General features: G+C 46.0%; 2 protein-coding genes and 1 pseudogene across 2 annotated transcripts; 1 reads left to right on the top strand and 2 right to left on the bottom strand.

Moving 5' to 3' along the window:
• Nucleotides 1-7,933: 7,933 nt before the first annotated feature.
• On the bottom strand, nt 7,934-20,532 carry LOC116907155 (cytochrome P450 4F5-like). Its single transcript, XM_032910145.1, has 12 exons — nt 20,521-20,532; nt 18,699-18,843; nt 15,828-15,881; nt 15,614-15,741; nt 14,328-14,449; nt 13,422-13,698; nt 12,693-12,759; nt 12,398-12,527; nt 9,540-9,673; nt 9,364-9,428; nt 9,122-9,204; nt 7,934-8,878 (listed from the first exon to the last, which is right to left on the bottom strand). Exons 1-12 carry the CDS (start codon nt 20,530-20,532, stop codon nt 8,701-8,703), a joined length of 1,395 nt encoding a protein of 464 aa, XP_032766036.1. The 3' UTR covers nt 7,934-8,700.
• A 7,777-nt stretch (nt 20,533-28,309) lies between these two features.
• Nucleotides 28,310-36,668, top strand: LOC116907067 (annotated as a pseudogene).
• A 7,396-nt stretch (nt 36,669-44,064) lies between these two features.
• On the bottom strand, nt 44,065-60,790 carry LOC116906870 (cytochrome P450 4F6-like). Its single transcript, XM_032909781.1, has 13 exons — nt 60,391-60,790; nt 59,887-60,085; nt 52,805-52,949; nt 51,959-52,012; nt 51,743-51,870; nt 50,052-50,173; nt 49,039-49,309; nt 48,675-48,741; nt 48,357-48,486; nt 45,725-45,858; nt 45,588-45,652; nt 45,352-45,434; nt 44,065-45,009 (listed from the first exon to the last, which is right to left on the bottom strand). The coding sequence occupies exons 2-13, from the start codon at nt 60,082-60,084 to the stop codon at nt 44,832-44,834; spliced, it is 1,575 nt and encodes a 524-aa protein (XP_032765672.1). The 5' UTR covers nt 60,085; nt 60,391-60,790; the 3' UTR covers nt 44,065-44,831.
• Between the last annotated feature and the right edge of the window lie 11,109 nt (nt 60,791-71,899).

Below are 71,899 nucleotides of genomic sequence, written 5' to 3'. Positions count from 1 at the left end.
GGTGCTGGTTCAACTGGAGGTCAGCATGTAGAAGAATGCAAATCGATCCATTCTTATCACCCTGTATAAAGCTTAAGTCCAAGTGGATCAAGGACCTCTACATCCAACCAGATACACTCAAACTAATAGAAGAAAAAGTGGGGAAGAGTCTCGAACACATGGGCACTGTGGAAAACTTCCTGAACAGAACATCAATGGCTTATGCTCTAAGATCAAGAATCGACAAATGGGACCTCATAAAACTGCAAAGCTTCTGTAAGGCAAAGGACACTGTAATTAGGACAAAATGGCAACCAACAGAATGGGAAAAGACCTCTACCAATCCTACAACTGATAGAGGGCTAATATCCAAAATATACAAAGACCTCAAGAAGTTAGACTCCAGAGAGCCAAATAACCCTATTTTAAAAAGGGGTACAGAGCTAAACAAAAAATTCTCAGCTGAGGAATATCGAATGACTGAGAAACACCTAAAGAAATGTTCAACATCTTTAGTCATAAGGGAAATGCAAATCAAAACAACCCTGAGATTTCACCTCACACCAGTGAGAATGGCTAAGATCACAAACTCCAGCAACAGCAGAGGATGTGGTGAGGATGTGGAGAAAGAGGAACACTCCTCCATTATTGGTGGGATTGCAAACTGGTACACTCTCCCTGGAAATCAGTCTGGAGGTTCCCCAGAAAATTGGACATTGAATTGCCTGAGGACCCAGCTATACGTCTCCTGGGCAGATACCCAAAAGATGCCCCGACATACAACAAAGACACATGCTCCACTATGTTCATAATTTATAATAGCCAGAAGCTGGAAAGAACCCAGATGCCCTTCAACAGAGGAATGGATACAGAAAATGTGGTACATCTACACAATGGAGTACTACTCAGCTATCAAAAACAATGACTTCATGAAACTCATAGGCAAATAGATGGAACTAGAAAATATCATCCTGAGTGAGTTAAGCCAATCACAGAAAAACACACATGGTATGCACTCATTGATAAATGGCTATTAGCCCAAATGCTCAAATTATGCAAGATGCAATGCACGGGCCATATGAAACTCAAGGAGGATGACCAAAATTCAGATGCTTCACCCCTTCTTAAAAAGGGGAACAAAAATATCCATAGGAGGAGATAAGGAGGCAAAGTTTAGAGCCAAGATGGAAGGAACAACCATTCAGAGCCTGACCCACATGTGGCCCATATATATATACAGCCACCAAAACTAGATAAGATTGATGAAGCTTAGAAGTACATGCTGAAAGGAACCAGTTATAGATCTCTCCTGAGAGACACAGCCAGAGCATGTCAAATACAGAGGCGAACGCTAATAGCAAACGATTGAACTGAGGATAGGAACCCCATTGGAAGATTTAGAGAAAGGACTGAAAGAACTGAAGGAGCTTGCAAACCCATAACAACAATGCCAACCAACCAGAGTTTCCAGGGACTAAACCACTACCCAAAGACTATATACGGACTGACCCATGGCTCCAAGTGCATATATAGCAGAGGATGGCCTTGCTGGGCACCAATGAAAGGAGAAGCCCTTGGTCCTGCCATGGTTGGACCCACAGTGTAGAAGAATTTTGGAGGGGCAGTAATGGGGGTTGATGGGGAGGAAAACACCCCTATAGAAGGGGAGGGGGAGTGGTTAGGGGGACTGAAGGACAGGAAACCAGGAAGGGGAATAATATTTAAAATGTAAATAAGAAATACCCTATGTTTCAAAAATAGAAAAAATAAATCAATTACCAAATAAAAAGGAAAAGAAAAACGGAAAATTGGCCACCATAAAAAAGAACAGAACACTAGAGAATTTTTTAAAAATCAAACACTTTTACTCTTCAATCATTTCTCTTTTTTTCTGTCGCGCGCCCAACGTCTCGCCAGCAAGAACAACACGCGGACACCAGGATCCTTCTGCAGCAAAGCGTTTATTACATCTTGAAGAGGAGAGACCGGGGCCCAGAAAGGCGCTGCTTATAAAACCCTAGCACGGCGCGTCCACGCCTGATTGGTCGCTTACCCATGATCTCACTGGCACGCCCCGGGGTGGACAAAGACTTGGCGCGAACACACTCTTGCACATGCGCACACAGCTAGCTTCCTGAAAGGAAGTCGGGCTGGCTCAGCGGAAGCCAGCGCCATCTTGTGATGGCGAATGTTATTGAGGCTTTCCACATCTCCCCCTTTTTGTTTTACTAGAATGAGGCTGGTCTAGGCCTCTGCAGTTACGTCCATCTGCTGTGGCTCCTGTCTTAGGTCATTCCTCTAATGTCACAGCCTTATCCGTCGTACGATAACCCTATCGCCACCGGGCCCCGTGTCTTAGATTGGTCTGTGCATGAGGAAAGTTGCCCATCTCTGGAGACCGCAGTGCTGTGTGACAGTAACTGCTAAACGACCTAGGGCGAACTCTACAAAAGAGGCCAGCCAGAAAATGAGTTAGTGGGGAAATCATGATCACCCTATCGCATGCAATGAGGAAACCTCAGCGATGTAGAAGGGCTGATCAAAGAATCATTGAGTCTCTCTCATCCCAGTGCAATGGATCCACAGATCCATGGGGTGCAAGAGCAGAGAACTCAGATGTCGACTAATTTTTGAGGATAGATAACCAAATTTCAGGGGAGGCCCCTTGTTCAATGGCCACAAGTGCTTGAGTGATAACGACCTTGTCACGTTTCTGTTGAGATCTGAGTTTGCAAACCAACCATAGCATGAACACTAATCCACAGCATAGGGCTGCACCAAACAGAGCCACTCCCAATAAGTAGTGGGCACCTCATCTGGTTCTCCTCAGCTGCTACCACCAAGGGCCGTAGTCAAGCCGCTCCTATAATAAAATTTAGAATTCCCAATTGTTAGCAACTACTCCAGAAAGTTCACCCACTGTGCTTGCCTAACAATAGATTGGGGGAGGGTAACTCTAGACACTGCAGACACAATGGCTGCAGCAGTAATGGCTGCTACAATAGCAGCGAAAGTAACAAGGTCTTTCCCAGGACAGTTTAGGATCGGTCATTCTTCTCTGGAACAACCAGCAGGCAATGGAACCATGTCTGAGATCTGCACAACCAGGGTAGAGTTCCCCAGTCCACAGCAGCTTCACGCAGATGGCATTCCTGTGAAGCTACAGACTGCAAAATGACTAAGGCAGCAAGAGTCACCAGGGGAATGAGGGGGCAGGGGTAACAGCTGGAGTCCAATCTTCTCCAGAAAGCAGCAGTGCACAGAGGGTTGGAGTGCAGGCCGTGGTGGGACGGGACACAATGATTGCAGCAACGTCAAAATCTCTGTGATGACAAAAGATGTGGGGGAATCCTCCATCTTCCTCCAAGGACACAGGAATGACTCCAGGGACCCGAATCACGAGAGCTGAATCTTCATGCTCCCAGGATCAGCAAGTCTCAGCAACCACCTCTGGCAGCTGGCATACTCTTGTAGCATCCTGTAGAAAAACACAAACATTCCCTCTTCCCCATATAAAATACCTGGACAGGATCATGCCAAATGCAGAAGTATGCCTAGTTGTAGGGTGCCATAAACACTCAGAGTTCCTTGGCATCCAAATTTTAAAATTGGAAATAAAAGGAGTATTATTAAATAATTGTATAGCATACATAGCATACAGGGATATAACTCCCCCTTTTTATTTATTAAGATATAAACTGTCTAGTATCATTGTCCTCCCTCATTAAGGGGTCCAGGCAATCTAGTTTGAGTTCCCAAATGGCCTACAAAGGAACAGTACTTAGTGCTCTTAACCACTAAGCCATCTCTCCAGCACCTCACAAGTTTTAAGCATTAATTAGAAATGCCGAATCCTGTAAACAAGATCCAGATTTAGCCTTATTTAGAAATCCCTGAGTTGGCAGGGGTGAGGCTGGGCGTTGAAAAGTAAGCAAATGGAGTCTTCCTCTTTTTGTGAGGGTGTGTTATCAAATCCATTACCATTTTTAAAGAGCTCGGTATGAGTCTATGGTTTAATTTAGTTGTCTTCGCCAGAGCTCTAAAAGGACAGTGAGTTGTCAGACATTCACACTGAAATCATCACTCACTGATTTCATGTAGAAAACTTGTCTCCAATAAGGCATTAACTAATTGTAAAAAAAAAAAAAAAAAAGGAAAACTTTTTTAATCAATTGTGAAACCACAAGCCACACATTGGCTATCAGTATATGAATTGAAAGCTTGATTTTTTAACATTTTAAAAACAGTGGCTACAGCACGTAATTTAATAGTCTGTGTTGAAGCAGGGGAAACTCAAGAGAATAAACAAGTGATCCAATCATACATGTAGCCTTTTCATTAGATGAACCACCTATAGATACAGTAAGTGCATTTCCTATGGGTTGCATGCACAAATATACAGGAAGTACAAAAGCATGCAAAGAGTAAAATTATCAATTTTGCCTGACAAATTTGTATATGTAATAGGCCAAATATCAGTATTTTGTAATAACCTATTTGATTGCTGTTTGGAATAAGGTATGTTTCACCAGGTTTCTTTTTAAAATACTTCCATGACTCTAGCCTACAATTCTGTATTAACACAACTGAAGCTTTATCTCCAATGAGGATAACAAAGGCTTAAGTCCTCTGGTAAGGTGAGGTATTTTGGCAATTAATATATCCTTAGAAGCTTAAAATTAGTTTCAAATATTCTTTTCTGGAGTAGTGTAACAGCTACTCCCCAAATATTAAAGCTCATTTTGAGAGCAAAGATTTGTAGTAAAAATTTCCATATACACTGAAAGATTCAAAGTTCTAACTTCTTACATTGAAGAAGCAACAAAATTACATAATATAAGGCTATTAGCCATTCTTTTGTAAAATTTTTAATGATATCACTTCATGGGCTCTCTAAAATTATAAGCAAGCTCATGAAATGAAACATCACAATTGCTATGACGTAAACAAATTGTATAAAATCAATCCTCTAAATCTGTCTTGAAATGGCAGTTGGAGTAAGGAAACTGGCTGTAATGCTCTCACAAGTTCTAAAACCTCATCAATCCTTTGTAAATCCTGTAACAATCTCTACCTGTTTGATTTTTCCTCAATTATAAATAAGTTTGAGTTAGTCAATGTAACACTGGCAATCCTTAATCAAATACTTAAGTTCTCCTTGTAACACCAGAGCACAACCACAAGGTCACCTGAGTTCTGAGTAGTGACTAGGCAGCTGTCCTTGGGGCAGTGGAATTAGCATTAAAATACAGATAACTTCAGGGCAAACCACAACTTTGGAAAGCAAAACTCAACCTCCAACAAACAATCTAGTCTCCAAAATCTAGTCTCCAAGACACCGAGTCTATCCTTCATGCTACAAAGTTTGACTGCCAATTCCTACATATCAACACACGATGGTGCGGTCTCCAATACCTCAACAAAGAGACATTGTCCTAAATTCTTTTAGAAGCCTGGTTTCTAGGATAAGAGTTCCATAAAAATATTATCTCAATTTAGACCTGTTTTCCTAGGTTGGCTCATGTCACATGTTGTCTAGAATGACTTCATCCAAATTACCAGCATTATGTCAACTTTCTGTTACCAATATTATACCTTTTTAACCATATCCAATAACTTAAAAGCCAATAGTCCATAACCGAGGCATGTAGAGCATATTTATACATTTAAAACCAATGAGAAACAAAATTGAAGTGGCTACACATATCTTTAATATTTAGACCAAACACCATTATGACTTTTCTAGCTGTGATTTTAAGAGAAGCACTTTGTCACCTGCTAAGTCTAATAATCAGCTCATGCAGACGCTCATCCCCGGGCAGCTTCTCCAGCTAACCAAGACTCCTGGCTACAGATACAGGGCTCCAAGGACTGATTGAAACTGCTTTTTATTCATTTGTTCCTTTTTTGAAACGAGTTAAAACCAAATCAAGATGTGAACGATTGGCAGATAAAGTTTTTACCATTTTCTCTTCTGAACATGGAACATAAAACATTTAAGCAACAAGAAACAAGAACCACAGACATAAAATGACATACATGGACAGCTTGGTGCACCAAGGACAGACAATAGACAAAGGGGAAAAACTAGATGGTATCCCACCAAAGGGACCCAGATTCCAATAGGAGTCAGCAAAGAGGTAGGATTTCCCCTTTCCCACCACTTCCACAGTGACCATCCACTCGAGTGGAGTTGATATGGACGATGGATTGTCTCAATTCCTGGACTAGTCCATCAACGTGTTGAAACCAAATTCCTGTAAGATACTGAGATATATTATGGGATATCTGAGCAGCACGACTGACATTCACAAATGGTATGGAAGTGAAACACAGTCCTGAATATTTCCACTCACAACCCAATTACATTAACTCCATCAAGCTGTGTATGGGCGTTGAGATGTCCTTGGGGGTAGGGGGTAGGAAAAATGAATAATTGAGATATCTTTTTGTTTGATTTTCCTGAATAAATGTTTCAGGCGGTCTACCTCTATCAAATCTGATCAGTATGACTCTGTGAAGTTTCCAGAGCCTAATCACACCTTTTACAAGCACAAAGACAAATTTTTTTCTCCCAAAATACTGTGTTCCTTTTATCTCCTTTTCTTTTCTTTTTTTCTTTCGAGACCTTTTCTCCTTCCGACATACTTTCTTGTTGCTCTGCAAGGACCCTCTGACTGTCCTAACGGCTGTAACGGCTTCCCACACAAAGAAAAAAATAAACAAAATTACCAGCCTTGCCCACAAAGGATCCATAACTTTCGGTTTCTTCACAGTGGCTCTCCACCTAGGCCCATATCTTTCTTCCTCATAGTGAGCTGCCTCATCTTCTAAATCCTCTTCCTCAGAGGGGCTAAGCTCGTCTGTTTCTGAACTATCAAGCCCCAAAGCCTCTAAATCCTTTACCGGATAAAGGCTTTTTTTCGGGGTTTTCTCCTCCTTTCCCCGTTTCTCCCCCCGGGCGTTCTTTCCCCTATCTCTCATGTCCTCGGATCGAAAGTCTTTGGAAGGGTCTTTTTTCTTATGTGTACCTTTTCTCTTTGAGCTCTTTAATCTTTTATCCCGCTCTGTTTCTCACATGCTGTATCAAGACCAAATATGCCTCTCAGAGCTTACACTAGACACTGCAGTTCTGAATCCTCGACGCGAACGGAGGCTCTCCTCAGCGCCGGCGATGGTGTGGCATTTTTCCCGGTTTTCGGCACCAAATGTCGTGCGCCCAACGTCTCGCCAGCAAGAACGACACGCGGACACCAGGATCCTTCTGCAGCAAAGCGTTTATTACATCTTGAAGAGGAGAGACCGGGGCCCAGAAAGGCGCTGCTTATAAAACCCTAGCACGGCGCGTCCACACCTGATTGGTCGCTTACCCATGATCTCACTGGCACGCCCCGGGGTGGGCAAAGACTTGGCGTGAACACACTCTTGCACATGCGCACACAGCTAGTTTCCTAAAAGGAAGTCGGGCTGGCACAGTGGAAGCCAGCACCATCTTGTGATGGCGAATGCTATTGCGGCTTTCCACATTTTTCTTTTTTAGATGTTTTTTTTTATGTATATGAGTACACTGTAGCTGTCTTCAAACACACCGGAAGAGGGCATCAGGTCCCATTACTTGGTGCCACCATGTGATTGCTGGCAATTGAACTCGGGACCTCTGGAAGAGCAGGCAGTGCTCTTAACCTCTGAGCCATCTCTCCAGCCCATCTAAAGTCATGTCTCAAGCCAAAGATATGTAAAACTCTGGTTTTTAAGTTTTGAGACAAGGTCTCACAATGCTGGCCTCAAATTTTCAACATAGCCAAGACCAGTCTTTAACTCATGAAACGGTTTTAATTCCTTCCTGGCTGGAGGAGGGAAATCAAATCCTAGAAGAGACACAAGAATTGTGTGTGTGTGTGTGTGTGTGTGTGTGTGTGTGTGTGTGTGTTTCACATACAGTGATCAGTGATGCTCATGAGGAGGCCAGAGGTTTATTCAGGTGTCTTCAGTCATCACTATCCACCTTATTTCCTGAGACAGTGTCTCTAACAACATGGAGCTCTGATTCAGCAGGACTGGCTGGCCACTGAGGCCCTGGGATCCTCCTGTCTCCCCACTGAGCCACCTCCCCAGCCCAAGGAAGAACAAGTGGGAACCTGAAAGGACATCACCACGCAGGGAGCCTGCAATGTGATGTCATTTCAAATTCAAGCTGCCTCAATGGTCTTGGACATCACAAGCCTTGGACATCATTTAACATCATTTTGAAGAGCTCTCAGACTTCTCTCCTAGGAAACTTCCCATCATTCTAATAAAAAATACCTTCAGATATGACAGGCACAGTGGCCCACTTTCTAACTGCCACTCGGGTGGTCAGGCCAGAGATTTGCTGCAAGTTAAAGGCCAGCCTGCTGTATCCACTGAAAGCTGAGACCCTGCCTCAAAAACCAAAGAAAGAAGTAAACTGCCTCAAATCTGCCAGTAAACCTTATATCTCTCCTGCTTAAAGATCTATGGTGCCTCCCTATGGCCAAAAGAATAAAGGCCTTTCTTGAGCTTGGGTGCAACTCTCATCAGTCTGTGGGCCCTGTGGGTCACCTAGAAAGGCTCTTGGACTCAGACATCAGCCCTAGCCAGGCTACCAGAGTCTGTTGTTCTGCAGCGCCGCCTGCCGGCTCTCGGTGAGGGTCCACTTTTTCTGAATTGTGCAGAGGAGAGTGACCGGGAGTTTACACAGGTTTACTGAGTGTCTGTGCTCAGCGGCTCCACCCGCAGCCACAGCCCGCCCTCCGCGCGCAGGATCAGTTCCGGCTTCCTGCGCGGTTCCTTGTCATCCGGCAGGACGCGGAAGCGGAGCAGCGTCAGCGCCAGTGCCACCTTCACCTCGTTCATAGCGAAAGTCTGTCCTATGCAGTTCCTGCGGAGGGACAGGGTGGAGACTCTGGTTCCAGGACCTACACAAGAGCGCTTGAGCGCTTGGACCCCACCTGACTCGGTCTGGGCCACGCCTGGTGGCCCTTCCCATTCCAATCCCGGGTTCTGCAGACTTTTGCACGCACCCTGAGCAGACGGTGGAAAGGAGACCTAGAATCCAACCATCCAAACTCCACCAACTGACAGCCCCACAATCCACCCATCACACCAAGCCATTTGACCTCACCTGGGCCCTGCGGAGAAGGGAATAAAAGACAGAGGTGACTTCTTCTGACGATTTTCTGGGTCAAAGCGGAAGGGGTCATAGACCTGAGGGGAGAGACAAGATGAGGTTTCTAGGTTGCTTCTCTGCGCACACCCAGCTAGCCCCAGAAGAGGAGTGGACAGGGAGACAGAAGTGACAGCTTGTTTCCAGGTTTAGGCCACACCCACTCCCCGGGTCCCAGAAATGCCTAGAGCAGCACCCACCTCAGGGTCTGGCCACACTGAAGGATTGTGATGAATACCAAAGATGCTGATGACACAGATGTTCCCTGTTGGGTAGGAGGATCCGGTCAGTACTAGCTCCAATCTGCCCTATGGACCATCACCCTACTCAGATGCGTCCCATCTGCTCCTCCCTTCACCCTTGCCTTTGAGGGCACCTTTAGGAATAACCCGGCCATCAGGTAGCACAATGTCCTGGGTGCAGCGGCGCAGGAGGTCTACAGCTGGGGGGTGCAGCCGGAGACTTTCCTTGATGCACATGGTCAGGAAGGGTAGCTGGGCTAGGTCGTCCCTAAAGAACACAGCACACAATTAGTCAGGAAAATCAGGACTTGACTCAGCCTCACTGGTATCCGTTTTGGATTATAACCACTTGCCTCTCATGCTTTGTCGTGTAACAAATCATATTCCGGATGAATCAAAGATGTCTGCAGGCTCCTTTGTTTGTGTCTAGCTACTTAGAACACCCTTGAACTCCTGGTGTTTACCATGCAACTTCCCAGGTTTTGATGTCACAGGGCTCAATGGAGATCCAGGACATTGGATCAAAGATTACCCTCCCCCCAATCAGAAAATCACGGGGAGGGGGGAGCTTAACATGAAATATTTTAATTAAAGCATACCCCTCCAAAGGCATTCTGCATTTGATAAATTGGCCGTGTGGAGAGTCAGGAATCAGTAATAAAAAGCCAACCTAGGGGGTTGGGGATTTAGCTCAGTGGTAAAGCGCTTGCCTAGCAAGCGCAAGGCCCTGGGTTCGGTCCCCAGCTCCGAAAAAAAGAAAAGAAAAAAAAAAGCCAACCTAGGCTACAGGAGACGTTACTTCAAAACTCGATTATGTAATAAAAATTTTTATAAATGCAGAAATGAAAATACTTAAAGGCCTAAGAGGTTATTTAAATGAGTCTATTTACTCGAGAGCAGAGAGGCAGTGGAGGTGTCCAGCATTATTAAGATCTAAGTTCTGTTTGTTTATTTCTCAGTGTAGCTACGGCTGTCTTAGAACTTACTCTATAGACCAGACTGCCCTCAGACACAGAAATCTGCCTGCCTCTGCCTGCAGAATACTGGAATGAAAGGTGTGTGCCGACACCTCCCGGCTACTCCTTTCTATATTAACATTTTCCAATACTAGCCAATAAGCCTTAGCTGGGTTTTCCTGTCATTTGAAAATGCATTTTTATATTTCCATACATGTATGTGATGTATATAGATCATACTCACCCAACATTCCTCCCTCATCCCTCTCCCACATCTGCTAAAACCACTTTGTCCTCCTATCCAATCTCCTCTCTATTTTGAGGTCTTTTCTGATTGAGACCTGATGGAGGTTACTAATGCTGCTTGCCTAGGCATGAGGGGTGTGTGTGTGTGTGTGTGTGTGTGTGTGTGTGTGTGTGTGTGTGCCTCTGTGTCTGTGCATGTGTCCGGGTGTGTCTGTGTGTGTCTATGTGTGTGTGAGAGTGTGTGTGCATGAGTGTGTGTGTACGTGTGTCTGTCTTTTGTCTGTGTGTCTGTCTGTGTGTCTGCATGTGTCTGTCTGTATGTTTGTGTGTCCGTGTGTGTGCATGTGTCCGTCTGTCTGTCTGTCTCTGTGTGTGTCTATGTTGTGTGTGTGTGTGTGTGTGAGAGAGAGAGAGAGAGAGAGAGAGAGAGAGAGAGAGAGAGAGAGAGAATCTGTGCCTGACAATCCTTTCCCAGGACTGGTTTTCACAGGGCCCTGAATAATAAGCAAATGTCCACCACTAACTTCATCCCCAGTCAACAACTTTACTCTGCTTAGAAGAATGAATATCCACTAAAGTTAAAGCCAGAGTCCATGCAAAGGAAACTGATGTTAACAATAAAAGAGGGCCCACCTACCACTCACTAAAACTTGTTACAAAACCACAGTAATAAAAATGAAAATATTTTCTGAAAAGCTAAGTTACTGATGAGGCCTGTGGAACACAAGGCTGAGGCAGGCACAGGAAGAAAGTCCACACACGGCTCGAGCGAGGTTAGGAGGAAGAGGTTAAGAAAACTAGCAATTGGCAACAAAAAGAATTAAATGCAGTCAGAAAAAGAATCCCAGGACTGGAGAAGTGGAGGCAGGGGGATGGAGGTCAAACTCAGTCTCAGCTGAAGAGTAAGCTGGAGGCTGCCATGACCCAGACAAGCAGCTGTCTCCATAAACAGATAAATAAACAAATGCTTGCACATCAGTGGTGCACACCTTTAAACCCAGCACTTGGGAAACAGAGGCAGGCAAATTTCTGTAAGTTTGAGACCAGCTTGATCTACACAGTGAGATCGAGGTCAGCCAGGGTTACACAGTATGACCCTATCCGAAAATAAAACAAAAAAAAAATTGGTCCCTCCAAATATAGGTGGATTCCTTCGTTACATCAGAAACACCAAAACTGTAATTTAATGAAAATATCTATCATTCCAAAGACTTGTCATTTCTTCATGGTGAGGCTATCAAAATCCTTTCTTCCATTGATATTGAGTTTTGAGTTGATTGATTGATTGATTGATTGATTGATTGATTTAAAGTATATGAGTTTGTTGTTGCTGAGACACCAGAGACAACATCAGATCCCATTACAGATGGCTGTGAGCCGACATGTGATTACTCAGAATGAACTCGGGACCCCTGGAAGAGCACCCCTGGTATTTTGAGATCTACAAACATCACTAAAAGTACACGAAGGTCCACCATGGGATTCACAAGGATGGAAGTGGAGGTGTCCTCGATAAACTACGACACAAAAATTGATACAAAAGCCAGAAGGAAATTCACGAGGTGGGAGGAAGAGAATCAAGAAAAACAAATTGGGCCTGAAAACTCCATAATGAACCGTAATGAACCGTAATTTGCCATGTGAGGCGTAACTAATTAAATGAAGATGTCCAAGCTGGGCAAAGTGTTAAGGCTCTGTAAGCCAGACTGAGTTAGACAGACACCTCAGTAAGAAATGCAGCACTGACCATGCTGACCAGAAGCTATAACAGCAGAGACTACCATAGTCACCATTCAATCTCCTCAGGCTCTCGGTCCCTCAGCAGCTCCTGCACCTCTTGACGGCAGCGCTCCTGGTATTCCGGGTGCCTTGCCAGGTTGTACAGGATCCAGGAGAGTGCGCTGGCTGTGGTGTCATGGCCTGAAGGGTAGACAGACAGGCAGATTTGGGTCTCTGGCCTGTTTCATCACAATGGGTTAGTTGGGTCCAGATAGCAAGGCTCCAAAAAGGAATGGATAGAAAGAAGGAAGGATACTAGGTCTCCCCACAACACCTCCTCTGTAAGACCTACACAGGGACTCTCACCTCCAAACATGAAGGTGTCAGCCTCTGCCCGGATGTCCTCATCTGACAGCTCCTTTCCATGTTCATCCTGAAGATAAAACACGACCCTCAATTCATACCGTGTCTGAGGTGGTGTTCTGACCACCCATGTGCTTGAATGCTTGGTCATAGAGAGTGGCTAATAGGAGTTGTGGCCCTAATGGAGGAGGTGTGGCCTTGTTAGAGGAACTGTGTCACTGTGTAGATGGGTTTGAGGCCTCCTTATGCTCAAGATCTATCCACTTCAGAGGACAGTTTTGGCCTGGCTGCCTTCAGATGAAGATGTAGAACTCTCAACTCCTCCATCCTGCTCACTGCCACACTTCCCTCCATGACGATGATACACTGAACCTGTGACACTGTACGCCAGTCCCAATTAAACGCCCTTCATAAGAGTTGCCTTGGTCATGGTGTCCCTTCACAGTCACGCACCCCTAAGACAGAAGGGAGGACACAGTGTCCGATGCCCACTGTGCACACAAGATGCCTCCTCTGTCTTCTCCACAGCCTGCTTAAATTTCTTCTTCCACTTCCTGCCCACTGTTTGCTCTTTCAGCAGAGCCTTCAAGAGTCACAACTAAAATGGACCCCTGTGTGCTGCGTAGATTCAGAAGCACAGTCTGTAACTCCCCAATGCCTCCTGGTCAAGTCCAGCTTCTGTCTAACACTGACCATGGGGGTTCCTGCAACCCACACCCCACAGGAGCCCACCTTGGCCAGCAAGAGCACATCGATGAAGTCCAACGTCTTAGACTTAGACTCAGTCTTGGACTCCAAGAACTCATCAACGCCTTGGCTGGAGAGAAGTCGACGTCTCTCCCTGATGACAGCATCCGTGAAGCTGTGCACCAGGTCACAAGCCTTGCGAAAGCGCTGTCCATCAGCAGTGCGGTAATACAGGAAGTCCAGGTACAGGGAGAGCTTATATGACCTTTTTATGGTGAGGGAGCTCAGTTCCAATATGGCAGAAATGTATTCACTGGGAGACCTGCAGGGCAAGGAGGAGAAAGGAAGCAATTATCACACAGTAAAACTCCAGCCAGAGTCCCAGGATTAGGACCCATCCAGGAAAGGGCAGCCATGACACACAAACTCTCTTTCCTTCTCCCCACAAGCAGCCTCCTGACAGGGATCCCTGGGTATACGTGGGCATCATTTCATCCCCTCATTCACTCAGCAGCTGCTCCTGCTCTTCTTCCTCTTCCCCTCCTGTAACTCTGCTCAGGCTCAGACCCTCCTCTCCAAGTCCCTTGTATCCTGTATCTCTCCAAAGCTCTTCTATTGATTAGATTGCCCAAGGTCACTGTGACTAGGAACCACCCTCCTATACAGACACCTTCTCTTATGCTCTGGGATACTCAGGTTGGAGTTCACACCCTTCCGGTTGGGCATTCAACATCTTTAAGATCTGGCCACTTTCTGGGAATGGTGGCTCCTGACTGTGATCCCAACAATTAGGAGGTGAATTCAGGAAGATCAGAAGCTCTACATAAGGAGTTTCAAAGGAGACTACAGACAGGGACCCTGTCAAGGAGAAAAGAAGGGGATGGAAGGGAAAAATAAAAGAATATATGGGCTGTCTTAAGGTCCTATTCCACGGCTGAGACAGGGACTCACTCCTGACAGTTGCTGTCAAAGCCAAAGAGGCATTTCAGCAGACTGTCCAGGGTCATGAGGCTGATGTTCTCAAACATTTCCAGACGGGCACTGCCTTCCAGGCATAGGTGCTTCCACTTGGCCTGACCAGAGAAAGAACAGAAATGGGGATGAGCCTTTGATCCTTGAGCTCCTTCTCAACACTAAACACCACATACCAGGGAAAACCTAACTCTGACAGGAGCAGAAGATGTTACTGTAGCAGATGAAGACATTAGGTTAGGAGATGGAAGGCTTGAGTCTAATTCTATCTCTATCCTTGGTCAGCTTGCTGTCTTCGAGGTTGGCCAAGTCTTCCAGGACAACTACAATGACATGACTTATTACCCATAAAGTACACTGCATTGTTCTCTCTCCCTTTCATGCAGTCTTATTTTTTGTAAATTGGGAGAAGATGGTCGGACCTCTCTGACCTTTCGTTTAATCAACCATAATATGACAGTCATACCATCTCTACAACATAGCAACATGGAAATTGCGTCAACCAATGTAGACCATGGAACTGGCATATTATTTCATATGCAGAAGGTGCTCACTAAGTGTTAGTGGTGATCATCATTGTACTTGGCTCTAGAAGGAGCTTCAGATTTCTCTAAGTCCTCGATTCTCAGTCTTTACAGTGAGTCCATGTAAAGTTTCTGCTTTCTCCATTTCAAAACCAGGATTTTCCATGCTTGACAACCAGAGTGAACTCAGCTCTATATGAGCCTTAGGTTTGGTTTAGTTTTTAAATAAATTTTGACCATATTCACCTATTTCCCAACAAACTTCTCCCTAAAGGATCTAAGTTTTTTTGAAACAAGGTCTTGTTGATGAAGCCTGGACTGGCCTATGATAAACAATCTTTATTGCGGAGTGCCCCCAGGCAGGTATTCGGAAGTGTGTCACCATGGCCACCTGTAGGGCAATGAAGTCTGAACCAGTGCCCTACACAGAAAGACCTACTTCTGTAGTCAACACCAACTTTTGGGTGACTTTCCAGGGATCCTGTGAAGAAGAGTAGATACTCATCAGCTGTCAACTCATCCACATGCTAGGAGCAGGACTCCAGAGTACCATCCCGATCATCTTTTAAGTACAGATTACTATTCTCGCTTTAAAGATGGGGAAACTGAGACACGAGAAGAAAACTGATGTCCCCGAGACCACAGAACAGAACCACACCTTCAGATTCAATCAGCCTGAAGCCATTTTCTTTTCTGCAATACTCTATGGGGTTTGAGGAACCCTAGGTTTGAGGAACTCACGTGCATGATGTTTACGCTCTGGTTGAAAATCTTCACATAGGGCTTCAGGATGTCAAAATGGAAGGCAGGTGTCAGCAGACGGCGATGGCGGCTCCACTTGTCACCAGAACTCAGAAATAGCCCATCTCCTGGGAAGGCAGCAATGTCAGGGGGCAAAGGTGGAAACTTCCTCTGACCTCAAGGTGCCTCCTGACCCTCAGCCTAACATACTCACCAAGCCAGGGCTTCAGGAAGTGTAAGAAAGTCGGGTCCTTCGGGGCCACCAAAGCTGCCATGGAGGAGGACAATCAGGGGCCAGGAAGAGAAAGTCAGATTAACTACAGGAAGAGTGGGAACTCCCAACCCCAGGGCTTTCCAATTCCCCTCCAAATACAGGAAGGCAGGAAGGGGACAGGGAAAGGAACCATGAAAAAGGAAGGAGTAAGGGGGGACCAGACCACGCTGCAGCACCAGGGAGAGCAGAGGTCACCTGACAGGGCACAGCGTTCCTCAATACACTTGAACATTGCTACTACATTGTCAACCATGTCTTCCAGCTCTGAAACTATTACGAACAGTCTGCAGGCCTTTGCCAAGACCTAGAACACATTGTCAATTGCAGCTCTCTGGCATGTCCTGACACATCCTGTTACATATGAAAGGGGCACATGGTATCATGACCTGTCCTAAATAACACACATGCAGTTCCCTGACATGCCACAACGTAGTGTGTAACAGTCTGACATGACATGACTGTGACTTCAGATAAACCTCTATTAGCAGTTAAATATGGTCCCATTCAAGTCCTAAATGTGTCCTAGATATGTCATAGACCCCTCGAGCTTTCTCCTTGATGCCATACTAAGCATTAAGTGATCAGAATTAAGGGCCTCTCTGTTAGCACTCTGTCTAAGCTCTGCCCCACAGTTACCTGGAAACAGGCAGGTGTGTCTGACACTATAAAAGGACCTGCTTGCCCCCTGTTCACTCCCTTACTCTCTTACCCTCTTCCCCCTTTGTCCCTTCTCTCCCCATTTCCCTCCTGCCTCTCCTTCCATGTGCTGATGGCCAGCTTCTCGTCTCCTCCTCCTCCTCCTCCTCCTCCTCTTCCTCCTCCTCCTCCTCCTCCTCCTCCTCCTCCTCCTCTTCTTCTTCTTCCTCCTCTCTCTCTCTCTCTCTCTCTCTCTCTCTCTCTCTCTCTCTCTCTCTGCTTCCCCTACCCTCTTGACTGCCTTCTCCATGCCATAAATAACCTATTCTATACTATACCATCATGAAGCTGGTTCCTCAGAGGGAAGTGATGGCTCAGCACGGCCCCACAGAGGCACCTCCTTCCCACACACCTCACCACACCTCCATAGAACATATCCCCACTCTGTTCGCATTTTTATAAATGCATCGTTCTCTATTCTCAGAACCATGTGCCTACCATGACGACTTGATTCTGCGCTCTCTAGCCACAAGGCATACCCAGGGTCCATCACCCACAGCTGACCCTTCTGGACTCTGGTGCATCTTTCCCTTCAGTTCTCTGCATTCCATCCCTGTCCCAAATTGTCTCCAGCTTGAGTCACTTCTATTCAAGGTGGCTGTGGCAGCAAAGACGTACGAAATTAGGGAGGTGGGGGAAAATTCACCTATGCTACACGCCTCTCACAACGTCAACTCTTCACCTAGGAGGTACACATCTTACAGGAATACTAGTGAATGTCGCTGAGGACAAATTGTAAGTCAAAAAGCACTACGTTGTTCTGTTCTACATAGGACCATACAGACCCATTTGCATATTTTGAAAGGAATCTCTATCTACACATTGTCAATAGTGCAAGTTGCGCACATTGCTGATAGCTTGCTACTCTGAGTTAACTACTCCCAGGCCAGGAAGTACCAAAAGGAATGTAAGACCCACACCACAGAGCCTTATCAAACTCCGTGTCTTTATTCTGAACCCAGAAGCACAGAGGGTCGATAGTGAGGGAGAAATGCAGGACATGAAAAGGAAAGAAACCTAGAATCTCAGAGGTAAGACTGAATTTGTGACCAAAGGGTTGGAGCTGAGCTCTGGGAAATCTGTCCACTTTCCTGGTTGCAAAGGAGATACTAGGTCATTTTTGAATGGGTGGACTCTCTCTCTTCTCAGATCACAACACAATGAATGAAGCACAACTTAAAGATCCCATCCCTGTGCATGAAGAGATGGGTCAGTAGAAGATGGCTCTTACAGAATATCTTGGCTTAGTTCATACATCCACATAGCACCCACAACCACCTGTAACTCTGCTTCCAAAGCATCTGACACCCTCTTATGGTCACTGAGGGATCTGCATACATTTGCTATCCATACATACATATAAACAAACACTCATAAAATAAAAATAAATTCTGACATGGTACTACACACCTTTAATAGTAACACTCAGGAGACTGACAAAGGTGGGTCTCCGTGAGTTCAAGGCCAGCCTTGCCTAAAAAGTGGACTCCAGGGCAGCTAGAGCTACATAGAACCTCAAAATGAGTAAATAAATGCTTCAAAAACAAATATTTTAAATGTCTGTATTGTGTTGCTACTGCTGGGAATGTAGAGATAGGAGAATCCCTGGGCTTACTGGCCAGAGAATCCAGATTAATGAGTGAGCTCCAGGGAAAAAAGAGGTCTAGTCTAAAAGAAGGTAGATAGAGTTCCAAGAATAGCACCTCAGGTTGTCTACTGCCCTCCACATGCATGTACACACACACATCCACCCACAACCACAGCCATACACATAGAGGCACAAAAAGTTTCATCAAAAAGATAGGTCATTGTTCCCAGTTCTAGTATGGAACCTACCACTTTGCTCATGGTAGGCAAGTGTTCTACCTCCAAGTAGATTCCCAGCCAATATGGGCTTAGGTCACACTGTGTTGAGCTTCTAACACTCACAGCTCAGATTTCAGCATCAAGAGAGACTCAGGACATTATCTAAAGTCACTCAACAGGTGAGCCGCAGAGACATGGCCACTCTCAGAGACAGCCCCATCTGCTGCTCACCCTGATCAATTCAGGGATAGAAAGAGCTTAGATAAGAGACAGAGAAGAAATCAATGGTTGAGATCCTAGAAGGGATACCTGGGGCCTGGAGCAGAGGGGCAACAAATGCAGGGTCAATAAGCCTCAGCACAGGGATGACGGGTCCTAGCCAAATGAGATGGACATCTCGGAAAGTCTGGCCCATTTCAGTCACCAGCTGCATTCCTTCCTCATTGCCCTGGATCTTGAGATGGAAAAGGTTGAACTCAGTACATGCACGGCCTCTTGGATACTCTGTCCTCTGCCAAATATCCTCATCCCTCTAACCCTCCTGCTTGGATCACTTATCCCAGTCTCTTGAGGAGTCCCTATTTCGACGACATGTGTCCCTTCCTGGACCCTTGAGTACATCAACATCCCTCTCTCTGGTGCACCACTCTTCTCATTCATTTGTTTTGTGACCTAGATATAAATAACTGAAGGATCAATGAATGGATAGATATTGAGAGAGAGAGAGAGAGAGAGAGAGAGAGAGAGAGAGTGGAGAGAGAGAGATTCATATACACAGTCTGAATTGTAGATAATAGGTGACTTACTACTTGATAGAGGGATTGAGTAGGAGGAGGATAGACAGATGGATAATAGACTACTGACAGATATACAGAAGATATATAGACAGACACATGATGGACAACATAGGTAGATGACAGTGAACGATGTAGTAGGTAACTAATAGCAGAAGAAGACAATTAGAGTGGTAGATCTCAGTGTGTGTGTGTGTGTGTGTGTGTGTGTGTGCTTCTTTCTTTATCATAATTATGATTTTTCTCCATTTCCTTCATCTGATCACTCACTCTCACTCTCCGCTTTCTCCTGCAGGTGTGTATCTTTTCTCTATGGGATTTTTTCCTACAGGTAAATCATCTGTTTCTCCTTTTTCTCCCTTCCTTCAACACTCCGTCATCCTCCATTCCAGTTAGGTGTGAACTTAGAGCTAATTTCATCCCACCCAATTTTCTTCCTTGCCCCTAATTTACCACAGCCTATTAACACGAGCTCTGTGCAGGCACCTCCCCAGATTTGCAACGAACAATCATGGAGGTTTCCAAATCTTGATTCCCAGCTCCAGAGAGATGTGAACTTGGAAGTCATCTAAGGAGGGAACTGAAGGCTGACTTAGGACCTGGGTCCTTGTGATAAGGAGAAAGCTTCAAGAAAGACGGGAGAGGGAAAATAGAAGAGGGTGGCAGGGGAGTCATGTGGAAAGCTCAGGGGGAAGGGAACCCAGCAGTGGACAGAGAAGGCGGGAGCTCAGTGGAGACCAGGAAGCATGTAATTCTGAAACCAAAGAGGAGCTTCTAGGAAGAGGGACAAGCCAATGCACCAGAGAGCTGTGAGAAAATGAAGGAAGCAGAGCCAGGATTCAGGGACCTGGAAATCACATGTGTGACAGAAATGAGGAACAGGGAAGGGAACAACAATGACAATGATCCTTTGTCCATAAGCAGATGGCAGAGGTCTGGTGGCACTGGCACAAGCATTTAATCCCTGGGGAGGCAGAGGCAGGTGAGTCTCTGTGTGTGTAAGTTCATCCTGGACTACAGAACAAGTTGCAAGAGAAACACATACAAACCATGTCTCAAAAAAACAAGGAAGAACAAGAAGAAGGAGGAGGAGGAGGAGGAAGAGGAGAAGGAGAAGAAGGAGGAGGAGGAGGAGAAGGAGGAGGAGAAGGAGGAGGAGGAGGAGGAGGAGGAGGAGGAGGAGGAGAAGGAGGAGGAGGAGGAGGAGGAGAAGGAGGAGGAGGAGGAGGAGGAGAAGGAGGAGGAGGAGGAGGAGGAGGAGGAGAAGGAGGAGGAGAAGGAGAAGGAGGAGGAGGAGGAGAAGGAGAAGCAGTCGAAAACAACTGGTGTCTAGGTACACAAAGAGCCATGTTGGAGGTATATGAATGGGAGTTGACAAGTCACCTGAATCTATATATCACTGTGGACAACACAACAAAAAACATGGAAGTTTGGGGTAATCAAAAGCCAACAATTTTCCAAATGGCTGAAGGAAAAAAAAAGAATTTCCAAGAACCTCAGACTTTGGATCTTGATGGGAATCTGAACCAATGGGAAGATGAAAGGGGTCCATCAGGAAGCTGATAGGGTAGTATGAATAAAGGATGGGGAGGCTGAGAAGAAATGGGAGGAGAAGGGAGAAGTGAGGATGTTGGTAAGAAAGAGGATTCTGCTGAGAGAAGCAGGACTTGAATGAATGGCATTGGTGATGATATCTATATTATAAGTGATGTGGAATCATAAGATGTGGTTCTGCAGCCCGAACCTGAAGGGACCTGGCCAACAGCTCTCTGCACCCAAATCCCATGGGAGGGAGAGCTAAACCTTCAGAGGGGCAGACACGCCTGGGAAGCCAGAAGAGACAACACTCTGCCCACATTTCTGACTCCAGAGGAAAACACCTAATGCCATCTGGGACCCCAGTGCATGGTGGAGGGGGCAGGAAAAGGCGGCACAGGCCCTCCTGGTTGCTGCTGTCACGGAGAGATCAAAAGCAGCCCCCCACGAGCAACTTCAGCTGCGGGACCACAGGTAAGACCAACTTTTCTGCTCCAAGCAACCAGCCTGGTGGACTCAGGACACACAGAGGCAAAAGTCCTCTGGGACCGGACACTTCCGGTTTCTGGCTAGAGCCCCAACCTCGCTGATCCAAGCCACAGCTCACTGCTCCCCCAAACCCCTTGGGAGAGAGAGCTCTCCACCCAGACAGGTGAGCACTCCTGAGACCACAGAGTGGGAGAGACCACCAATATTGCCCACCCTTGCCCACATCCCTGGCCCAAGAGGAAACTGTATAGGGCCTCTGGGAACTGGAAGATAGGGGCACTCTAGCGGCAGGTCCCCTGCTGTCCAGACACCAGGAGACCTGAAGGGAGCCAGTCAACAGCTCTCTACACCCAATTCCCGTGGGAGGGAGAACTAAACCTTCAGAGGGGCAGACATGCCTGGGAAGCCAGAAGAGACTACACTCTGCCCACATTTCTGACTCCAGCGGAAAATACCTAACGCATCTGGGACCCCAGTGCACGGGGGGCCCCAGGAAAAAGTGGCACAGGCCCTCTTGGTTGCCTCCCTCACAGAGAGCTCAAACGCAGCCCCCCCCCCACAAGCAACTTCAACTACGGGACCACAGGTAAGACCAACTTTTCGGCTCCAAGAGAACTGCCTGGTGGACTAAGGACACAGGCCCACAGGAAAGCTGAAGACCAGTAGACAGGAAAGACTACACGCCCGAAAGCAGAACACTCTGTTCCCATAACTGGCTGAAAGAAAACAGGAAAACAGGTCTACAGCACTCCTGACACACAGGCCTATAGTAAAGTCTAGCCACTGTCAGAAATAGCAGTACAAGGTAACACCAGAGACAACCTGATGGCAAGAGGCAAGTGCAGGAACCCAAGCAACAGAAACCAAGACTACATGGCATCATCAGAGCCCAATTCTCCCACCAAAGCAAACATTGAATATCCAAAAACACCAGAAAAGCAAGACACAGATTTAAAATCACATTTGATCATGATGCTAGAGGATTTCAAGAAAGACATGAAGAACTCCCTTAGAGAAACGGAGGAAAATATAAATAAACAAGTAGAAGCCTATAGAGAGGAATCACAAAAATCCCTGAAAGAATTACAGGAAAAAACAAAAAAAAAAAAAAAACAGGTGAAGGAATTAAAAATGGAAGTAGACGCAATAAAGAAAGCACAAGGTAAACAACCCTGAATATAGAAAACCAAAGGAAGAGACAAGGAGCGGTAGATACAAGCATCACCAACAGAATACAAGAGATAGAAGAGAGAATCTCAGGAGCAGAAGATTCCATAGAAATCATTGACTTAACTGTCAAAGATAATGTAAAACGGAAAAAGCTACTGGTCCAAAACATATAGCAAATCCAGGACTCAACGAGAAGATCAAACTTAAGGATAATAGGTATAGAAGAGAGTGAGGACTCCCAGCTCAAAGGACCAGTAAATATCTTCAACAAAATCATAGAAGAAAATTTCCCTAACCTAAAGAAAGAGATGCCCAAAAACATACAAGAAGCCTACAGAACTCCAAAGAGATTGGACCAGAAAAGAAATTCCTCCCATCACATAATAGTCAAAACACCAAATGCACAAAACAAAGAAAGAATATTAAAAGCAGTAAGGGAAAAAGGTCAAGTAACATATAAAGGCAGACCTATCAGAATCACACCAGACTTCTCACCAGAGACTATGAAAGCCAGAAGATACTGGACAGATGTCATACAGACCCTAAGGGAACACAAATGCCAGCCCAGGTTACTGTATCCAGCAAAACTCTCAATTAACATAGATGGAGGAACCAAGATATTCTATGACAAAACCAAATTTACACAATATCTTTCTACAAATCCAGCCCTACGAAGGATAATTAATCATAAAGCAAAACATAAGGAGGCAAGCTACACCCTAGAAAAAGCAAGAAACTAATCATCTTGGCAACAAAACAAAGAGAAGAAAAGCACACAAACATAATCTAACATCCAAATATAAATATAACGGGAAGCAATAATCACTATTCCTTAATATCTCTCAACATCAATGGTCTCAACCACCCATTAAAAAGACGTAGTTTAACAAACTGGATAAGCAATGAGGACCCTGCATTCTGCTGCCTACAAGAAACACACCTGAGAGACAAAGACAGACACTACCTCAGAGTGAAAGGCTGGAAAACAACTTTCCAAGCAAATGGTCTGAAGAAGCAAGCTGGAGTAGTCATTCTAATATCAAATAAAATCAATATTACAATAAAAGTCATCAAAAAAGATAAGAAAGGACACTTCATATTCATCAAAGGAAAAATCCACAGAGATGAACTCTCAATCCTAAATATCTATGCTCCAAACACAAGGGCAACCTACATGCATAAAAGAAACCTTACTAAAGCTCAAAACACACATTGCACCTCACACAATAATAGTAGAAGATTTCAACACCCTACTCTCATCAATGGACAGATCATGGAAACAGAAATTAAACAGAGACATAGACAGACTAAGAGAAGTCATGAAACAAATGGACTTAACAGATAGTTATAGAACATTCTATCCTAAAACAAAAAGATATATCTTCTTCTCACCACCTCATGGTACTTTCTCGAAACTGACCATAAAATTGGTCATAAAACAGGCCTCAACAGATACAGACAGATAGAAATAATCCCATGCGTCCTATCAGACCACCACAGGCTAAAGTTGGTATTCAATAACAATAAGAGAAGAACGCCCACATATACATGGAAGTTGAACAATGCTCTACTCAATGATAACCTGGTCAAGGAAGAAATAAAGAAAGAAATTAAAGACTTCTTAGAATTTAATGAAAATGAAGGTACAACATACCCAAACTTATAGGACACAATGAAAGCTGTGCTAAGAGGAAAACTCATAGCACTGAGTGCCTGCAGAGAGAAACAGGAGAGAGCATATGTCAACAGCTTGACAGCACACCTAAAAGCTCTAGAACAAAAAGACACAAATACACCCAGGAGGAGTAGAAGGCAGGAAATAATTAAACTCAGAGCTGAAGTCAACCAAGTAGAAACAGAAAGGACCATACAAAGAATCAACAGAACTAAAAGTTGGTTCTTTGAGAAAATCAACAAGATAGATAAACCCTTAGCCAGACTAATGAGAGGACACAGAGAGTGTGTCCAAATTAACAAAATCAGAAATGAAAAGTGAGGGTTGCAGATTTAGCTCAGTGGTAGAGCCCTTGCCTAGCAAATGCAAGACCCTGGGTTTGGTCCCGAGCTCCGAAAAAAAGAACCAAAAAGAAAGAAAGAAATGAAAAGGGAGACATAACTACACAATCAGAAGAAATTCAAAAATATCATCAGATCCTACTACAAAAGCGTATATTCAACAAAAACTTGAAAATCTGGAGGAAATGGACAATTTCCTAGACAGATACCAGGTACCGAAGTTAAATCAGGAACAGATAAACCATTTAAACAACCCCATAACTCCTAAGGAAATAGAAGCAGTCATTAAAGGTCTCCCAACCAAAAAGAGCCAAGGTCCAGATGGGTTCAGTGCAGAATTCTATCAGACCTTCATAGAAGACCTCATACCAATACTATCCAAACTATTCCACAAAATTGAAACAGATGGAGCACTACCGAATACCTTCTAGGAAGCAACAATTACTCTTATACCTAAACCACACAAAGACCCAACAAAGAAAGAGAACTTCAGACCAATTTCCCTTATGAATATCGACGCAAAAATACTCAATAAAATTCTGCCAAACCGAATCCAAGAGCACATCAAAACAATCATCCACCATGATCAAGTAGGCTTCATCCCAGGCATACAGGGATGGTTTAATATACAGAAAACCATCAACATAATCCATTATAGAAACAAACCGAAAGAACAAAACCACATGATCATTTCATTAGATGCTGACAAAGCATTTAACAAAATTAAACACCCCTTCATGATAAAAGTCCTGGAAAGAATAGGAATTCAAGGCCCATACCTAAACATAGTAAAAGCCATATACAGCAAACCAGTAGCTAACATTAAACTAAATGGAGAGAAACTTGAGGCAATCCCACTAAAATCAGGGACTAGACAAGGCTGCCCACTCTCTCCCTACTCATTCAATATAGTTCTTGAAGTTCTAGCCAGAGCAATCAGACAACAAAAGGAGATCAAGGTATACAGATTGGAAAAGAAGAAGTCAAAATATCACTATTTGCAGATGATATGATAGTATATTTAAGTGATCCCAAAAGTTCCACCAGAGAACTACTAAAGCTGATAAACAACTTCAGCAAAGTGGCTGGGTATAAAATTAACTGAAATAAATCAGTAGCTTCCTCTACACAAAAGAGAAACAAGGCGAGAAAGAAATTAGGGAAACGACACCCTTCATAATAGACCCAAATAATATAAAGTACCTCGGTGTGACTTTAACAAAGCAAGTAAAAGATTTGTATGATAAGAACTTCAAGCCTCTGAAGAAAGAAATTGAAGAAGACTCAGAAGATGGACAGATCTCCCATGCTCATGGATTGGCAGGATTAATATAGTAAAAATGGCCATTTTACCAAAAGCGATCTACAGATTCAATGCAATCCCCATCAAAATACCAATCCAATTCTTAAGAGAGTTAGACAGACAATTTGCAAATTCATCTGGAATAACAAAAAACCCAGGATAGCTAAAACTATCCTCAACAATAAAAGGACTTCTGGAAGAATCACTATCCCTGAACTCAAGCAGTACTACAGAGCAATAGTGATAAAAACTGCATGATATTGGTACGGGGACAGACAGATAGACCAGTGGAATAGAATTGAAGACCAAGAAATAAACCCACACACCTATGGTCACTTGATTTTTGACAAAGGAGCCAAAGCCATCCAATGGAAAAAAGGTAGCATTTTCAGCTAATGGTGCTGGTTCAACTGGAGGTCAGCATGTAGAAAAATGCAGATGGATCCATGCTTATCACCCTGTACAAAGCTTAAGTCCAAGTATCAAGGACCTCCACATCAAACCAGATACACTCAAACTAGCAGAGGAAAAAGTGGGGAAGCATCTCAAACACATGGGCACTGGAGAAAATTTCCTGAACAAAACACCAATGGCTTAAGCTCTAAGATCAAGAATCGACAAATGGGATCTCGTGAAACTGCAAAGCTTCCGTAAGGCAAAGGACACTGTTGTTAGGACAACATGACAACCAACAGATTGGGAAAAGATCTTTACCAATACTACAATTGATAGAGGGTTTATATCCAAAATAGATGAAGAACTCAAGAAGTTAGACTGCAGGGAGAAAAATAACCCTATTAAAAAATGGGGTTCAGAGATAAACAAAGAATTCACAGCTGAGGAATGCTGAATGGTTGAGAAACACCTAAAGAAACGTTCAACATCTTTAGTCATAAGGTAAATGCAAATCAAAACAACCCTGAGATTTCACCTCACACCAGTGAGAATGGCTAAGATCAAAAACTCAGGTGACAGCAAATGCTGGTGAGGATGTGGAGAAAGAGGAACACTCCTCCATTGTTGGTGGGATTGCAGACTGGTACAACCATTCTGGAAATCAGTCTGGAGGTTCTTCAGAAAATTGGACATTGAATTACCTGAGGACCCAGCTATACCTCTCTTGGGCATATACCCAAAAGATGCCCCAACATATAACAAAGACACATGCTCCACTATGTTCATAACAGCCTTATTTATAATAGTCAGAAGCTGGAAAGAACCCAGATGCCCTTCAACAGAGGAATGGATACAGAAAATGTGGTACATCTACACAATGGAATATTACTCAGCTATCAAAAACAATGACTTTATGAAATTCATAGGCAAATGGATGGAAAATATCATCCTGGGTGAGGTAACCCAATCACAGACAATACACATGGAATGCACTCATTGATAAGTGGCTATTAGCCCAAATGCTTGAATTACCCTAGATGCACAGAACACATGAAACTCAAGAAGGATGACCAAAATGCAAATGCTTCACTCCTTCTTTAAAAGGGGAACAAGAATACCCTTGGGAGGGAATAGGGAGGCAAAGATTGAAACAGAGGCAAAAGGAACACCCATTCAGAGCCTGCCCCACATGTGGCCCATACATATACAGCCATCCAATTAGATAAGATGGATGAAGAAAAGAAGTGCAGGCTGACAGGAACCGGATGTATATCTCTCCTGAGAGACACAGCCAGAATACAGCAAATACATAGGCGAATGCCAGCAGCAAACCACTGAACTGAGATTGGGACCCCCGTTGAAGGAATCAGAGAAAGGACTGAAAGAGCTTGAAGGGGCTCGAGACCCCATATGAACAACAATGCCAAGCAACCAGAGCTTCCAGGGACTAAGCCACTACCTAAAGACTATACATGGACTGACCCTGGACTCTGACCTCACAGGTAGCAATGAATATCCTAGTAAGAGCACCAGTGGAAGGGGAAGCCCTGGGTCCTGCCAAGACTGAACCCCCAGTAAACATGATTGTTGGGGGGAGAGCGATAATGGGGGGAGGATGGGGAGAGGATCACCCATATAGAAGGGGAGAGGGAAGGGTTAGGGGGATGTTGTCGGGGAAACCGGGAAAGGGAATAACAACCGAATGTAAATAAGAAATACTCAAGTTAATGACGATGGAAGAAAAAAAAAGATGTGTTCTGCAACAAAAAGCCAGTACAGCATGGAGCAGGGGAATCTGGTGACCAGGAAGTGTGCTGAGAAGGAACCACCCCCTCCCCAGAAAGTGTAGTCATTATGATGAGACCAGAGAGAAAATGGTCATGCAGCGATGTGGCTTAGGAATAGAGTCATTGCTTAGCATGCACAAACTCTAGGCACTTCAGGTAATCACTACCCACCTTACACAATGTTCACCTGCTACCTAAATTGCATAATGGAGCCCCTAATGCATCCTGAGGATGGAGGGCAAGATGAGAAAGGAGAGTGGCCAAGAAGTTGAAAGGGGGAAAAATACAATCTCTCTTCTGCCCCCAAAGAGTAGGCAGAGGTTAGAAATCACAGCTGAATCCTACAGGGCAAGTAGCAACTCAGAGAGGGACAGACACTGATCAGAAAGCAAGAGAGATGAGCCAGACAGGAGGCAAGACCTTAGACTCATGAAGGAAGACCTCAAATCCAACAATGACAATCAGTATACCAAGGACACCACTGCTCTGCGCTATTCACCACGGGAGCCGCTGGATAGGACAAGCATCCAAGAATTCAGGGAAATCCCAGTCCTGGTGAGAGTGAAACCCACAGTGGGGCTGGTGCCAGGTAAGGCAAAGTGAAAGGCTGCTGAGCCCAGGTTTGACAGACAGGCAAATGGACATGGGAGTGGGATGAGGAGAGAGGGGGGCACTTAGTCTTCCTGCCTTTTGCGTACTTCAGGCTCCAGACAATTTCTGACTTCTAAGGAACACAAAGCCTGGATAGCCAAGCCTATCTGCCGCCATACTTACCACGCCCAAGTGGCCCAAAAACCAGTTTCTTTTAGGGGACTGAGGGAAACAACTGAGGCGGGAGCAGTTCTCACAGAACGAGTAAGTCCAGGCAAGAATTCTGGCCAAAATCCAAGAAGCGGCTCCAAGCAGCAGAAGATGCCATGTCGAGGTCACCACAGAGCCTAGGTCCAGCCCAGACACACTTAGCCACAGCATCCTGCTGAGGAGACAGACACAGGATGAGATTCTGACGTGTGGAAGAGGAACCCGGAAATCTTCAGAATTCTGAGCATTGGCCAGAGACCATGCGGATTTGGGAGCAGAGCAGGGAACCGGAAGGAGATGCAGGAGGAGACCGAATAGGAGAAAGAGGGGGGTAACACACAGACAAGAGTTGCTGAAAGTCTGCAATGGCCCTGCCTGAAGCACAGGCAGTTACAGGGTCACTTGTGCGAGTTGGATCCATGGGCCATCCTGACGCTGATAACCTCATCCTGCTCAGAGTCACGACCCTGTCTTGCCTGACACCCCAAGCTGGTACCTTACCTCAGCAGCAGCCTGTCCTCTAAGACCTTCTCCCCACTCCTGCAAAAACGCATTTATCTGCTGCTTCCTAACTGCAGAGAGCTGTGTGGGAGGCTGGGTTGGGCTGGACTGAACCAATCAATCCCTCCAAGGCTCAGCCACTTCCGTCCTGGCTGAGCAGCAGGCCAAAACAAGTTGGGCAGGGCCCGATTGCACAGAAAGGGAGGGACTCAGGGCAACAGACACCCACAGAGGCAGATGATCTAATCTTAGGATGCACCACCTCTGAGTTAAGAGCGAAGGTAACTCTGGGGCATCAAATCTCCAGGAACCCCTCTCTTTGAAGACCAACATCCTGCTGATAAGCAGGAAGCAGGAAGCACAGGTGCCAGGATGCCTCATTCAGGACAGGACTTTCTCTGAGTGTCTCTGAAGGTTCTCTGCACATCTTGATGGTGGGGGTGCAGCATGCAGAATTTCTCACTGCAGAACTGCAGACCTGTCTCTGGAATGCCTCTGCTCACCAACTCTGGTCTTGCAGAGTTTAGTCCTATCCCCTAGCAGTTCAGATCCTGGACAGAAACAATTCCGAACTAGACCTGAGAATCCAGTCATGGTCAGACTGAAGAGATAAATGTCCTGGCTGGGAGAACACGCCTGGCAGCTAAAGGGTCAGAGTTCAGAGTGTTTGTGTGGAAGAAAGAAGCCAGACTGAAAGGCTATTAACAGAGGAGGTACAGGCAAGAAAGAACAAGCCTTGGGCTGGAGAGATGGCTCAGTGGTTAAGAGCACTGACTGCTCTTCCAAAGGTCCTGAGTTCAAATCTCAAGAACCACATAGTGACTCACAACCATCTGTAATGAGATCTGATTCCTTCTTCTGGTGTGTCTGAAGACAGCTACAGTGTACTTATACATAATAAATGTTTAGAAAAAAAGAACAAGCCTGGAATGAATTGTCTTCCCAGCAGGACATGGGGCATTGACTTTACCAGGAGGGTATGTTGTCCAGAAACATTACATCACCATTTCTTGGACTTAACAATCACTGAACACTCCCACTGTCTTCCTCCCCATTATTAGACAAGTTAAAGGAGCCAACATCGCCCCCCAAGCCAGGATATAAAGAACAATGGGTGCATCATCTCAAAGGTTGACAGATAAAAGCAAGTTCAAAGTCCTGAAACAGAGTGTAAGGGTAACTGGTTGACGATTAATACAGAAAAATATGGGCAGAGGTCAGTGGAGAAGTCCACACTGGTCAACTCAGGGTCTCCCAAACAAGAAATGAGGACTATGGAGGCTAGGGGTCCATGACAGAGAGATCAAAATAAAGCAGCCTCACGACTTCTTCCCCAGGGGATTTTACACACAGTGCTGTTTCCCTTTCCCCCAGTAAATTTTTCAACATCACGAGTACTTAAAAGCAAATGCAAAGTCTTACAATTCCACAGCCACTTTGACACTGAATTCTGGCTGAAATAAACCTCTGGGGGAAGCACTCTCCTTGGAGTGAGAAACTCCAGTGGAGGGAGTCCACACTGGAAGAGGCATAAGGAAAGACATTGTAGGGAACAGGGCAGTACAAGGCCCGCACTTGTCAGGGTGGAAGCCACAGCTGTTCAGCTTGACTTAGCATTCTTATATTTTGTTTTATTTATTTCATTTAAATATAGGGATATTTCAGCATATATGCATTTGCACCATATACATGCCTGATTCCAGAAGCTTTGCAGAGAAAAGTGTGTCAGATCCCCTGGGACTAGAATTACAGAATGCTCTGGCCACTATGTGTGTAGTAGGAATTGAACTTGGCTCCTATGGAAGAGTAGTCAGTGCCCTTAACCACTAAGCCATCTCTTCAGTCCTGATGGGCTCTTTTTCAGAGTATATTCTCGCTTGCTTCCTTCCTCGATTTGACTAAACTCTTGACTGCTTCCTCTACTAATGTATCCCAACCAAATCCGTCTCTCTCTGGAGGACCAAAAACCAGACTGATGCTGGAGTAGAGAGCAGAGGAAACTGATTACCTCCTCAGGACACTGAGTACAAGAAGGACCTGAGTGCAAACACTGACTGTAGCAGTCAGGAAGGAAGTCTGATCTGAAAACACAGCTTCACCTTCAGTCTGAAGTCCTACCAGGTGTCTAGGGCCATAGACTTTGGTCTTGCCAATGCCATAATCACAGATGCCAGTTTCTAAAAATAAACCTGCTAACCTATAAATAAACCAAGGATAACACCTATAATCATTTGAGAGGTTGATGCAAGGGGAGTAAGAATCACGGCCAACCTGAGTTACATATAATAAGATACATGCAGGACATAACTCATGCCCTCAGATAAATATGCAATAACACTGATACCCCCCTCAGTCTCACCATAGACCACTGGGGAGAGGTGAGAGCAAGAGAGCACAATATGTCCGTGGAAGTTAAAAAAGGACCATGGCAGAATTTCTGGGTCTCTGAGTGGCCAACATTTCAAGTCTATTGCCCCCTCCCCTGGGATCTTTCAATATGAAAACTATAAAGAATGTTAAAAAAGTTGTTTTTCAGCCAAGGCCACACGGACACCCTGATCAGCAACCATACATCCTAGTCGGGGGGGGGGGTGGCGTTGACTCAAACACCTCCTCCTTGGGTGAAACCATGGGCTAGTCAATCCTGGCGACTGCCGGACTCACAGATTCTGGTGGTCCAAACTTCTGAGGAGGAGCCGTCCCGACCTGCCCCTCCAAAAGTTTATCCCGATGCTCAGGAGGATTTGCTCCTTCTGGATTCTCCTCCTCCTTTTCCCCCTGCCCTCTTGCCTACCCAACCTCCTGAACCCTTCCACCTGCAGATGCTTCTGGTCCTACCCAGGGAACAAGCAGCCAGCAGGCACCCACTCCTCTACTGGCCCAATTTCTGTCCTTCCCTTGCGTGCTTATTGACCTCCCACGGGTCCAGGTGAGGGGATGCAGCCCCTTCAGTACTGGCCATTCTCCTTCTATGATCTTTATAACTGGAAACTTAATCATCCTCCCTTTTCAGAAGCTCCTCAGAAACTAATCAGCCTTATGAGTTCCATTATGTTTTCTCACCAACCCACATGGGATGACTGTCAGCAGCTGTTACAGGCTCTCTTCACTACAGAGGAAAAGGAGATTGTTCTGGAGGCTCATAAGAATGTGGCAGGACCAGATAGACAAATGACCCAGCTACCAAACCTTATTGATCTTGGATTCCCCCTTTCATGACCCGATTGGGATTACAACACCCCAGAAGGTAGGGAGAGGTTGACAGTCTACCGCCAGGCTCTAGTGGCTGGTCTCCGAGGGGCAGCAAGACGCCCCACCAATTTGGCCAAGGTAAGAGAGGTACTGCAGGGACCCACTGAACCCCCCTCTGTGTTCTTGGAGCATCTCATGGAGGCCTACCGCAGGTACACCCCTTTTGATCCCACTGCAGAGGAACAAAAGGCCGCGGTGGCTATGGCTTTTATAGTACAATCTGCCCCAGACATTAAGAAAAAGCTACAGAGGCTAGAAGGATTACAGGATATGGACTTGAGAGATTTAGTAAAGGAAGCAGAGAAAGTGTATCATGAGAGAGAGACAGAAGAGGAGAAGGAGCAAAGAAAAGAGAGAGAAAGAGAGGAACGTGAGTTGAAAAGGGAAAGAGAAAGAGACAAGAGGCAGGAAAAGAATCTTACTCAGATCCTGGCCTCAGTGTAAGTGACAGAAAATGTGGTACTAGAGAAAGAGACAAGGTAGGTGAGTGAGAGACCTGGGCAATCACATACCTTTGGAAAAGTACCAGTGTGCTTATTGTAAAAAAAAAAAAAAAAAAAAAAAAAACAGGGACATTGGGCTCATAAATGTCCCAAGAAAAAGGAAACACCCCCACCTAAAAAAGGGTTAACCTTAGAAGATGATGACTAGTGGGGACGGGGCTCAGTGCCCCTCCCTAAGCGTAGGGTAACGCTTGAAGTGGAGGGGAAACCCGTGGAGTTCCTGGTTGATACATTCTGTCTTGCTTCAACCATCTGGACCACTCTCTAAAAGGAAAGCATGGGTTGTGGGAGCTACTGGCCATAGTCAATACTCATGGACTACCCAAAGAACGGTAGATTTATGAGTGGGCCAGGTATCTCACTCATTTTTGGTCATTCCTGAATGTCCCACTCCCCTCCTGGGGAGCGACTTGCTAACCAAAATGAGGGCCCAAATTACGTCCTCTCCTCAAGGGCCCACCGTGACCCCCTACCCTGATCTAATTGCTACTTTGACTTTAAGAATTGAAGATGAACATAGACTTTTCCATCTCCCACCAGACAACTACCCACAGGAACTCACTACCTGGATGAATAATATTGCAGGAGCCTGGGCTGAAACTGCAGGGCTTGGGCTGGCCGCTCAACAGCCCCCAGTGGTGGTAGAATTAAAGCCACTGCCACTCCTGTGGCAGTCTGACAGTACCCCATGAGTCAGGAGGCAAGAGCTGGCATCCGACCCCACATCCAGCGCCTCCTTGAACTAGGGGTACTAGTTAAATGCACTTCACCGTGGAACTCCCCCCTGCTGCCTGTTAAGAAACCAGGGACAGGGGACTATACACCGGGCCAGGACTTAAGGGAAGTAAATTGGAAGGTACAGGACATACACCCCACTGTGCCAAATCCATATAACTGGCTGAGTTTTCTACCTCCCAACCGAGTTTGGTGTACTGTGTTAGACCTTAAAGATGCCTTCTTTTGTCTGAAACTTCACCCTGCTAGCCAGGAGATCTTTGCCTTCGAGTGGAAGGATCCAGGGTCTGGCCTAAATGGACAACTGACATGGACCAGACTCCCCCAGGGATTCAAGAATTCTCCCACTCTCTTTGATAAGGCGTTACATCAGGATCTGGCTCGTTTCCGGACCAGCAATCCCCAGGTAACTCTCTTGCAGTACGTCAATGACCTCCTGCTGGCAGGGGAAACCGAGGACGAGTGCCGCAGAAGTACAGACCTACTCCTGAGAGAACTATCCCAGCTGGGATACAGGGCATCGGCTAAGAAAGCTCAGATCTGCAAGACAGGGGTAAAGTACTTGGGGTATATTCTAAAAGCAGGAAAGGAATGGCTGACAGATGCCAGGAAAAGAACTGTGACTCAGATCCCCATTCCCCACTCATCCCGCCAAGTGCGTGAATCTCTGGGAACAGCAGGATTCTGTAGACTGTGGATACCGGGATTTGCCCTGCGGCAGCTCCTCTGTATCCTCTAAGCAGGGAGAAAGCCCCTGTCATATGGGGAAGAGAGCAAAAAAGGCCTTTGATGCTATCAAAAGGCTCTCCTCACACCCCAGCACTGTCAGTACCAGGTGTGTCTAAGCCTTTCACCTTATATATAGATGAGAAGAAGGGAATAGCGAGAGGGGTTCTGACTCAACAATTAGGACCCTGGAAGAGGCCAATAGCATATTTATCCAAAAAAAACTAGATCCTGTGGCTAGTGGATAGCCTGCCTCCTTACGGTCGATAGCGGCTGTAGCCTTGCTGGGGAAAGACTCTGATAAACTGACCTTTGGACAGCACCTAGCTGTAGTAGCCCCCCATGCGCTTGAAAGCATCATCAGGCAACCCCCTAAGCGCTAGCTGTCAAATGCCTGACTGACTCACTACCAGAGCCTCCTTTAAATGAGGACAGAGTCCAGTTCTCACCTCCTGTCACCCTCAACCCCGCCTCTCTGCTGCCTGAAACTGATCCTGAAGCTGCCACGGTGATTCATGACTGTCCAGAAGTCCTGGCTGAAGAAACTGGAGTACGTCGAGATCTCAGAGATACACCCCTGCCGGACGCCCAAGCGACATGATACACAGATGGTAGCAGCTGCCTGGATGGAGGTAAAAGGGTGGCAGGGGCGGCGGTGGTAGATGGAGGAAAAGTCATCTGGGTCAGCAGCCTGCCAGAAGGAACCTCGGCTCAGAGAGCGGAACTAATAGCCTTGACCCAGGCCCTGCGCTTGGGAAAAGGAAAAAAGCTCAACGTCTACACTGACAGTCGATATGCCTTTGCTACTGCTCATGTACATGGAGCCATCTGTAGACAAAGAGGACTTTTAACCTCTGCAGGAAAGGACATTAAAAATAAACAAGAAATTCTAGAACGTTTAGAAGCTGTCAGTTTGTCCATTATCTGTTGCCCTGGACATCAGAAGGCCAGAAATTCAGTGGCCTTGGGAAATCAGTTAGCTGACCAGGAAGCTAAAAAAAGCGGCAACAAGCGTAGTAACCCTTTTTCCCCTTTCTGATTGTCCAGTTCAGCCATGTGTGACTAACTTTCAGTATACCAAGGAGGACCTCAAGAGAATGGCTGATTTGGGGTTCCATCAACACTCCCCTCAAGGGATATATGAGACGGGAGATGGGAAAAACATCCTCCGAAGGAAAGAGGCTGTCGATTATCTGCAACAGCTGCATCAGCTCACCCATCTGGGTGCCAAACACTTAAACACTATTGTCCAGTCTTCCCCCATTACATCATCGGGCTGGGGGAACTGGCCGATGGGACAGTCAGAAAATGTGTTCCCTGTCAGTTTGTAAACACCCAGCCCAGCAGAATCCCAAAAGGTCACAGGCTACGAGGAGGTAGGGCCTGGCAGCTACTGGGAGGTGGACTTTACAGAGGTAAAGGCTGCCAGATATGGCTACAAATACCTCATTGTGTTTGTAGACACTTTCTCAGGGTGGGTCAAAGCATTCCCCACCAAAGGGGAGACTGCTCAGATTGTGGCTAAGAAGATTCTAGAAGAAATCTTTCTCCGGTTTGGAATCCCCAAGGTAATTGGGTCTGATAATGGCCCCGTGTTTTTTGCCCAGGTAAGCCAGGGACTGGCCAGGGTCCTGGGGTTTAATTGGAAGCTACATTGTGTTTACGGAACCCAAAGATCAGGTTGGGTAGGAAAGATAAACAGAACTCTAAAAGAGACCATGACTAAATTGTCCTTGGAGACTGGTGTTACAGACTGTTCAGCCCTCTTGCCCTTTGCCTTATTTAGGGCCAGGAATACTCCTAGCAGGTTTGGATTGACTCCCTTTGAACTCATGTATGGTGAACATCCACCTTTAGTAAATTTTAATCCCCACACCCCACCTGAAGTTCACTCCTCTTGACCCTTGTACAGCAGGTTAAAGGCCCTAGAGACTATTCAGAAAAGAGTCTGGAACCAGCTCGCTGAAACCTATCAACCTGGAGACCTACAGGTGCCACACCAGGTCCAGGTTGGAGACTCAGTCTATGTACGACGGCATCGAGCTGCCAACCTTGAGCCTCGCTGGAAAGGACCCTATCTGGTACTGTTGACCACTCCTACGGCCGTTAAGGTCGAAGGAATCCTTACCTGGATCCACGCCTCCCATGTTAAGCCTGTGGATCCTCCAGATGAGGGATGGAGAGTGGAAAAGACGGAGAACCCCCTCAAATTGCGTGTGTGTCGTCCTTCTGCTTCTGCTTTTGTTAGCCAATCTAAGTATGATAAGTAGTTCAAACCCCCATGTCCCCCAGAAACTGACCTGACAAGTCACCTCGCAGATAGGAGATACAGTATGGGAACAAAGTAAAATGGCCCCTCTATGGACATGGTGGCCGCCACTCACACCCGACATTTGTTCCTTAATGGCTGGACTGGATACATGGGACATCCCAGGATATACATATGAAGAAACACCTATGGACTCACGTCCCATTTTGAAAAGGTCTCTCTCAACCAGAGTAGCGTCCAACGGGTAGGTCAGAGGCTCATAGGTATGGGGGGCTGGATCATTACTTTTGTAAACAATGGACATGTAAAACCACTGGAGATGTTTTTTTTTTGGAAACCAATGTCTTCATGGGACCTAATCTCAGTTAATCAAAGCTCTATAGCATCAGGGACCGACCCCCTAAATATTATATTTACCAAGAAAGGACAGGAATCCCAAGGTTAGACGAGAGGGAAGTTGTGGGGATTGAACTTTTATATGACTGGTTATGATAAAGGATTCACATTCTCCATTCGCCTTGAGATAAAGGCTCCTGTTTCCGTCCCCATTGGGCCCAATCTTATTCTGCATCCTCTCAAACCTCAGCCCAAACCTACAGTGCCCCCGGATCCTGTGACAGGGACCCCTGCAGGGACTGAGACACTTACAATGCCTCTATCCACCTCTCCTCCACGTACTGTAGATCAACTAATGAACATACTTACCCTAGCCTTGTTAAATGCCAGCAACCTGGAGGCAGAGGCATAACCAGTCCTGTTGGTTATGTTATGAAACAACACCCCCCTATTACGAGGCAGTAGGACTTGCTAACTCAAATGTATCTTTAAAAAGTTCTGACAATAAGTATCGTTGGAGACAGAAAGGCCCTCGGTTAATAACCTCTGCAGTATCAGGGAAAGGGACCTGCATGGGTATGGTCCCGGCTTCCCACCAGAGCCTGTGTAACACCACCCAGTTGTTCAGGCTTAATCATGGATATCTGCCAGCCCCATCAGAAGGGTGGTGGGCCTGTAATTCAGGTTTGACTCCTTGTGTTTCTCTGGCTGTGTTAAGTCAAAACACCTCGTTTTGTGTCCTTGTACAGTTAGTGTCCCGGTTAATTTATCATCCTGAAGAGTTCATTCTTAAAAAATATCTTACAGGCTACCGGAGGTTTAAGAGAGAACCTGTCAGTATGACCCTGGCTGTACTCTTGGGACTGGGAGTCGCCACAAGCATCGGCACTGGGACTGCGGCGCTAGCCACCCAAGCTTCCCATTACAGTCAGCTCAGAATGGCCATAGATGAAGATATCCAGGCCCTAGAGAACTCTGTGTCTAAGTTACAAGAATCATTGACCAGCCTGTCTGAGGTGGTTCTAAAAAATAGACACGGCCTAGACCTCCTGTTCTCACAGCAAGGAGGTTTGTGTGCAGCCCTAAAAGAAGAAGAATGCTGTTTCTATATAGACCATTCAGGAGTGATTAAAGATTCAGTGGCCAAGCTGAGGGAGAGACTAGCCACGAGACAGAGAGAGAGAGAGAGAGAGAGAGAGAGAGAGAGAGAGAGAGAGAGAAATTGAGGATAGTTTGAAGACTGGTTCACTCAATCCCCTTGGTTGACTACCCTAGTTCCTACCCTAATGAGACCCATAATAATTCTTTTGTTACTTCTAACCTTTGGACCATATATATTAAATAGGCTGGTGACTTTTATTAGAGAGAGAATTAGCGCTGTACAATTATTAGTGCTGAGACAACAGTACCAAGCTCTTGCCCTAGAGGACATAGATTCAGAAGTTCCATGATTAGAACTTGGCACAAAAGAAAATGGGGAAATGAAAGATCACCATTTGATATTAGTGCAGCCATTTCTTAAGAATGAGAATCTTTTAAGCTGGCCCTTGCTTAGCCCCTAGATGTTAGACAATAGACCAGAAAGTACAGAAAGCACATTCCTACCCACGCTCTAGAACAGAGGGTATAGAACATATTTACTGCAGGGCAATTACAAGACAGGGAACATCTCTGGGAAGCTAACTGACCTCTATAGAAGTGAGATGTCCTTGGTACTGAATGCAGCTGTGCTGACATAGCTATAGCCTTGTCCTAGGAACTGCAGAAGAGAAACATCTGCCAAGACAGATATCCTTGGCCCTTGTCCTGGGAACCCCAGGATAAGAAAACATATATCAAGTCAGACGTCCTTGGTACTGACATAGCTGCGTTGATATGGTTATGGCCTTATCCCAGGAATTCCAGGACAAGAAACATCTGCCTAGTTATCCTTGGCACCGAAATAGCTGAGCTAATGAAACTGTGTAATCTTAAATGACTATTTAAGCTGTACATTTCTGTTGTTTGACGCTCCTCACATCCCTCCTGCGTGAGGACCGTGTCGAGACCCAGTGCATTGGTATCCCAAAGAAAACCTCTTGTTCTTACATCAAGACTGAGTCCCGTGTGTTCGTGGGGTGGTGGGTGTCCACAGGACTGGAGCGAGAGTCTCCTCTGTCTGAGGCTCACTGACAGTCACACTGATCAGTCATCACTGCCGTCTCGATGGACCTACAATCTGCATTGGAAGCTGACTTCTGGGAGTGTCTGCAAGAGTCCTTCAGAAAGTCTGAACTGAGAGCAAAGACCCACCCTGAATGTGGGCAACATCATCCTGGACTGTGTTCCCTGGGTAAGCAAAATCAGAAAATGACCTGAATTACCACCCACGAGTCTCTTTCCTTCCTCACTTAAGATCTCACATGAGCAGCTGCCTCATGCCCCTGCCACTACAACTTTCCCACCATGGTAGAAGGGACCCTTCAACTGTAAGCCAAAGGAATCCCTTCCTTTCTGGGCTTATTTTCCCAGTTATTTTCTCACTGAGAAGAGATAGGTAACTAAAGGAGAAAGTTTGTATGAGGAGTGAGGTCATTGCTGTGATAACCTGACCGTGTGGTTAGGAGGAACTTGGGGCTGATTTGCTAAAGGGATGTGGGAAAGTTTGAAATTCCGGGTCAGAAAATCCCTAGAAATACTGTAAGCAGATCTGATACAACATTCTTCCCGTGGTGACTAATAGTCTGTTTAAAGATTAAGTGGCTTAAGAAACGTATAAAACAAAAAGGCCTGTAACATGTAAGCCCTACTTGCCCAGGGATAGAAAACTTCCTAAAATCCTGGAGGCTGCGTGTAAACTCATGGACCAGGTCCCAAAGTAATGGCTCTGAGACTTAATTATGAAGAAATGCTTAAGCCATATGCTTTTTTTTCATTCCGCGAGCAGCTGGTAACTTACATGACTCATTTATTTTGTTCTATGCATGACGCAGGGTTGGTTACCACTCCTCAGTTTCATATTTCTGTCTCCTCCAAGTCCAGGGTGAAATCTTTTCTTGCACCTGACTCTATCCCAGAATTCCTCTCTCCCTACTGGAACTCCCACCTCCTATTTCCTGTAGAAGCTAATAGGCCGACAGCTGTTTTACTGGCAGGGGTTGTGTGCACACAGTACACAGGAGATTCTCTCTACAGCTGTTGTTAGTGTGAGGTAACAAACCACATGCGTTGACTTCTGTAAACGAGGTCTGCTGCCCCAGTTACACAGGCTGTGCTTGATCACATGCAGTCAGGAAGTATGTATCAGGAACTATGCCAGAATGTGTGCTTGACTCTGATAGCAAGAAGAGAGGAAGAAGGTAGCCTTGTGAGTGTCATACAGGGGAGGCAGGGACAAGATGAAATGAGGCCTGTCATTGGATGAGAAGGAAGGATGGGCGGGAGAAAAGCTTGATGGAAGAGGGGGAGACTGGAACAGAAGGAGACTGAAGACTGGGGGAGATGGCTGGGAATCCATGGAGACAACATGGAGGCTGACGTTGAGCTTCCACTGTGTATTTACAGGTTGCTGTGAATATTCTTAAGGGATGGATGCATACAAGGTTTTGTATGTTTAGGTGGACAATTATATCTTCTCAATTGGATCAGCGGTTATTGTGTTGTGTGTTCTGTCATGTGCAGATTTAAGTGTAAGAGAGAGTGTGGCGGCTGAGACACTGGGCCGCCACAGAGTTGGGATGTGTGTTTCTAGCAGATATTTTGGGGCACTGCAATGCCGGATCTAGTGGGGGTAAAAGACAGCATTTTTTTATAATTGCACAACAACATGTGAGATTTTCATTTATATGACCGTGACTAATGTAAGTTATCACCATACTCTGTGCATGAGTTTATAATTCAGAGCACCTCAATCCTGATGGAAATATGGATGATGAAGATGTGCTTAGTAAAATTTCTGAGGGGAACAGGACTCCTCTAATAACTCGGCCACACGACATCCATTGGCTTCATTATGCTCCTGTGCTGAGAACTTAAATGAGACTGGACTCAAGTCATGGGCTGATTTGATTGGCAGCAGAAACCTGAGGGTGGGATCTTTTCAGGCTCTGCTATAGTTACTGCTCAGTCCTCTTGCCTGGGTCTCCTGTGAAAGTGCACTGAGCAGAACAGGAAGACATGACAATATTTAGTATGCACAGAAAGCAATGTGAGAGAGTTTGAAGGTACAATCAAGGTGGGGGCGGGTAGATTGAGGAAAAAAACAGCTGTCATGCTAAGATTAACCCATTAAAGAGAAATCTCCTATCCTGATTGGAACAGTAGGGCAGGTGCCTTGAAGGCAAGACCCCAGCCACTGAGGGCTTCAGCTTAAATAGTATAAATATATATTCAAAAAGAGGACATCTGAACTGAGAATGTGGCTGAAGTGATTCCCTTCTGCAAAATGGGCACCGAGGGAATCATTATCTTATGATCAACTCTAAAGGAGCTGTCAACAATGTCATACACCACTGCTTTTGCGAGCATGAAAGATAGGAGAGCACTGGGAGACTTGAATGCTTGCACTACCCTACCAGAAGCCACTGAAGCTGGGCAAGGTGGCTCAGGACAGCCTTGACAGGTGCTGAATAGTGTTGAGAATTTGAATCTTAGTGGACAAGGAGATCCCAGTGCAATAGGAGATGCCAGGAGAATGAGGTATCTACCATGAAATCCTTCAGACACAAAGTGGGAGCAAACCCCGCAAAAGGACCTCTTTGTTGCAAGAAGCAGGAGAGGGGACAAGGCTCCCAAAGGCTGCTGGAGCATTGATGATTCCTTCAAGAGCCCCAGATGCTGGATATGAAGCTACAAGGGTGTTGTTGTAATTTCAGTCTTATGTTTAGTTTTTCTTTTCCTATTTTTCCTTTCTATGCCCGCATTACTCTCTCTTGGACTGGGATTTTATGCTGCCTTATGCACATTAGAAATACTTTAGTGCATGTGGGTTTTTACTTCATCGTTTGTTGCTTCTAAGACCTCACGATGAAGGGCTCCCCTCACGTGTCTTAGGAAACTGTGAACTTGGGACGGGTGGGATCATTTCAACTGATGTCAAGTTTAGAAACGGAATAAACACATTTTGCTTTAGTTCAAAATTATAGCTTGTAGGACAAAGGTGAAAGGTTTGTAACCCCCATTGTACCCCTGATGATAGATGGGACGCGGAGACAGGAGAATCTCTGGAGGACTGGTTCTCAACCTTCCTAAGGCTGTGACGCTTTAATCCAGTCCCTCAAATTCTGATGTCCCCAATGATGAAATTATTCTATTGCTACTTCATAACTGTAAATGTGCTACTGTTATGAATCATAATGTAAATATATGTGTTTTCCAACGGTCTTGGGCATCTGCCAAATGGGTAACCACCCACGGGTTGAGAGCCATGGCTCTAGATGCCCAAGACCAGAAGAAGCTAAAAGAACCTGCCTTAAAGTCAGAAGAACAGTGGGGATCAATTCAGATTGTCCTCTGACCTACACATGCACACACGCACACATGCACACATGCACACCTGCAGGCATGCACAAACACTCTCAGACATATACAAAACGATTGATGAGTTAAGTACTTGAAATCACATCAGAACTCTCTGGAGAAATAAATACTAGAAAATTTTATATGGGAAAAAAGAAAATTAGAAAATGGGGTTCTGGGGTTGGCTCAGAGGTTAAGAGTATATGAGGATACTAGTCTGATTCCCAGCAGGGTCATCAGGTGGCTCACAACTGCCCCCACCCTCTGGGCACACAAACAGAGGGAATGAGTTAGAGGGAGAGAGTGAGGAAGAAGGGGAGAGACACAGAGAAGGGGGAGAGAGACACACACAGAGAGATTTTGGTTCTCTTTCCATGACGGATGCTGCCTGATTGAGGAACGTGGTCTAGTCCCACTCTCTTTCACTTTATACAATATCCATAACTTCTTGGATAGTGGAGTTTATTTCATAAAGTACAATGTCCTTTTGTACCCCCTGGAGTACACACCCTTGGCCCAGCATACATGGTAAAGGGAAGGACAAGCAGCCCTGTGGAGAGTCTATCTCAAAGGACAGTTCGTCCTGAGAGTCAGCCATCTTGAAAAATGGCCCCTTCCTTCTGAGAGGAGCTACCCTAGGGAACAGTGACTAAGGTACAGAAATCCAGCCCTGCTGAACCCTGCCCAAAGTGTACATTCCTACATTTATAAGCAAATCCCTACACTTAACAGAGGGCTTCGCTCACAATATTCCTTAACCCACCCATGGGCAGCAAAGAGCATGTTTGACACTTGGTTCATGACAGAATGACTATAGAGACACCAGCTGTGATATTTCAGTTTTCTGTCACAAAGTCAAGGGACTCACTGCTGTCAACCCCTCATGAGTTCTCGTTCTCTCTCTCTCTCTCTCTCTCTCTCACACACACACACACACACACACACACACACACACACACACACACACACACACACACACCACAGAAAACCTAAGAACCAGGAAGGTTTTTAGCTCACAGGTGGAGGATTTCCCAAAAACCCAAAGACACTCTATAGATAAGAACAGAACACTAGAAAATTTTTTAAAAGTCAAACATTTTTGCTCTTAAATCATTTCTCTTTTTTCTTTTTTTAGATTTACTTCTTATGTATGTGAGTACAGTGTAGATGTCTTCAAACACACCGGAAGAGGGCATCAGGTCCCATTTTTTACTGATGCCTGTGAGCCACCATGTGGTTGCTGGGAATTGAACTCAGGACCTCTGGAAGAGCAGGCAGTGCTCTTAACCTCTGAGCCATCTCTCCAGCCCATCTAAAGTCATGTCTCAAGCCAAAGATACATAAAACTCTGGTTTTTACGTTTTGAGACAAGGTCTCACAATGCTGGCCTCAAATTTTCAACATAGCCAAGACCAGTCTTTAACTCATGAAACGGTTTTAATTCCTTCCTGGCTGGAGGAGGGAAATCAAATCCTAGAAGAGACACAAGAATGGTGTGTGTGCGTGTGTGTGTGTGTGTGTGTGTGTGTGTGTGTGTGTGTTTCACAGACAGTGATCAGTGATGCTCATGAGGAGGCCAGAGGTTTATTCAGGTGTCTTCAGTCATCACTATCCACCTTATTTCCTGAGACAGTGTCTCTAACAACATGGAGCTCTGATTCAGCAGGACTGGCTGGCCACTGAGGCCCTGGGATCCTCCTGTCTCCCCACTGAGCCACCTCCCCAGCCCAAGGAAGAACAAGTGGGAACCTGAAAGGACATCACCACGCAGGGAGTCTGCAATGTGATGTCATTTTAAATTTAAGCTGCCTCAATGGTCTTGGACATCACAAGCCTTGGACATCATTTAACATCATTTTGAAGAGCTCCCAGACTTCTCTCCTGGGAAACTTCCCATCATTCTAATAAAAAATACCTTCAGATATGACAGGCACAGTGGCCCACTCTCTAATTGCCACTCGAGTGGTCAGGCCAGAGATTTGCTGCAAGTTAAAGGCCAGCCTGCTGTATCCACTGAAAGCTGAGACCCTGCCTCAAAAACAAAAGAAAGAAGTAAACTGCCTCAAATCTGCCAGTAAACCTTATATCTCTCCTGCTTAAAGATCTATGGTGCCTCCCTATGGCCAAAAGAATAAAGGCCTTTCTTGAGCTTGGGTGCAACTCTCATCAGTCTGTGGGCCCTGTGGGTCACCTGGAAAGGCTCTTGGACTCAGACATCAGCCCTACACAGGCTCCCAGAGTCTGTTGTTCTGCAGCGCCGCCTGCCGGCTCTCGGTGAGGGTCCGCTTTTTCTGGTATATGCAGAGGAGAGTGACCGGGCCATTAGATGGGGTTACTGAGAGCCTGTGCTCAGCGGCTCCACCCGCAGCCACAGTCCGCCCTCCGCGCGCAGGATCAGCTCCGGCTTCCGGCGCGGCTCCTTGTCATCTGGCTGGAGTCGGAAGCGCAGCAGCGTCAGCGCCACCGCCACCTTCATCTCGTTCATAGCGAAAGTCTGTCCTATGCAGTTCCTGCGGGAGAACAGGGTGGGGACTCTGACTTTACTGAGACCTAACCAGCCCCCAAGGTTTGAACTGAACTAGTCCCTGTCGTGCCACGCCAGCCCGAGAGGCCGAAGGTGCGCTGATGATCCTGGGGAATCCAAGTGTTGTGTTACCACTCCCAACGCTCTCTCAAACTCAGTGCCCAAGACAGATCAGGACCAGAAGAGCTCTGACCATAGGGCCCTCGCCTTTCACCTCCAGCCCCGGCTCTCTAGACCTATTTCCTGAGTAGAGGGCGGGAAGGAGACCCAGAACCAACCATCCCAACTTCCCCTGTCCCCTCAGTTATCCCAAGGGCTTTCGCCTCACCTCGGCCCGGCAGAAAAGGGAATAAAAGCCAGAGGAGACCTCTTCTGTGGGTTTTCTGAGTCGAAGCGGAAGGGGTCATAGACCTGAAGATCAACCAAGACAAGGCTGTTGGCTCAGGTCTCTGTGCACACCCAGCCAGTCCCAGTGAAGATGGATACGGAGACAGAAGAGTGAGCGCTCTGGTTTTCCACACCCCTTCCCCGGGTTCCAGAATTAGAGAGTGGGTAGGGTCGCACCTCAGGGTCTGGCCAGACTGAAGGGTTGTGATGAACCCCAAAGATGCTGATGATACAGTCGTTTCCTTTTGGACAAGAAAAGAAGTCAGTGCTGCCCCTGGGGCCCAGCAGGAGCCACCTCCCCATACTGTCCACACCTTTTGGGATGACCCGGCCGTCTGGAAGCACAACGTCTTGGGTGCAGCATCGGGAGATGACGGTGACTGGGGGGTGCAGTCGCAGACTCTCCTTGATGCACATGGTCAGGAAGGGCAGCTGGGCAAGGTCGTCCCTAAGAAACCACCATGTAATTATCCAGGGTGCAAAAACAAAGTCCTAGCCTGCTAGAATGCTTGTCATTAGAGGGCTAGCACCCATTTTTGATGACCTGAATTCAGTAGCCAGACCACACAAGGTGTTAAGAGAGAACCAACTCCTACCCAAGAGTTGTCTTCTAACCTCCACACATGCCATAGACTTCATGCACACACACACACACACACACACACACACACACGCACACGCACACGCACACGCACACGCACACGCAGAGAGAGAGTACTGGCCAGCTTCACTTGTTTCTCTGTGACTATGAATCCAAAACCAAATTTAATTTAATTTAATATGAATCAAATAAATTTGTTTATTATTTTTATTTGTGTGTGTGTGTGTGTTGTGTAAGCCAGGGTTCACCGTGCGCATCTTTCTCTATCCCTCTATATTTTCTATTTTGAGACTGTGTCTCTCACTGAACATGTATTTTGGTTAGACTGGCTGGCCACCACGATCCCATTCCCCTGTGTTCCAGTGCTGGCGTAGACTTTTACATGGATTCTGGACACTCAAACTGAAGTCTTTTTGCTATCAGCAATCACCCCAGCCATGTTTTATGGAATTTACTTTGCTTTGACATAATGTGTCACTATGTAGCTTTAGCTAGTCCAGAACTCCATGTAAACCGGGCTGGTCAGGAGCTTAGAGCTCCACCTGCCCCTGCCCCTGCCCCTGCCCCTGCCCCTGCCCCTGCCCCTGCCCCAGCCCCTGCCTCTGCCTCTGCCCCTGCCCCTGCCCCTGACCCCTGGACCCCTGACCCCTGCCCCAGCCCCTACCCCCAGTCCCACCCTGCCCCTGCCCCTGCCCTGCCCCTGCCCCTGCCCCTGCCCCCCCTGCTCACTACCTCTGCCCCTTCCTCTGCCCCCAACCCTGACCCCCTGACCCTTGCCTTCTGCCCTGTGCCAGGATGGTTTTGAACTGATCCTTAATGCCTCCACCTCATGAATGTAGAGAGAACAGGAGTGAGCCACCATGCTTAACTCTGAATCAAAGAGTAAACCATTAGAAAATAAAAAAAAAAAAAAATACTGGAGAAATTAACTTGATATTAATATTTTAGAAATATTTCTTTAAAACCCATACTTATCAAAAGATACCGTTACCAAACGCAAAGAGGATCTCTTTAACCGTTTTCATTTATTTTCGTGAGAAACCGTTAGAAACTAAATGGAGGCACTCGGGACTCAGAAGGTGGAGCAGGAGGATCGACACTTCACGAGCAGCGTAGGCTGTCGTTGAGTTGAAGGCCAGCCTCAGCTTAGGGACACTGTCTTAACAAGATTAGCAGGAGTGCTCACCACTCTCCAGAGGACCCCATTTCACTTCCTAGCACCCACAGAGAGCAGCTCATAACCAGCTGTTACTCCAGCTCCAGGGGATCTGACACCTTTTGGCTTTCTAGGACACTGTGTGTGTGTACACACCCGCACAGAGACAGGAATTAAAGCCAATCTTTTTGAAAGTGAATACGTTAAAAATAAATGTCCATCTGCTCTGACTAGAATTTCCATATCTATAAAAAAAAAAAAACCTGGACGATAAAGTTCGTTATTACATCTACCATTTCCAGGATTTGCCATGTCCTGCGATGAGGATAAATGTCACATGTATTGCTAACCACAACTGAGCTGGCGGGGGTAGCACCACTGACGACTGCAATTCTGTGCCCATCTGCCAACTCTCCATCCGCCCCACTCCGTACCAGACGGATTAAGGAGAATTAAAAAGCCAACTGCATCCAAATAGAATGCCAGAAGCAACATCTTTGTGACAGACAACCAGAAACTCTTCAAATTCCAGAGGCTTGAACTTAGAGACCAGAAGAAAGGGGCAGTATGCCATTCACAAAAATGGAGAATCTTTCTGTCTGTTAAGACACCACGGACCACAATAGTGTTCAAAAAAGTCATTCACAGATCTCTAGGATCCTGTCTGTCTGTTACCATGTGTGTGTGTGTGTGTGTGTGTGTGTGTGTGTGTGTGTGTGTGTGTAAATCATACAAACAAAGGCTACATAACCCAAGAGAAAAGTAGCCAGAGGATATGATCTAGGTATTCTCGAGGGTCAGCCAGTACATAAGAAACAATCCTCTAGCTTGTCAGGTAATCCCAGGAGGTGAGTTCAGGGCCAGCTTGAACTAATAACTACACCAAAAGTATCAAAAGCAGGGCCAGGCGGGTGACTCCTCACGTGAGACCTGCTGCTGATTCTGACAAGCCAAATCCAGTCCCTAGAACCCACATGGTAGAAAGAGAGAGCCAATGCCTGAAAGGTCCTCTGACCTCCACATGTGTACTTGGCACATACACACCCCCAATCAGACACACACACACACACACACACACACACACACACACACACACACACACAAGCAGATAGATAAATAAACAAATAAATAAATCAAAAATACCAACTACCATGCCAGCTCACACCTATATTCTGGGCACCGGACTCACCATTCAATCTCCTCAGGCTCTCGGTCCCTCAGCAGCTCCCGCACCTCCTGCCGGCAGCGCTCCTGGTGCTCCGGGTGCCTCGCCAGGTTGTACAGGATCCAGGAGAGTGCGCTGGCTGTGGTGTCATGGCCTGGGAGACACACAGGAAAGTCTGGGTGTCTGGGCTGTTTTAGCAGCCCAGAGTAAACAGTCCTTGGGCATCCATGTCCCCAAGCAAAGCAGTGGCTATGTAGACTGGAAGTCCAGTGTCTCCACACAATACCTAATTGGAATTGAGAGACTCTTGCCCTCACTGTAACCCTACACAGGGGCCCTCACCTCCAAACATGAAGGTGTCAGCCTCTGCCCGGATGTCCTCATCTGACAGCTCCTTTCCACGTTCATCCTGGAGACAAAAACTAGAACTGTCAACTCGTTCCGAGTCTGAGACAGGCTCTGATACCCACTGGGCACACAGGACATCTTCCCTCTCCACTCCACAGCCTGCCCTGCAGTTTCTTCCTCAATCGTTTGAGGTTGTTTGTTCCTTTATACAGTGTCCAACAGTCACCTCTAAAAGTCTCTGTACCCTGTCCTCAGTGACTGTAAACACCATCTATTGCTTCCTCTTGATCAAGTCTAACGTCTATCTGACATTTAATGTCAGCGTTCTTGGTTAAGGTCTCAGTTCACAGGAGCCCACCTTGGCCAGCAAGAGCACATCGATGAAGTCCAAAGTCTTAGACTTAGTCTTAGACTTCAGGAACTCGTCAACACTTTGGCTGGAGAGGGTGCGACGTCTCTCCCTGATGACGGCATCCGTGAAGTTGTGCACCAGGTCGCAGGCCTTGCGGAAGCGCCGCCCATTAGCAGTGAGGTAATACAGGAAGTCCATGTACAGGAAGGGCTGGTGATGCCGTTTCACTATGAGGGAGCTGAGCTCCTGAATAGCAGCTATGTATTCACTGGGAGACCTACAGCGCAGGCCAGAGAGAAGGAATGTGACACACGTGAAACCTCAGAGAAGTTCCATCCAGAGTTCCAGGCCCAGCATTTATCTAGAAAGGGATCCAGCCAAGCAAACCTCCCTCTCCCCCTCTGTTCCCTGTCTTTCAATACCAGTTATGACCCGCCTCCTCCAGGGAGTCCCTTCTGTTCTCTCTGGCCAGACCTCCCTCCCTGTGGATTCCCAAGCCAGATAAGGGATGGTAGAGTGTTGCCCACACCCCAGACATCTCTCAAAGAGCACAGCAGGAGTAGGGCTGCTCCCTACCCAAATCAGGCTTGGGCCTACCTAAACTCCATAGAGACAAAGACTATATCATGATAAAGCCATTTTAACTTCTGTTTCTCAGGCAGAGAACTGGCTTCTCAGAAGTCATGTGACCTGCAGTCTGTCTATCTGGCTGATATGATTGGAAGGTCCCTGCCCCTGCTACGGCCTCCTCCCTGGTCTTCTCTCCTCCCTGCACCCTGACTTGAGCTCTATAAGCTAGGCCCACCATCTCAATCAATGAGCTGTCCTCTGAAACAGTCTCCCAGATCATTCACACCAGCCATACTCCCCACAGCTGAAGACCCTCATCCCCTGCTGCTTAGCATCCTGAGACGGCTGGTGCTGGTGCGCTATGACCGGTGGGGTAAGGGACCCACACCTTCCCAACCTCCTGCTCCTTTCATCCACGCTCAGGTTCCCAAGCAAAGACTGTGACTCACTCCTGACAGTTGCTGTCGAAGCTGAAGACACATTTCTGCAGACTGTCCAAGGTCATCAGGCTGATGTGTTCAAACATGTCCAGACGGGCACTGCCCTTGGCGGTCAGACGCTGCCACTTGGCCTGGCCAGAGAAGGGAGCAGAACTAGGCCTTGGCTCCTGAGCTTCTGGACAACTCCAAACACCAGGGTAGATACACAAACACACACACACACACACACACACACACACACACACACACACACACCACATACACACCCCACTGGGGCCTGTGCCCCAGGCACCTACTTCCAGAATAGGCCAGACTTAGGTCAAAGAAGACACTAGGGAAACTGTGAGTTCAAGTCTAACTTCTGTAGGCTCTTTGGTCAGAGCATTTCCCTCTACTAGTTCCCACTTGGTAAACCTTCAGCAACAATTCATTTTGTTGTTCTAAAAACAAAAATCCCAGCCATTCAATTTTACCAATGAAGATTCAGGAGCCAGACACTATTAGCTAGCTCAGACAGGCAGAGAAAGCACCCAGCTGAACTTTCCTACATCCAGAAGGAAAAACAGGCCTTCTTCCACATGGTCTTAAAATACCCTTCAACCCAATGTCCCTCCTTTCTACTTCCTTATGTTCACTCTCTCTCTCTCTCAGCTGGTTGCTTGCTCTGCCTATTGACCTATTGACCTATTGTTGACTTTATTTTATCTCTTGTTTACTCTTGGGTTAAAGGCGTATGCTAAGGTTGGGCCACGCCCTACAACTCCTTGTTTACAATAAACCAAAATCTCTTGGATAAAAAGTATATGCTAGGGCTGAACCACACCACGAGGTTTTTCCAGCTCACAGTCTTGGGGGATCAAGTATCCTGCAGCATCATTTGACCTCATCTGCTGCCCCAGAAGCCACACCTCAGTGGCTGCTCCACCATTCACACTCTCCTATGGCTGGTGGATTTGGATGGGCTCCCTGACCTCTAGAGCCCCCAGTTTCATCATCCATAATGTAACTGTCATAGCCATTTCTCCTCATGGCAGTGTGAAAATTACAACAGACAACCTAGATCGTGGAAATGGCATAGTATTTCTGTTTTATAGTAGGTACTCAATAAATGTTAAATGGTATATGGCTACAGAAATCACTCCATATTGGGCTATAGAGGGGGCACTTGTTCTCATTACCTACACAGTGACTCACAGCTGTCTTTAACTCCAGTTACAGGAGGTCCAATGCCTTCTTCTGTATTCTACAAGCACATAGTCATATACACAGGCAAAACTCCAATACACATACAACAACAATATATATATATATATATATATATATATATATATATATATATATATATATATATGGGAGAGAGAGAGCCAGGTTACCACTAAATATAGTCATACATGCAAGCAAAACTCATATATATCTCACAAATATTTATCCAGGCACTGGTGGCGAATGCCTTTAATCCTAGCACTCAGAAGGCAGAGGCAGACAAATCTCTATGAGTTTGAGGCTAGCCTGGTCTACAGGGTGAGTTCCAGGACAGCCAGGGCTACACAGAAACACCTTGTCTCAAAAAAACCTATCTCAAATATATATACATATATATATGTAATTTTATATTTTTATTTATAATTTTATATCCACATGTGTAATTGTAATGTTAAAAAGAAATTACCCCGTACAAACACACATACACACAAACTTACATGCATGATGTTCACACTCTTGTTAAAGTTTTTCACATAGGGCTTCAGGATGTCGAAGTGGAACGCAGGTGTCAGCAGGCGACGTTGGCGGCTCCATTTCTCACCAGCACTCACCAACAGCCCATCCCCTGGGAGGGCAGGGATGGCAGTGGGCAAGGGTGGCACCTTCCCCAGGCCCAAAAGGGTATCTCTTGACCCTGCCCTTGAGGTACTCACCCAGCCAGGGCTTCAGGAAGCCATAGAAAATCATTTCCTTGGGAGCCACCGCAGCTGCCGTGAGCAAGGACAATCAGGGGTCACAGAGAGGTGAAAGAAGAAGCTGGCCTTGAATGCACGGAAATCTACCTGCCTCTGCCTCTGTACTGCTAGCTTTTAGGGAGCACACGCTACACCCAGCAGATCTCCACATTTTTGTCATTACCTAGTTCATTACCAGAGATGTTTTGCCAAGGATCACAAAATAAAGACCGTACCTTAAGTACACAAATGACTTCCATCTCCTAGCCTTTTGCTTTCACTTAAGAAGGAGCTATGAAGACACATGTGTCCATTTTTACTTTGCTTCTGTTTAAGACTGAATTCTGATTTTATGTACTGGTTGTCTGTCATTCTATGTCGAAAATATTAGGAGACAATCAAGTCACCGTGGTGGGTGAAGAATCTGTCCTATCATCCAAACGAGGCCAAGGTCAGAGAGGACTAGAGCCAGAGGGAATTTCCCTACGTGACAGTGAAGCCACCGCAGAGGAGGGCGGAAACAAGAGAATGACTCCAGCTGTGCTTGAAGAATCTTCTCCCTGGATTTTTCTGCCTGCAGATTTCTTTAATTTTTTTTTCAGAGCCCAGAAATGTAGCCTTGTATGTGGCAGACAAATGCCTCACCACAAAGCTATGCCCCACACCAGTAGATTTCTTTTTCTTCGCTAAGACCATACCAGGTTGAGTTTCCACCGTTCACATTGAACAGACTTTGTCCAGGGTCAGTCAGGTTAGTGGCAGCGGCAGGGATAGGGAGAGCTGAGAGAAAAGGAAGGGAACGGACAGTGATCCTTGGAGAAGTACCTGGGGCCTGGAGTATGGGGCCAATAAACTTGGGGTGGATAAGCCTCAGGATGGGGTAGAAGATCCCAATCCAACAGAGGTGGATATCCTGGAACTGGTGGCTCATTTCAGCCAACAACTGCAGGCCTTCTTCATTGTTCTTGACCTGCAGATGGAGAAGGTTGAGGTTCATCCTGAGAGGGTGGCTCTAGGCTCCCACTCTCTCGCCAATCAAATCCCACACCACTCCATCGCTTCTAATTGGCTCATTCATTTACGGCTCTTGCCGAATCAATGTGGATTAAACTATGCACATCACTTCTATATTAATGTATCTATTTACACATCTCTTTGAGGCCTATTCTCCTATCTCTGGGTTTTTTTTTTAAGATTTATTGATGTATTATTTGTATATGTGTGTGTCTATACATTTTATGCAGATGCTCATGGAGGACAGAAGAAAGTGTTGGGTCCCCTGGAAGTCCAGGTAGTCAGTTGTCAGTTTCCTGGTGTGGGTGCTAGGCTCTGAAGCCAGGTTCTTTTAAGAGCAGCAAGTGATCTTAACCACTGAGCCATCTCTCCAACCTCTATTTCCTGGAAGGATGGATGGATGGATGGATGGATGGATGGATGGATGGATGGGTGGGTGGGTGGATGGATGGATGGATGGATAGATGGGTGGATGGATGGATGGATGGATGGATGGATGGATGGATGGATGGATGGATGGATGGGTGGGTGGATGATGGGTGGATGGATGGGTGGGTGGATGGATGGATGGATGGATGGATGGATGGATGGATGGATGGATGGGTGGGTGGATGGATGGATGGATGGATAGACAGATGATTGATGAATAATATGAATATACAAATGATTTATAAATGTTATACTTAGTAGTTAAGTAAATGCCACAGGGATACATAATAAATAAATGATAGAGGCAAAATATGTTAGATATTAAATAAATGTATGAGTGTATCTATGTATCTATTTCAGCACAAATTATCTGTCCCATTTGTTTCTCTCTATCATTCTCTGTCCTTATCTCTCCTGCTCTCCCTCTCTTCCTCTGACCCCTCCCTCTGCATGCCTCTCTGTATGTCTTTATCAGATTCTTTGCATCCAGTTCTTCCAATATCTGTTCTCCTCACCACTCATGTGAACTCAGTGTGAACTCAGCAAATTGTAACCCATCACTGGTTAAGTTTCTCTGCAGCTGTGAAGCAAAGGATGCTTCAAGACACCTACAGCGTTATCCCCAGATGCGAAGGGAAGTGTGAATAGGAGGGAACGGATGGCATGGCCAATGTAGGAGCTGGACAGCCATTGTTGACCTACCCAGCTCCAACTACTTGGAAGTCATCCCAGTAAGTTCCTTTTAGAATATAAATACTTTGTATTGAGTCTGTTCCTATAGAGAACCCTGACTAATGCAAATTGTGCTGCCAGGAGTGGTTCTAAGGAAAGAGAATTATAAGGATATTTCTGTTTAGTGGGTTATTGGAATCTGACACTAACTCTGCAATTTGACAAAACCAAAGTTCATTTCTTGGAACACTAGATCACCAGTAGGAAGTTATAGAACTTTTCCTCCCTTCCTCCCTAGTTATGGATGTAATGTGAGCATTTTGGTCCCTGCTCCTCCTATCATGCCTTCCCCACTATGATGGATGCTACTTCCCCTGGAACTTTCCTTAAGTTGCTTTTAGCCATGCTGTTTTATCACAGAGACAGAAAATAACTACTACCATTAATGAAGGCTTGGTGGTCTAGAAAACACTAATAACCAATGGGGTGAACTGCTTGAAAACTATGCAAAATTAATGCACTCAATATTCCTGATTTCACCCACTGTGAAGAGCAAGAGAGGTAATGATTCTCTATTTAAAACTTTTTAACATGTCTGGGAAGTAAATAATCTAATGATGCTGGCTGGTTGGGTTCAATGTTTCTGGATAAAATAGCAAATAAAAATTAAATGAGTTTAACTTTCCAGCTCCAGTTCTACACAGATTATCTAAAAGCTTGGAAGTGTGTCCTAGGAGAGAATCTGTTGTTCTTTTTCTTGTGGTTCTTCTTGTTTCGGTTTTTTGGTTCGTTTGTTTGTTTGTTTGTTTGTTTGTTTGTTTCAAGACAGGGTTTCTCCATGTAGCCTTCCTTGTCTAGCAGCGTGTTGAGCACTCTGTAGACCAGGCTAGCCTCAAACTCATAGAAATCCACCTGCTTCTGCCTCTTGAGTGCTGGGATTAAAGACATGAGCACCTGGCCCCTAAGAGAGAATCTTATCTTGAGCAACCATAGGCCTGAAGATTCTGAAAGCCAAACACAAGCCCTTGTCATAAGACTGAATGGCTTACGATGTAACTTTATGTCAAAGCGCATCAACGATTAATGGGAGCACACAGTTTGGTAAAGAGTAAGGTCCTGTAACTTGGGATGGAGGTGCACAGAAGACCTGAGAGAACAGAACTCTCAAAATTGTTTTGCCAAGGAAGATGTCACCCCACATTTAATAGCAAATGTACACCCAACCCCACTCCCTGAACTATTTCCCTCTCCACCTTTGTCTGAAAAAGTTAATACTGTTTGTCTATGAAACCAAGAATGGCCTTCCTGAAAGAGATGCCAAGCAAGACAACTCTGATGCCAACTGGGCTCTACCTTCACCACCAGACTCAAGTCTCAGCAGGTCCCAGAAATGGAGTACAAGGTGAAAAGGCACACAACACTCTTAAAGAACCCGTGGTTTCTGTTCCATATAACAAGAGGTCTGGAATGTGTGTTTGTTTGTCTGTGTGTGTGTGCGTGCATGTATATGTGTGTACTTATATAAATGTATGCACATACACACATATGTATGTGTATGTGTATGCGTATATGTATATGTATATATGTATGGAACCAAGTCTACACAGGTAATGAAAGCACAGCAAATTACTAAAGATTCCAAAATACCTATGGTTCCTACTCCTGCTACAACACCTTCTGTTCCTAAGCATGCACCTACAGTCTTATGAAGTGTGCCCTATGATCTGCTAAACAGAAGACTAGGCATTTATAAATGTTTCCACATGCTACACAGGCACCACCCAAAAAAGGACAGGTGCAACTTTATAGCTTTTCTCCAACAACCCTAAAGGACACTAGTGAAGGACACTACAAGTGTGTAGAGTCATGTTTTAGCTTGGGAAAGGAGATGATCAAACCTGTGACTATATGCTGTTTCTTGCGTCAAATGGTTTGGCTGTATGGCAGGTTGCCTAAAAAGAGTGTTATTAAAAAACTGTGTCCCATGTGATCTCAGCAGAGGTAGACTTACTTCAGTAATCAAGTAGATAGGGTATCTGTACTATGGATTATAGTTAATATCTTTTCCCAGCTATCCCTGACATTGACCTGTGGATCTATGACCAAAGTGGCCAAGGAGACAATGATGGAAGTTATACATAGGCTCAAAAACACAGGCTTCCACTCACCGAGGCCCATCTACTTATGGCTACCATTCCACTAACAGAGAAAAACACTGAGCCTCCAATATGGAACCATTTCCCGGGGAGACCAGCCAGTGACCCGAGGCAGTTACTAAGGTTGACTACCTTAGACCACTCCCATCGTGGAATGGATGTGCATTTTCCCTACTGAAATAGTCTAATTATGAATGTGCCTTTTCCTGCATGTAACGCCTCTGACAAAATGATCACCTATCCATTTAAAGAATTCTTTATCCACCATCATGGCATCTCACGTAATTTTGAGCTAATGAAGGAACTCATTTCACGGCCACTGAAGTGAGGTAGTGGGTTCATGTTTGTGGAATTCGGTGGTCTAACCATCTCCCACCATCCTGAAGCAGATGGCTCGAAAGAGTGGAATGGCCTTTTAAAAGGACATCTACTGTGTCAATAGGTGGAAATAACTCATAGCTGAACAAGTTTTCCAGAAGGCTAGATATGCTCTGAATCTGTGTACAATATATGGTACAGATATCCTCCTAAAACCAGGATTTACAGTTCAAAAATTAAGCCAGGGGTGGAAATGAGAATGGTGCCATACCTAATCACCTCTAGGGACCCACTGGCAAAATTTTTCTTCCTTGTTCTCACAAACTTATCTTCTACTAACTTACAAGGTTTGGTTCCAAATGGGAAGCTGCTTCTGCCAAGAGATATACTAAATACTCCATTGAGTCAGAAGCTAAGCCTTCCCTTCAGCCATGTTGAGTTCCTTATTCCCTTGAATCAACAGGCTAAGAGATGTGTTATTATGTTATCAGGTGTAACTGATCCAAAATGCCCAGAGGAAAAGTGGGCCTGCTTCTCTACAATAGAAGGAAGAATGTGTGTCAGAAGTCTCCATTGTCCGAGTTAGGTCAAAGTTGTGACCTCTGTTTTCCTCTGTGGTGTTGAGATGAAACACTGCATCTCCATGGAGTGCAGAAGTCCTTTCAGGGCATTTCTTGTTACCATGTTCTGTGGTTAAAATCAATAGGAAACTCCAACAATGCAATCTAGGAAGAATGACAATAGATCATCAGGGATGAAGTCCATCCTTCCAGAAAAAGAGCCAAGACCTTAAGATATGTTTGCTGAGGGTAGAAGTAATACAGAATGCATAGTTGAGGAAAGCAGTTAAAAATACCAGCTAAGGGCTGGAGAGATGGCTCAGTGGTTAAGAGCACTGACTGCTCTTCCAGAGGTCCTGAGTTCAAATCCCAGCAACCACATGGTGGCTCAAAACCATCTGTAGTGGGATCTGATGCCCTCCTCTGGTGTGTCTGAGATGGCAACAGTGTACTCACATACATAAGATAAATAAATAAAATGAATATCCTAGTAAGAGCACCAGTGGAAGGGGAAGCCCTGGGTCCTGCTAAGACTGAACCCCCAGTGAACTAGACTGTCGGGGGAGGGCAGCAATGGGGGGAGGGTGGGGAGGGGAACACCCATAAGGAAGGGGGGAGGGAAGGGGATGTTTGCCCGGAAACCGGGAAGGGAATAACACTCGAAATGTAAATAAGAAATACTCAAGTTAATAAAAAATAAATAAATAAATAAATAAATAAATAAATAAATAAACCTTTTAAAAATAAACCACCTAAGATTATTATCTTGAGTGTTTCTGTTCTGTTTTAAGGATATGCTTTGCACAAGCGCACAGATATTTGGGTTTCCTTTTCTCCTATTGCTTTACCATGTAACTAACGGAACAGTGGTTGGAATAACATCAGTGGTTAGGCATTCCTCAAGTGCCTCTGCCATCTACTCTAGGGAAAGGAATAGTAGAGTCCTTTGTGTGATACTTAGATCATGTGAAGTGGAGTTGAAACTCTATTATTATCTTCATTTGATGGTTCAGCGTGACATGGGAGATAAAGCTGTGTGTCAGGTTGACCACAAGTGGGTTTCAGGTCTTCACTGTCAACTTGGCAGGATCTGGGATTAACCAAGAGAAATTCCTCTGGGTGATCTTGTGAGGGAACCTCCTGGAAAGATGAACCGAAGAGAAGACCCTCCCTGTTGATGGGCGCTGCCTTCTGGCAGGTAGCCAAGATATAAAGAAGTCTGAGGTCAAACCTACTGCCTGGGCCCTGGGCCTTCACTTCCTGACAGTGAGTGTGTCTCTTCTTCATCAGAACTCAGCTTCCGATGGGAGATCAGAAACTCTCCACGATTCATCCAGGCCTTCAGCAACAGGTTAGAACTGCTGAGGCATCCATTGTGGTCTGAGTAGCTACTGGGTCTTCAGCCTTGCCAACATCCAGAGAGCCATGACTGAATTCCCCAGCCGTGGCTGTGCACCATTCTGGTAACAATGGTAAGATGCACGTGGCCTGTTCATCTGGAAAACCCTTCCTAATGCAGAGTAATCGGAAGGAAGCTCCTGCGCTGGGAGAGAGGAGGAGGAGGTCCTGAGAGGAGAGAAGGCCAAGAGGGAAGCTGGGAGAACAGAAGGCTATGGAGAGAAAGCAGCACTCGAATCCAGGCCACTGTATGTAGTCCTCATAGGTGACACCAAAGTATCAAATGTGGCTCCGGCAATAGGCATGGAGCAAGGGGTACTGGATATGAACAAGGAGATGTAGCCATTATAGGAGAGTCCACGGTGGCGCCCTCTAGAAAAACAGGAAAAGTAATGGCCTAGTAACGGAACCCTTCATTTCCTAGGGAGCAGGAGACAGTCAGTGTTTCATCTCAACACCACAGAGGAAAACAGAGGGCTCAACTCTGACCTAACTCAGATGGCGGAGTCCTCTGACACCTTTTGAAGATGAAGAACTAGAAAAGAAAGGACAGGGAGTGGCGGGGCTGGAGAGATGGTCCAGAGGTTGAGAGCATTTGGTGATCTTGGAGAGGACCTGGTTTTGATTTCGAGGACCTACAGGGTGGCTCACAACTACCTGTAGCTCCAGTTCCGGGGGGATCCAATGCCTTCTTCTGACCTCTCTGAGCAACAGGTGCACAAGCGCACATGTTGGCAAGACGCACATAAAACTAAATAAATAAATTTTATTTTTAAAGAAATAGAAAGGACAGGGCCTACAGACTTGGAGAGGAGAGATGGCATCTTCTGCCATTCGGGATCCCTGCGGTGGGAGGAATCAGAGCTGATCCACACAGGTACAGACACTGGCCTGAGGCCAACGGAGATGGGTTAGGAAAGGAGCATACCCCATTCGTTCTACTAGAAAGCCTCAAATCCAACGATAGAAAAGGAAGAGAGCACAGGTGACGGGTAGCCGGGCTCTGCTCTCTGCAACCTGTCCTGGGGTGAGGTAGGGGGATCTAACAACAGAACAGGACTGAACACACGACAGGAAGACTCAAAACATGAGTTCTGATAAGAGCGTGATCCAAAGTTAACTGGGAATAAGAAAGGGGGGGTGGAGGGCTGGCAGTGGGGGCGGGGGGGCCTCAAAGGTGGTATAGGGAGGCCTGTAGATCTGCAGGGTATGTGAATAGAAAAGGACTGATTCAGCCTCCTCACCTCTCCGCTGTTGTGGGCCCTTGGCCCTCTCGTGACTCCCAGGTTCCTAAGAGCCTTTCCCGACCCTTTGAGAACGTTCATCCTGACACACCAGACCTACCTGCTACCACACTCACCAAGTTCAAGTGACCCCAAAACCAGTGCCGTGAAGGGGGCTGAGGGAAGCAGCGGAGACGGCAGTAGTTGTCATAGAAAGCACTGATCCAGGCCAGAATTCGAGCCAGAAACAAGGAGGTCCCAACCACCAGCAGAAGCTGCCATGGGGAGACAGCCACTGGCCCCCGGCCCAGCCAGGACAGGCTCAGCTGTAGCATCCTACAAGATAGACCAGAAATGAGATTCTGAGGCCCAGGGGATAGAGATGGACCTCCGGGGTCAATGGGCAAGGATAATGATTTAGAGGACTAGAGCATGGCAAGGAAAGAGGGCACCCAGGGCTGTGCAGGGGAGAGACAGAGAAAACAGGCAAGAGAGAGACCAATGGGAACTGTTTACAGTCTATACTGCACAGGGAAGTAGCGGAGTAACTGGGAAATCCCCAGGCCTCCAGAGCCACCCCCGCTGTAGACAGAGCTTCCACTGTTCAATCAGGGCCTTGCGCGTGTCCCCAAGTCTGGCACCTTTTCTCAGGAGTCCCAGAGACTTCCGCTCTTCTCTGTTAATGTTTTTGTCCCCGGCTACTGACTGCGCAGGACGATGAGGTGGGCTGATCCAATCCTTCCCAGGTTCCCAGGCCGGGTGGCCGCCTCCCAGCCTGGGCAGGAAGCCAAAATGAGGGGGCGGCGCCAACCCGAAGCAGTTGGAGTCAATCCAGTGTCACAGGCCCAGGCAAGCAGGGATTCAATGCCTTCTATCTGAACCAGGACAAAGGTGTATTGAGACCCAAAATTTACAATCTCTCCCGTTCTCCCCAGGCTCCGCAGGTCCTCTGTACGGCAGGCTAGAGGGCAGCAGGCAGTATTTTTCAGTGCAGGACCGAGAGGCTCTGAGCCTCTGCCCACCAGTTGCACAGCCTATCAGAATTCAAGTTCTCCCCCAAGTCATCCACGTTCTGGGTGGAGACTAGGCTTCCGGAAACAAAGAGTGTAGCAGTGCTGAAGCCGACTAGATCAGATTCTGAAGATTAAAATTCCCAGCTGAGGAGCCAGAGTTCGTTCAGATCGAAGTAGGTGGGAGAGCTCACGCTGAGAGAAGCCAGGAGTTGTGGGAAAATGCAGACTGGCGAGGAGACAGAGCTGGGGTGTGTGCTCTGTGTCCAGGCACCACGTTGAGAGCTCCAGGAGAAAAACGCCATTCGCATATAAAGGCAGGCCCATCAGAAAAACGCTATTATTCCTTCAACTGAAAGGGTAAAAGCCCGAGGATGTGCAGTGATGAATTTCAAGTTGTAAAAGATAATCCTATAACTGCCAACCCAGGCTGCTGTATTCAACGAAGCTATCTGTCATAACAGAAGGAAATGTTTTAAATTATCCACGGTAGGGGCTGGAGAGATGGCTCAGCGGTTAAGAGCACCCGACTGCTCTTCCAGAGGTCCTGAGTTCAATTCCCAGCAACCACATGGTGGCTCACAACCATCTGTAATGCGATCTGATGCCCTCTTCTGGTGTGTCTGAAGACAGCTACAGTGTACTTATATAGAATAAATGAATGAATAAATCTTTAAACTATCAACGGTAAAAAAAAAAATAGCACAAAGGAATTCAGGAGCACTGAGCCAACTCTCTGAAAGATGCCCGATAGAATCCTTCAGACTGAAGAGGGCCACAAAGTTCAGGGGAAAAAAAAAAAAAACACACTAGAATAGTATTTACACAACAGAGGGAGGAGGGGAACAAAATCAACAAAATTGCAGGAATCAACACACACCTTTCATAACTCCAGTGTTCTCAGTGTCAACTGCACCCCAAACAAAGGCACAAGCTGGTAGATTGGACCAAACATCTGAAACCATCTATGTGTTGCTTCCAGGAAACCACTCACCACAAAAGACAGGCACAACCTTTGGGTGAAAGAATAGATAGAAATATCTCAGGGGTAGTAAGACGGCTCGGTGTGTTAAAGCCAAGCCTAGCAGCTTCACATGATGGGGGGAGAGAATTGACTCCTGCAAGCTGCCCTCTGGCCTCCACACACGGCATGACAAGCGCGTGGATGGGCGCCACGCACACATACACACCGGAATAAAATGTGTGCTTTTAAGGGTTTCCCAAGGAAATGAGCCTAGGGCATAAGCAAGCCGGTGTTGCTGTTCTGTCGTCTGATAAAAGACTCTTCAAGCCGAAACTACTGAGAAAAGACAGACGCCACTCATAGACCAGTGAGATGCTTCCATGGATGAGACTCTCGCCACGTAGTTAACACAAGCCTGACAACTTAGTATAAATTACTAAGCAGTGTCCTCGGTGGGGTGTCTGCTGGTACCTATGAAAAGGAGGGGGCGGCCGTAAGGTATTATGGTCTGCACAGCAGCTGGATTCTAACCGTACATTCTTTGTGTGTGTAAGTTTTGAGACAGTGGTTTTTGTTTTTTTGGTTTGAAGGTTTTTTTTTTGTTTTGTTTTCTGGGGGTTTGTTTATTTTTGTTTTCGTTCTTGTATGTAGGCCTGGCTGTCCTAGAACTAGCTCTGCAGACCAGTCCTGGCCTCAAATCCACAAAGATCTGAACCCACCATGGCCGCCGCCACCACACGACCTAACACTACATTTTTTTTTAAAGAAAAATACAGTTTATTTCAGGCGTACAGTATTTCCGACCACTGCTATGGTCTGTCCATTTGTCCAAAGTCCCAGGTTACTAAGGGAGATGGGGAGGGCACAGAAATTACTCTCTTGCCTAATTTTGAAGCTCAGAAAGCTGATTCCAAGGTTAAGCTCTTAAGCCTCATCCCAGGCCTTAAACAGCCCAGCTTCCCCAACTTCACCATTTTTAGTTAAGTCCTTCAAACTCTCAAGGGTATTCAAGCCGGGAGCACTCCCAGGAGGCTGCAAATTCTGGGCAGGTGAGGGATGCTCCGTGGGAGATTAGGGAGGGGACAATGGAGACCTTAGAGACTTCTACCTCCCCCTCCCCTTTCTCTTCCAACTGTATACTTTTCTCACAATTACCAATCCAGCCAGCCTCCCACTGTGGAATTCCGGTCCTTTCCACAAATGTACCTGCCTACTTTCCACAAGCCTGGCTTCTACAACCACATCCACACTTATCACTCATCTTCCAATTCACTGCACCTAGGAGGCACTATGCTGGGAAACCTGGTCTCATCTCTCGTATGGCACCTTAAGATTCAAGGGGCTGGAATAGGTCCCATCAACCCTACAAGCAAGGACCCTAGGACTTTTCTTCCCCTGAAGGAAAGGACAGGGAAACAAAGAAGGGATATAGCTGTGGCTTTGCACTTTTTTTAGTTGATGTGAGAGGTCATCTCCTGAAGAACAGCCCTGTCACCCTTCTGGAAGTGGTGGAACAAACACGGTCTGCAGCTGCTGGCTCACCTGGGCAAACGCCCATCTTCGCAACTGTATCGAACTCAGAGGTCATCACCTCCCCAAGGAAATCTTCTATCCAGCTCCAAGTCAGCTTCTTTTCCAGCTCCAAGTCAGCGCTGGCGATGAAGTAATCCTCCTCTGCACCCCACCCCCAGGCATTCGGCCTTCTCCTGGCTGTGCACTCCCCCGAAACCATTCCCCACAGCGATCTGTAAAGTAGGCCAAGCCTCCAGCGCATCGCGGACCGACGCCAGCTCCAAAGAGCACGCGCACGAGCACGCGCACGAGCACGCGCATGTCTTCTGTGGCACCCGCCACCATCAATTTAGCTAACGCTACATTCTTACAATCTCTGAATTAAATGGCATCATTGATCAAATGGACTTAACAGGCATTACAGAATACTCCATCTACACACACCAGAATACACATTCTCCTCAGCAGCTTAAGAAGCGTTCTCTAAAACAGACCACGAGCATACCTAAGGCCCATCTCCTAGGTGATTCTGGACTTTGTCAAGTTGACAATTAATATTAACCATCACAAAGGGTTTCTTAGTTGGGGTGGTGGCAAGCCTAAACCATCTTCTTGATTTAGAATTATCATGGAAACACATGTCCGAATGTGTGTATAGGGCTTCCAGAAAGGTTTAGCTGAGAATAGAAGGCTCGCCTTGAATGCTGGTTGCACCATTCTCTGGTCCAGAGTTCCAAGCTGAATAAAAAAAGAGGAAGTTCAGACTAGAACTGAACTGGAAGCTTCTTCCCAACTGGGTAAGCTTCACAGAGGTGAAGGTGCTATGTCGGATGATGAAGAAGAATTATCGACAGTCATACTCACCTGTGGACTCAGTGTGTGTAGGGGTTTGAATGAGAAATGTCTCTCATGATATTAGCATTTGAACACTTGGTCCCCAGCTGCTAGTGCTTTTTGGGGAGGCTTAGGTGGTGCAGCCTTACTGAAGGAAGTATATCACTGGGGCCAGGCTTTGGGGATTTTACAACCCTCCCGTGCTTCCGGTTTGTTCTCTCGCCCTTGTGCTTGCAGTTCGAATGCGAGCCCTCAGCGTCCTCATCCAGCCACCATGTTTACCACATTCTGCAATGCGTCTCTTGCCTTTGTGAACTCTAACCCTCTGGAACTATAAGCACCGAAACAAACATTTTCCCTCCACTTTTCCACTCCCTTGTTCGTTTGACCGGGTTGTCTTGGTCACGTGTTTTATCACAGCGACCGAAAAACAACCAAGACAGTGTGCTAGGTTAATGGCTGAGCAGGCGAGACATTTGCATCGGAGCAACAGCGGAAAGTTTGAGGTGGAGCTCCTTTCTGTTTGGTTTTAAAATCTATTCCACAAGAAGGAATTCATGTTTGATGCTGTGAACCGAAGCCATCAGAACCCTATGGAATTGTGGGTATGGAGGTCATAGGTCCTTGGAGGTATGTCAGTTGGAATTTCTATTGTCCATGACCAAAAGCCACCGGGAAGGAAAGGGTTTGTGTCACCTTACGTTTCCTAGCAACAGTCCATCACTGAATGAAGTCGTGGCAGGAACTGAAGCAGAAGCTCTGGAAGAACACTGCTGACTGGCTTGATTTTCATGGCTTGCTTAGCCTGCTTATTTACACAACACTGGACCAGGGGTGGTACCCTCCCACATCAAGTATTCATCAAGAAAATGCCCTACGGACTTGTCTACAGGCCATCTGGATGAGGGCATTTTCTCCATTGAGAGTCCTTCTTCTCAAATGACTCTTGCTGGTATCATGTTGACATAAAGCTAACCAGGAGAGAGCCTAAGGCGCGGCAGATGGCTCTATATGTTTATTTTTATGCCTGCGGATCAATGATACTCTCAGCCTTGGCCAGAGAAGCTTCTTTTTGCAGTGAGCGAGCGATAGTATTGGCAGGTTCTCATAATTGGTCAAAGCGATTGTACTCTGTGACTGTTGAATGCTCCGTCGTAAGTGGGGCATTTAGACCACCTCCTGCGAGGCTCAAGGAGCACTGTGGTCAGAAAGTTGTAAGAGGCAGATAAAGGAGTGGAGTGTTGTGATGTGCTTTCCTTCGGGCGGCTACGATTACCTGCCCAAGACCTGCCCAAAATTGGGCCTGCCAACATCCTGTCGTAAGGTGGAAGAGGTCACAGTGTTTCACCACTTCCTCGTGATCTCTAGGCTAATGGTTGCTGGGAGATGAAGGCATTTTCTTCAGTGGCACAGCTATGGGTAATGTGCACGCACTCTTATAAATACCTCTCACCAATGCCTCTGCAGGCAACCTGAATAGAACTCATTGAAACACACAGGAAAAGACGGGAAAGGAGAGTGAGGCAGGGCAAGGTGGCTTGTGCCAAACCTGATGAGACAAGTTCACTGCCTGGGGCTCCTACGGTGGGAGAGGAGAACTGACTCCCACAGTCGTCTTCCGACATCTGCACGCGTGCCATGTGCATGCACACAAAGAAATACATAAACTTGGAAGGTATACAAGTAGAAGTGAGACTAGCTAGGCACGGGAATAAATGAAAGAGCAGATAGCAATAGCTGGTAATGGAGGGTGATTATGTCAAAATACATTATACGTGTACGAAATGTCCAATGAAACCCATTGTTATGCAGGATCGATGTATGTCAATTAGAAGCATTAAAAAGGAAGAAGCAAGATGACAAACAGCATTTATTCCTCTCCATGCGTGCTGACTTCAGATACAATGTATAAAACTGCCTTATACGACTGCCACCATAACTTCCCATCCGTGAAGGTCTATACTCTTGAACTGTAAATATAATTCATCCTTCCTTGAAGTCGCCTCGTCAGATATTTGTCACAGTAAGAAAAGCAACCAATAGGCAAAACTGGTACTGAGAACCAAGTCAGTGCTGTGGTAAATCTGACTGTGTGGTTCACAGGCTTTGGGCCTGGTCTGTAAGGGGGATGAGGAGGAGTTTTGAACTCCCATCTAGAAAAGCTCTAGAATGCTGTAAGTAAGGAGTGGTGGGCCACGATGCTAGGAGTTTGGACACTAGAGTGCTGAGAGAGATATGGACAGTGGAGGCTCAGTTCATGAGCTTTCAGCGGGGATCAAGACTCTCCTGGGAACTGAGCTAGAGGTCACTCATGTTGTGGCAAGATAAGGAATCTCGCTACAGGGCTGGAGAGATGGCTCGGTGGTTAAGAGCACAGGTTGTTCTTCCTGGCACCCACACGGCAGTTCACAACTGACTATAACACCAGTTCTTGGAGATCCGCACGGAGCAGACATGAATGTGGTGCACAGACACACATGGAGGCCAAACAGAATGAAGAGTAAAACATTTTTTTCAAAGAATCGGTCTATGCTTTGACATGTCCTGAGAAGCTGAGTTTAGATGAATATGGGAGGAGGGTCTTGTGCACTGTGTATTCAGATGCTGATTTCTGTGCCCCGAGATCTACTTACAGCCTGTGTTAGTGGCGTTCTAATAAGTGTTTGCTGTAGTTTTCCTCTTAACCCGGCTAGCCCCCAAATAATTGAGACTGTTACGTTTATGTAACGAGCTTTTAAGAGCTCAACAACTGAGCAGTGTTGCTCCATTTTAATCCTCTAAACTAATCTGGCTACCTCCCAGCCAAAATTCCCGAGGTACCTGCATTTTAGTACTAATCTGGCTCTCTGGGCTCCAGATGTTGTCTCGTGAGGTCTCCTGGACCCTCTTCCTGTGACTGATCCTCACTGTCTCTCCCTTCCTCCCCTTCCCTACCTGTGAGGAAATTCGGTCCTAGTCTCTCCTCTGCTCGGGCATGGCTAATCTGCTTTTTTATTGACCAATCAGGGAATCATTGGGGATCGATGTTTACATGACACTGAGACAGGAGATCCTCAGAATAAGGATTGCAACCAGATATGGGGATGGGAGGACCAGCACAGAAACCAGCATTTGAATACTACAAGAATAATCTTTACACAGGGTACAACAACATTATGCTTCCAAATCAGGACATGGCATTGTTACGAATATTGAAGACTCTCCTATATAAATGTGCTCCTATATAAAGAATGCTCCCCCAATTATCTCTGAATGGTTAATAAAAGGCGGGAGATAGAAAGAATGGACTTCTTATCCAAGCCAAGGGTACTTGGAAGAAGAGGGAGGTAGAAGGTGAGGGTCCAGGAGAAGAAAGGTCATAAGGTAGAGGAAGAAGATGGTTATCATGAGGAAGAGTTGCCAAGGGAGTTCTCCACAGGACAGAGAGTTACAGCAAAGGGAGCCAAGGAGAGGCTAAATGCAAGTAACTGGGAAATCGCTAAGACAGCATAAAGGGCTAGGAATATCTGCTCAACGTTATTGTGCTTAAAGCTTGTTGAATAAATCAATAAATCTCAATTATTTGGAAGCTAGCTAGGGGTGATGGCTATTTCTGGTTGTCGACTTGACTACATCTGGAATTAACTTCAATCCAGAAATAGAGGGCACATCTGTAGGCCAGATCTTGAGACAGAGTGGCCATGAAAAGCTTAGGCCCAGGCAAGGTAGCACACACCTTTAATCCCAGGAGACAGAGGCAAGCAGATCTTTGAGTTCAAGGCCAGCCTGGGACAGAGCAAGTTCCAAATCCAGGCGTGGTGGTTCATACCTTTAATCTGGGCCATACCTTCTGCTAGAAGCCTATATAATGACAATGGAAGAAGGGAGTGTTTGTAGTTGCTGGCCAGCACGTCTGTTGGAACCTACACCTTCAGAATTCCAGTTTATACAGAAGGGCAGCTGAAAGACCCAGCCTCGTGAGACTGAACAACTACTACATTCTTGGACTTCCCATTCACAGCTGCCCATTGTTGGGTTAGTTGGACTGCAGACTGTAAGTCGCTCCAATAAGTTCCTTCAATATAAAGAGATATTCTGTAAGTTCTGTGACTCTCGAGAACCCTAGGGGAAGAAACCTGCCACATTAAAATTTCATCCTAACTGAATTAAAAAACAATGGACTGCTTTGTTTGACAGAGGCTTTTCAAGATAGGCCACCATTTCAAGTCCTGCAATGGTTACTGTTTACTGCGCTTATCCAGGTCCACGGTAAGAAAAAAGCAAGAGGAACAAAAAGATTTAAAAAAAAAAAAAAGTTTAGAAAAGAAGGAAGCATGCAAGTTTGAATCGGCAGAGATGAGAAGACAGCAGTAGTGTTGACAGATTAACACCATTAGAGAGAAATCTCACACTTTGTATTTGTTCCCACAAGATGAGTCCTAACACAAGATTCCGACCATGAATGGTTCTGACATATCCATGGGCCAGTGAGGTGACTCAGCGGCCTGATGTCTGACTCAATGTCGGAAGGACAGAGCTAGCACCTCATGTGTTAATTAAATAACACACACACACACACACACACACACATACAACACACACATACAACACACACACATAACACACACACATACACACACATACAACACACATACACACACATATAACACACATACACACATGCACGCACACACGCATGCACACACACATACACACACATACACACACATACACACACATACAACACACAACACACACACATACAACACACATAACACACACACGCACACACACGCACATACACAGACATACAGACACACAGACACACACACGCACATACACACGCACCCACATGCACATGCACGCACATATACACACACGTATGCACATACACACATACACACACGCGGGCACATACACACACACGCACGTGCGCGCCCACACACACGTGCACGAGCAAACGCACATACACACACACATGCACATACACACACATACACACACATACACACATACATACACACATGCACGCACACACACATGCACACACACGCGCACATACACACACACACACACACACACACACACACGGAATATTGCTGAAGGGATTCCCTACTGCAAAATGGCCACTGAGAGGGATTCCCCGCCCCATGGTTAACTTCAAAGGCACACAGAGGTCACAGCAGCTGTGGTCCAAGAAAGACAGGCTATATCTCAAGCTGGCAGCAGAACTTAGCATCTTCAATGTGACAATTATTTCACAAGCTTGAAAGATACATGGAGGAGGGGAACTTGTACCGAGAATAGTGAAGATTTGCATCAAAATTCCAGAAAACCTGAGGCCAAGCACTGTGTAAGATTTGTAAGATCTATGTAAGATCTTACAATGTAAGATTTCCTGAAAGAAGAATGTGAGAGGCAGTTGCTCAAAATGGGGAAGATCAAGCCCAAGCCCCAGTAGAAACCATAAGCTACTGGAAATACAGGACCATTGGCCATCCACTGAGGAGAACTTCAGGGTACGCAGTGAAGCTGATTCAAGAAAGAGTCTGTGAGTTTCAATAGGCAGAGCTGGAGAGGCAGGAATGCTGTACCCAGATGAGCCCGAGGTACCAGGTACAGATGGAAATGAAGGTTTTCTGCTTTTCTTGACACCTTTCAGTCTGGTTATGGTCTCATTTCTCCATTTTGTAGTGCAAAATTTATTCTGAGCTATAATGTATTGAAAATATGCAACTTTAGCTTTTTTTAAAAAAAGAAAAGTGCTATGTGGACTGAAGAGATAGTTCAGCTTGTAAGAGCACTGCCTTCTCTTATAGAGGACCTGAACTTGATTCCCAGCACCCATGTAGCTGTTCATGGCTGTCTGTGACTCTGGTCCCAGGAGATCCGATGACCTCTTCTGGCCTCCATGGGCCACAGATGGTGCAATACATGTGAGCAAAACATCCATACTCATTAAATTAATTAATTTTTTTTAAGATTTATTTATTTTATTCACATGTGTACACTGTAGCTGTCTTCAGACACACCAGAAGAAGGCATTGGATCTCATTACAGATGGTTGTGAGCCACCATGTGGTTGCTGGGAATTGAACTCAGGACCTCTGGAAGAGCAGTCAGTGCTCTTAACCGCTGAGCCATCTCTCCAGCCCAAATTAATTAATTTTAAAAGTTATGTGTTGTGTCAAACGCATCGAGTGATACTATTCCTGGGGAGATGTAAGCACATGTTTGCTCATCCTAGACAGGGAATCAACAACAAACCAGAAAAAAGATGCTGCAAAAGTCCAACTTAGGAAAGCATGGGTGAAGGCTCCCTACGTTAGCAAAGATGATTCAAAGACAGCCGCATCACCAAAAGCTCGTCTTAACCAGGATGACGGCTGACAAAGGCTGGAACCCTGAAGCTCACTACATGTACAGCTTGCAAGCCCGTAAGAGAGTCTCTCCACTATTTTTACAGCTTATATCAGCTTGGAAAGGGTGGGACCTGATAAGTCTGGTCAGTTTCTAGGACTTCCTGGAACTGTTGAGTTGTTTATTAAAATATACTTACATCAGCTTCTCCTTTCCCTTTCCTCCCTCCAACCCAAACATGCACACCACATGCCACTTGGTGTCTCCCAAATTCATAGACTCTGACCTCTTTTCCTTTAACACACATACAGGTACCTATGTGTCTGTCTGTCAGTGGATGTTTGGACAGATATAGGGCATGTATCCTATAAATACAATGGAGCATCATCTACCCATTGAAAAGTGTGAAGTCGGGCTGGAGAGATGGCTCAGCGGTTAAGAGCACTGACTGCTCTTCCAGAGGTCATGAGTTCAATTCCCAGCAACCACATGGTGGCTCACAACCATCTGTAATGAGATCTGGTGCCCTCTTCTGACCTGCAGTCACATATGCAGGCAGAATGCTGTACATAAAATAAATAAATAAATCTTTAAAAAAGAAAAAAGAAAGAAAAGTGTGAAGTCACATTGTGTTCAGGAAAATGGACAGAACTGAAGAACATCACGTTGAATGAAAGACCAACATTACATTTGCTCTCCTTTGTGGGAGCTAGAAAGGAAAAGGCATGAAAACAGACAGAAGGCCATTAGCAAAGAGGGAGAGAATAAGGTAGGGGGTAAGGAAAAAGTAATAACGATGATATGACCCGTGTATATTATATATGTGTATGAAAATGTCAAAGTGAACTCCTTATTTTCACAATTAATAAACATTAAAAAATGCACCTCTTGCTTCCAGTGTCCGTCTGCACCAGGAGCTGACTTTGTGTCCCAACTCTCTGTGCCCGGATCCTGCCAGGAGAGAGCCTGTCTCCCAGGAGAGCTGACAAACCCGAGAAGGCAAAGGTACAAAGGGGGTGGGTAACCAAAATGGTTCGATTATATAGGGAAGAACAGTCCAGCCCACCCAGCCATACACCAGCAGCAGCACCACCACCACCACCAACATGGCTAGAAAGTTCAGGGTAGGAGCAGGGCATGCAAGGATCTTGTAACAAGCAGGGGCTGAGGGATGCTGGGGGACCCTGGAGGCCAGGTCCACCTTGATATGTTATAGTCACTTTGGTCACTTAACAATACTCTGATCTCAAATCCCTCCCTGGTAATCAGGACACAAGAATAGTTCTGTAGGAGCTGGAGGAGCCAGCCAGCATTGTATCTTAGTCTGAACTCACCAGCAGCAGACCCTCAGACAAGCACTCCAGGGTAGAGACTTTACCTGATAGCAGTCCTAAGGCAAGGTTCCAACTGGCAAGCATCTCTTTGGGAGGGCCTCCCAGGAAACATCAGAAACACTCCGGGGGAAGTGGAGTGGGAAAGAGAGGCAGGAGC

The sequence above is a fragment of the Rattus rattus genome, chromosome 1, assembly GCF_011064425.1.
Source record: "Rattus rattus isolate New Zealand chromosome 1, Rrattus_CSIRO_v1, whole genome shotgun sequence".
Classification (NCBI taxonomy): Eukaryota; Metazoa; Chordata; class Mammalia; order Rodentia; family Muridae; genus Rattus; species Rattus rattus.
The sequence above is the reverse complement of the archived record's forward strand: the minus strand, read 5'-3'. Positions and strand labels throughout refer to the sequence as shown.

What these genes read in the sequence shown, in the direction of transcription:
- LOC116907155 (XM_032910145.1), bottom strand. An exon ending in CCCTCTGCTCCAGGCCCCAG is followed by an intron (nt 15,882 to 18,698) that starts GTATCCCTTCTA and finishes CCTCCATGGCAG; the next exon opens with CTTTGGTGGCCCCGAAGGAC. An exon ending in ATGTGCTCTTGCTGGCCAAG is followed by an intron (nt 12,760 to 13,421) that starts GTGGGCTCCTGT and finishes TTTTATCTTCAG; the next exon opens with GATGAACATGGAAAGGAGCT.
- LOC116906870 (XM_032909781.1), bottom strand. Translation starts at nt 60,084, where the DNA reads ATGCTACAGCTGAGCCTGTCCTGGCTGGGCCGGGGGCCAGTGGCTGTC. An exon ending in CCCCATACTCCAGGCCCCAG is followed by an intron (nt 52,013 to 52,804) that starts GTACTTCTCCAA and finishes TGCTCACGGCAG; the next exon opens with CTGCGGTGGCTCCCAAGGAA. An exon ending in CAGTCTGGCCAGACCCTGAG is followed by an intron (nt 45,435 to 45,587) that starts GTGCGACCCTAC and finishes GTTGATCTTCAG; the next exon opens with GTCTATGACCCCTTCCGCTT.